The 62155-nt window shown below is 39.7% G+C and overlaps 4 protein-coding genes across 4 annotated transcripts; 3 read left to right on the forward strand and 1 right to left on the reverse strand.

Moving 5' to 3' along the window:
- Positions 1 to 5372: 5372 nt before the first annotated feature.
- Positions 5373 to 11581, reverse strand: klhl6 (kelch-like family member 6). Its single transcript, XM_063498863.1, has 7 exons — positions 11208 to 11581; positions 10962 to 11127; positions 9003 to 9452; positions 8671 to 8908; positions 8041 to 8243; positions 6245 to 6458; positions 5373 to 6023 (listed from the first exon to the last, which is right to left on the reverse strand). Exons 1-7 carry the CDS (start codon positions 11462 to 11464, stop codon positions 5725 to 5727), a joined length of 1827 nt encoding a protein of 608 aa, XP_063354933.1. The 5' UTR covers positions 11465 to 11581; the 3' UTR covers positions 5373 to 5724.
- A 3932-nt stretch (positions 11582 to 15513) lies between these two features.
- Positions 15514 to 26840, forward strand: LOC134644147 (immunoglobulin superfamily member 3-like). The gene is made up of 9 exons (XM_063496889.1): positions 15514 to 15600; positions 16848 to 17222; positions 17342 to 17758; positions 17897 to 18304; positions 18496 to 18861; positions 20482 to 20853; positions 21456 to 21869; positions 22676 to 23068; positions 26749 to 26840. Exons 1-9 carry the CDS (start codon positions 15528 to 15530, stop codon positions 26838 to 26840), a joined length of 2910 nt encoding a protein of 969 aa, XP_063352959.1. The 5' UTR covers positions 15514 to 15527.
- A 3335-nt stretch (positions 26841 to 30175) lies between these two features.
- LOC134644148 (immunoglobulin superfamily member 2-like) lies at positions 30176 to 38267 on the forward strand. The gene is made up of 8 exons (XM_063496890.1): positions 30176 to 30617; positions 30737 to 31153; positions 31291 to 31698; positions 32745 to 33110; positions 35131 to 35502; positions 36107 to 36520; positions 37285 to 37677; positions 37773 to 38267. The coding sequence occupies exons 1-8, from the start codon at positions 30176 to 30178 to the stop codon at positions 37970 to 37972; spliced, it is 3012 nt and encodes a 1003-aa protein (XP_063352960.1). The 3' UTR covers positions 37973 to 38267.
- A 6491-nt stretch (positions 38268 to 44758) lies between these two features.
- Positions 44759 to 48643, forward strand: LOC134645205 (immunoglobulin superfamily member 2-like). The gene is made up of 5 exons (XM_063498553.1): positions 44759 to 45273; positions 45936 to 46310; positions 46430 to 46846; positions 46985 to 47392; positions 47676 to 48643. The coding sequence occupies exons 1-5, from the start codon at positions 45201 to 45203 to the stop codon at positions 47687 to 47689; spliced, it is 1287 nt and encodes a 428-aa protein (XP_063354623.1). The 5' UTR covers positions 44759 to 45200; the 3' UTR covers positions 47690 to 48643.
- Positions 48644 to 62155: the final 13512 nt, after the last annotated feature.

The raw sequence follows: 62155 nt of genomic DNA on the forward strand, positions 1-62155 counted from the left end.
CTCCCCACAATATATATTGCATGGACTTGTAATTGCATTCATGAATTAATACAATCATCTGGTGTATCGTTGTGTCACTGTCAATTATCCAAGTGTGAAAAAGGGCTAAATCATTTCAACCTGATGTTTGTTTAATAATTTAGTTTGTTTAATAATAATTTAATAATTGACTGTGAACAAAAAATAGCATAATAGCAGCTTGTATATGACACTACCTCAACATCAATAGTTGGATTTATAATCCAATGTAAGTCAAGTATATACTGTGTTAGGCTGCTTAGCAAATAACTAAAGCTTTCTAAAGAGCAGAGTCTCTCTGAACCAAATATGAGGAGAATAAAATGCATGATAAATTACTAATTAAGAGATAAGCTGTTGTTATCATGATGAGCTGTGGGACATTTTGGTGGAAGTACCAAGAGCTTTTATCCTTAAGGTACAGTGCAACAATACAAAAAGCATTCATAATCCTTTAGAATAAAAGCATCTGTCATATTTTTTACAGTTATGAATGTCAGAAGCGGAGTTAACTAACTGGTGTTCAGCTGAAAATGTAATGTAGTTATAAACAGAACTAATAAGTTGCCAGAATAGGTTAAAAAAAACAGCTAAATAGTTTAATTTCACTAGCTGGGTCCACGTCCTCATTTTAGGTTTGACAGCATTTTAGTAGGTAAAATTAAATGCTTTGACATGAATTGAGCTGCGGTTTGGGGAAGGGCTCGAAGGGGACTGGCGATGGCTCCCAGGCCTGGCAGATCCCCATGCTCTAAATAGAAATGAAGAATATAAAGAATTGAGAACAAGGAGGGAGGGAGGGTGGGGCACGTAAACGACAATGAACAGCTTGCAGAACTGGGGGAACCTATATAGATGACAACCAGAAGGAGCCTGTTTGGAGGCATAGTCCTTCTCCTGAAATTCCGATACATAATCTCCAGTTGAAACGAGTGATGTATAATCAGTAAAGTCTTGAATTAGCTGTTATTCCACACCACTGATACTTTGTTTTATAAAAGTGACTCACTTTTTTTTTTTTTTAGAAATTATAAAAGGAAAACTTTTGAAGTTCAAACGTTAAATAATATTAAAAACAATAATAAAACTTATCTTCATCAGTGATCTGTTTCATCTGTTCAAAAAAAAAACCAAACTGCACTGACCTTTTGGAAAGTTTTTTGTCAGCCTTGCACATCCCACATAGAAAAATTGGTATGGCCCGGACCTGGCCCACACAATGTGCTTACATATGGCCCACATTCCGCAAAGAATGACGACCCCTTTGGTGGCCCAGATCTTTTTTGCCAGAGGTGGCCCACACATGGGCGAGCACAAGGCCAGTTGCAGACACACTGGTGGTCCTGTGCTGGCCCAGAACAGTTTCAGCTCTGGCCCCAGATGTCAGCCTAATGTGTTACTTAATCAAGCCTTGTAATAACAACATGTGCTGGAACATAATAGTGCAAAAGCAACATGATGAAACTCTGATCAGACTGATTCTTATGTAGCGCTTTTCTACTGTCCCAAATTACTCAAAATGCACTATACAACATGCCACATTCACCCAATAACACACTTTCTCTAAACTGAGTATTTCCTAACCACATTCATACTTCCGGCATGCAGGGATCGAACCACTAACCTTCCAATCAGTAGGTGCCCTGCTCTACTTCTTGAGCTACAATAGCAGTATAGTATTGCAACATGGCATTTGGGTCTTCTAACTAAAAAAGGAAAATAGGAACATAAATAGTGCCATCATTGCCAGCCCTGGCCCACATCTGGTTAACATACACCCTGCCATGACACCAGTCAGTCAGAAGTGGCAGCTTGATGCCAGATCTGGGCCAGACCTGTTTTCTATGGGCCTAGGCCACATAACCTATAAGACAAATGAGCCAGATATGGCATGACATCACATGGACAGTGCCATCTATGCCGTGCCTGGCCCATATCTGGATGACATACATCTTATCATGCCAGAAGTCAGCCAGCAGTGCCGACTTGATACCAGATCCGGGCCAGACTTGCTTGTTATGTGGGATGTATCAGCTACAATTTCATTCCATGCTTTGATTGCCTTTACTCAAAATTCAATGAGATTCCAAACCAGATGCTATGAAAGTATAATCTTTTGACAAGTCTCCAGCAAGAGACAACGCTTTTGTTGCTCAAATTGAATAGGAAATTAGATGTACTACTCCATTTATGATTATCACATATTTGTTTGGCTAGAACATGATTTCATATTTACACTGTTACACAAACACAAGCCCACAGATGAGCTATTTCGCTTTAATGCACAATTATATACCATGATTTTCTAATGATCAGTGTTCTGCATTAAATATCAACTGTAATCACAAAGAGATACAATATTTTGTAGCTGCATAAAATGCTGTTTTTCTGTAATGAAAGTACATTTTATGCATGGATTTCAGTCAATGTATACAATATTAAGTGCAACAGATTGAAGTTAGTATAGCAACACATACACATACAGTTACAAAACATAGATGTAACTGTTAGTTATTAAAAAGGTAGTATAAAATGAACTTACCTAGGACCTTCAGTTCAAAGTTAAAACGCCTCAAACCACCTCCCTTTGCTGCATCCAATTCATATTGTCCACTGTCACTATGTGTCAGGTGGTTGATTTCCAGGTCTGCAGAGCCCCAGTCGAGGGTGATCCTCTTTTGAAATGGATTGTATTCAGTTTGCTGGTTGCCATCAAATTGTACCACTTTATTCCCATTATGTTTCCACAGAATGTCATCAGGGGGGTCTGTGATATTTGTCCTGAAGGTGACTGTCTCACCCAGGAGTACATATTGTGTTGATTGAACAGCAACTAGACCCAGAAAACAGAAAAGTGAAGAAAGACGCAAAATACAAATAATTTAGACTATTATGAGCAGTACAGGCATCGTGACAGCTCAGTATCAAGACTTCAGCAATATACAGCAAGATGCTAGTACAGTGTAGTACAATTTTATATGATTTTATATGATCCATATATAATTTAATCTCATTGTATTAGTTGAAATATTTTATTTAACACCTTTAAATAAAGTTTTTCAATAGTACTTACTAGAAATATCAGTCAATGCTGACATTCTAAAGATAAATTGTTAAAAGAGTTAAACAAGATTTTTTTATAATATGATTAAAGAAAAGTCATCATGTAAACTTTACAAAGTTTGCATACTGACCTTTAAACATTTTACAGTGAAAAGTAGCTAAAAGACAGATGTAAGCACATGTTATGTGCTATGAGGATAAATGAAACCAGACAAAACCACCAGATAAGAACATGTTTCTATAATGGAAGATCAAAAAGATTTTACTTCAGAAATCAGGAATATTAAAAAGACTAACTCTGGAATGCTTAATGTCTAATATAGTCTAATGTGTCTTAAATGAAAGAAATGAGGCTGAATGAGCTTTCATATGTGAGACTGAAAATTAAAATCCTGATCAAAAACAATACCAAGGTTCTGGACTGATCTAAAGACTGAGCTCTGTAGAAAAGCTGTCAGGGCCAGACACAAAACCTCAGTTTTTTCAGGATTGAGATGCAGGAAATCTAATGACATCCAATTTGAAATAGCAGTGAAGCATTCATTGAGGCTATTGATGTTATTAGGCTTTACACAGAAGTACAGGTTTGTATCTAAGGAGTTCTCTGAGTATTCTCAATCAATCAATCAATCAATCAATCAATCCCTATAATAAACATAATAAACACTAAGAAGTATCCCTTTCTATTTCCACAGTGATGAATGTATTGGTGTATTGTTTCTGACCTCACTTAAGAAGGTCAGAAAGTTTTTTGTTTTTTGTTTTTTTTAATGGAGTTTAATACATAGTAACCAGCAGTGGGGGGGGAGGAGCAAATTCTAGCTACAAAAATCACAGTCACTCCACAGACGTCTGCTATATGCACAATATGTTTCATACCTGCACACTAGTCAAGCTTAAAAACTCACCTGGGCAGGAGATAAATATTTAAAACACTAGTAGGAAATAGCAGCCATACCTGAGTCTCGCCTTTCTCAATAAGTTTAGATCACGGGCGTTGAATTCTTAATAGCGCATACAGCAATCAAATGAACAAATCAGTGTTCACATAATCTGCATAAATTAAACAGATTGTATACAGATTGCATACAAATTAAACATTTAAACGTTCTGGCTTTAGTGCCAGGCTGCTTATACAACTTGAAAGCAGCTGGCCTTTGTTTTTATCCATTAATACGCATGTATACCTACACATTAATGTAAGCAATTTTCCTGTGAAGCTTGTTTTTCACGATATAAACTGATTATGTTAAACTGTAAATTACCATAATTTACAAGTTGGTGAAAAAATACGAAGTCCTTGTGGCACACCTTGTTTAATCTCTGCCTGGTGTCCTCAGTCGGGCCTGTGTTACGAAGTTTGGTCACCTTTTGCACTAGTACACATACACACAGAAAAGTATCAAACCTGTCAAGTTCCGGCTATTCAAACTTACCTGCCAAGGAGGTAAGGATCCAAAAGGCGAGGAAATAACGATAAATCATTTCTAAACCGTCTGGAAAGGCAGCTACGTCGCCGGTGTCCCTTATTTGAGATACTTTCACTTTCTTCCCCCTACTAAACCAGTCTCTTTTTTTCACCGAACAAGTCTGTGTTGACCTGCAGCCTATCAATCTCTTCACAGCACCTGCATCTAAACCGAAACCTGCAGTTGGACTGGCTGCCAAGTCCCATAAAAACAGCACGCAGGTACAGAAAAGGTAAGACAAGCACCACCCCATCTAAATGGTTCCGGTGCCTTGGCACGACCATGGCGACAGTGAAAATAAAGACGGCCAATAGTTCGTCTTTAAAAATATACGTCTTTGATTTTTTTTCGTGCCTCAACAGTCGCGTTGTATTTTTCGTTTTGTTTTTGCAATAGGGTAACTAAAAAATCATAATAATGTGAACACTGTCGTCTTTAAATCTTTCGTTCGTCATAGAGCTTATATTACTAGTTTGTCGAAAAGCGAAAAACCCCAAAACATTACAACAGTTAATAGCACATAATTCGCTAATCGCCAGTTCATCTTGCACACTGGTGTCTCTTCATTTCCCGACTTTCACAAAAACTGTGGAACTCTTAATAACGCTTAGCTACTTTTTACCACTTGATGGCAGCACTCACAAGGAAACGGATTAGAGGTTCTGTTTGACATGTCAGTTTATTTGTTAATACGCAGGCAATCTGTGTTGCGTTCAAATATCATTGCATTTAAGAAAGCAACATTAACGTGTAGAGTTCAGAGTTAGTTTACTAAATAAAAACATAAAAGAAAAAAAATCCAAAAGTTAAATGAGTTGCTTTTGAATTGCTCTTTCTTTCATTTGCAACTTTAAATTTCTTTGGCGGTGAATAAGAAACTTATAAGATAATGATTTAGAAAATGTTTAATTTTTGTATTTGTGTTTGTAGACCTATTGTGACCTGTTGTAATGTATCAATCCACACTTTTCTGAGAAAGCTTAACTACAAACTCAATGTTTGCTAAAAACATCATAGTCATTAATTTGTTACAAAACGGTAACAAAGATAAAGTAAACATTGTAATGCATGCAGAAAAAAACAATTTTCTTATCTTTGAACATGTTTTTACTGTTCATGCATGATCCTACAACCACTCTTAGCACCAAAATAAGTCCTGTTCACGATGCCTGTGTCACTGGCTCTCTGAGGCAGGTGTTATTCTGTGTATATGTGTGTAGGACTTCATGAGGGTCACACTGCCATGGTGCGAGACTCCCATTGGTAAAACGCACTCCTCTGTCAAAACCCCTCGGGCGACATCCCAGCACATCACTGTGGAGATGACTTGGTTTTTGTTATCTCTTCCTCCAGTGATGAAAAGTTTGTTGTTACAGGCAGCGATGGCACAGCTTGCCCTCTCCCCCAGACGAGTCACAAGGGTCCAGGAATCAGATAGAGGAGTGTAGCAGTACATGGCATGCATGGCACCGCCTGAGACCACAAAGAGAATTGGACAGATTTCAAATCAATGTACAATATCGGTACCCATAACAAAAGTCGAAAAAATATATTAAATATATCAAAACTAAAAGCAGTTTTGATCGAAAAAAGCTCACGTGAATGTCTGTGCAATATTCTAAAAGTCAAGTATCAATACCATTAAAGTTAACTGGGTAAATGTACTTAGTGGCATTTAAACAATGACACCTTACCAACTACATAGATGCAGTTCTTGAAAGTAACAGCATTAGTGCATTTAGTTTCAATGGGTATGGGTGCTTTCAGTTCCCAGCCACCTTTCCCTGGCTCCCAGCACTGGACCTTATCAGTGGCAAGCTTTCCATTCGGCCCACCACCAATCACATAGATCCATCTGTCAAAGCTTGCAGCAGCAAATGAGCTCACACCTACTGCAAGAGGTGTCACCTGTAGTAAATAAGAGGCGTATATAAGTATGTCTGAATCAAAACAGTAAGGCAATTTAAAAAGTTAAAAGATTTAAACAAAAGACGCTAACTTAAAAAAGATGTTAGTTGCAACTTATGATAGAACACCACAGGCAGGTGAAAGTCCATAACTGAAAACTTTACTTTCAGGCTGGAGATCACACATAAGCCAGTTACTGAGGTAAATAAAATAGTAAGGCAACAAGCAAAGGATCAAAAATTAAATGGGATGGAATTTCTGAACAGGAAAAGAAAACACATACAATACAAATGCAGATAATAGCAGGAAAGCTGAACTCTCGAAAGTAACAGAAGTAACTTATGTGACACATGAGGTATAGTAAAACCTAAGTTCTAAAAAATCTGGGCCACTATGTAAATTGTAAATAAAAACACATTGCAATGATTTACAAATAGCACAAACCCATATTTTAATGTTTAAACTGAGAGATTTTACTATTTTGTCAAAAAATATTTGTTTATTTTGAGTTTGAGCAACAGTTATCTAAAAAGTCCACGAATGCTGTAAAATGTAAATCTGGAAGAAGATTTTGCAACAAAATGGAAAATAGAACAGACAAATTCCAATTTGAAATTCTTTTTAGAACATATGGGCGCTGTGACCTCTGACTTATCTGCACTCTGTTCAAAAGCCTTCGTCTCTGATGGTATGCTCCAGATAGCCTTTTTTCATAGAAATTCTTGCATACTTCAGCAAGACGATGCTAAACTGCAGCCTACAGCAGCATGGCTTCACAGTAGAAGAGTCAGTGTGCTGAACAGGCCTGATTACAGTCCAGACCTTTCAGCAACTGCAAATATTTGTCAGATTATGAAATGAAAATTACGACAAAGAAGACCCTACACTGTTTAACAGCTTTAACCCTCTATCAGACAAAAATGGAGAAAAAATTCTTTCCTTAACATCCCAACACTGGTGGCCTCAGTTCCCAGACATTTACAGACTGATGTAAAAAGAAGAGGGGATGCTACACAATCACAAATCTCCTTGCCCCAACTTTTTAAAAACATGTTGCTTTCATCAAATATGTTGCTTTTGTGAAATTCCAAATGATCTTATTTTTATCTCAAGATCTTACATGTCATAAGTTTAAACATGCAATATGTTTTCTGTGTTCTGTTGTGAATAAAACATGTTATTATGAGAGTTGCAAAACATCAAATTCTTTTTTTATGTATGTTTTCCACACCTTCCCAACTTTTGGGGGCAACTGGAGTTGTATATACTGCACTAGGTTAAAGAAGAATATATTAGATGAGAAATCGCTCATCGAAGGTGGTGGTGCAGAAAACTGGGAGCAACACTTAGAACACCCAGAGTGCATGATAAAAACAAGACTGTCCAAATAAAACAGATTTGAAAACATGAATTAAAATGCTTTTAAAATGCATTAAAATGCTGCGCAGATTGAAGTTGTTGGTATTCCCTTTTCGATATTCCCTTTTGCTTACTTTTTATTAGGAACTACAAACAATACCCTTCACATATATACAGTTGTAGTTAATATGAAAATTTTGCCACCTCGAGAAATTGTGTTTACCTGCATCCAGCGATTATGAAAGGGATCATAGGCCTCAACACTAGAAAGCCTCTGAACTCCATCAAACCCTCCCAGTGCGTACACTTTCCCACAATGAACTGCCATCTTGTGCCTCCAGCGCCCAGTCGACAGGGGCTCAATTTGGATCCACTTGTCCAGGGCACCATTGTATTTCCAAACATCATGCTGTGTCTCCTTACCTCCTACAGCAACGAGACCATTAGAGAAAACTGTGATTATCTGTACAAATAATGCTTTCATTCCAAAATACTGACATATTGCCAGGTCTTTAGTAATAACTGTGTTGGGACTCTGCACGAAGTTATCATGCTGATTAAAGATGTAGAAATCCTGCGTGCTAGTCATAGCATTTACAGTCTGTGTGTTCCACTTAACTAGAACTGTCAGTTCCTGCGTTGGGAAACACCTAAAACCACAGCAACTGTTAGAGCAGAAATAATGTCACGACTTCCTGTTGTTTTGTTTTGTTCATACTATAAATTCCTAAATTCTCATTACATTTGAATACCAGCGAAGTGCACACTTCACGGGTAATAACAACAAGGAGCAATCATCAGAACAATTTCACAAGTGAAGCCTTTCTATGAAAAAAAGAATATGTTCACTCACCAGATATGTATACTTCATTGTGGAAAGTGATACAAGCAAATTCCACCCATTTTCTATTTTGGGACTCGTCCTCTAATTCTGTCATTGGCATCCTGGCGACCTCCAGCCGGCTGCGTCTGAGAGGGTCCAAACATGTGACAGTGGAAATGAAGCGTTCATCTTTGGTGCAGCCTCCAATGATCAAGAATACTTCTGACAGAAAGTGCTGCACACGTGGTTTGGTTCGTTCTGAGACCACCTGTTAAAAAGGTCAAACATATATGAAACTTGGACATGAGACAAACAGTGATTAACAACAATAAAACACAATATGCCCAGTGGTTTATACTGACCTCCCTGCCAGAGAGATGATAAATGCGGGCCTCTTGCAACAAAGGAAAAGCTTCGCTGCACCGTCGTATCAGCTCATCTGACTCCACTTTCTCAACAAAGTATGCCGGCTCCAGCAGCGGCAATCGTACATGCGTAAGCAACCTGGCCAGTAAGGGATAGCGTTCATCCTGGCAGGCTCTCACCCAGTGCATGAGTGCTTCAAAAACACACTCCTCACACTTCACATCCAGGTCATCCCTCTGCAGGATAGTCTCCAGAGATTCCACTGGCAGCTCCAGGAAGTCCTGCTGCTGGACCACTTGAGAGAATTGAGTAGTAATATAGTCCTGAGCTCTGGAGCGCAGGGCTGACAGGGCATGTCTGTCAGCCAGATTTAGGATGCCAATACAGGTGTCTAGCTGCATAGACTTGCTGAGAAAGCTAGAGCACGCATCTACCACACGCAGGAACTAAAGAGACAAAAAGACAGAACAAAGGCATGGGTTAAAGCTATTTGTAGCTGATTAAGCTGCTCCAAATTGGCAATTACGGCTATAGTTGAATTTTAAGGGCTTAGAATTTGCTTGTTGGTAAAATGGCTGTAAATCAATTCTGTCCCAGTGCACTTCCATTGTAAGCGATGGGGGACTTTTTCTGCAAAAAAATGCCTTCTAAAGTATAACATAGTCAAACATTTGTATGCAGTGAGTCCTCAGACGTCTGTGAGCATCAGACCAAACAACTGTTTTCTTATTTGCAGCAAGAAAACAATCCAACGGTGGACAGTAATAGAATTTTGGACTAAACAGGCCCACAGTTTTCCCCGGTACCCACTTTGCTTACCTAATTGCCTTAGCCTGAATATATAAGCTTTTGAAAACCTGCGAATTTCAACCTGAATTTCAACAGAATCACTGTGGATATTTTTATCTATTACTTGCAGCAAAAGCATTCGCAAAGCTCTTTCACAAAGCCGGTATAAAATGAGATACCTAATTAGCTTTTTTTTAAGGATATAAAATTGAAGTGATCATTTAGTCTCATATGATAATCTTAACCCTAACTCTTAATGTGATCTTAACCTTGCTTCTTAGTTACGCTGAAAAGCCAGCAAGAGTGCCTTAAGTAATTATCATCAAAATTTAACACCCAAAGCGTTTTTGCAAAAATAGAAGCACACAAACACAAACACCTGCCTCCTCTGCAGTGTGGCACAGCTGTGTAGTTAATTTAAGCCCTTATGGAAAAATGATCCTGAGTGTAAACAACTGACCAACTTTCACTTCCCTCTTAGCACAACCAATTTCTCATCCAATCACATGTTTGTTCCCTTTACGCAAGGAAAAAACTGAAGTAAGAAGCAGATAGCAGTTTCAAAAATTTAATTACAGTTCCACATCACAACACCAAATCCATCATCCTGATTAGAAATAATACGTTTTCTTTCTGCTGCTAATTCAGCACAAGGCGTCTTCATTCCTTTGATGCCACATTTGTTCCAACTGACTTTACATGCAGGTGGTTAAAATGTAACAGATATAAAAAAGATCGTATAAACCGTTGGTGTTGATGGTTTAAAAATTAGGTGAAAGAGATCGTATGCTGCCAAAAGCCTTTTTCAAGTTAAACTTGACTGAAACAAACTTTCAGTCAGATTAATTATAAACTTTATGGCTGATTTATTTTATGGACTTAAATTCAAGCTGTGCTGCCTTTATGTGAAAAACATGTTAAGGTCAAATTTCTTTGTAAAAAACGGTTCACTTGGTCATTACAGTCTAAATTCACACCTCAAAGATTTGTAGAACTTTTTTGCCTCTGCTGTTTGATTTCACTACATTTTTACATTGGTGTTAAAAAGTGTCAATGACCTGGCAAAAAAAACAAACAAACAAAAAAAACAACAACTTGATGTTGCAAACAATGATTTTGCAAAAAAAACCCTGATTGAGCAACAAAGATCAGTTAAGCTGCTTTACCTGAAACTGACTGGCAGCCTCGAGTATTCTCTGGACATTCGAGTGTGTGAGGAGAGCTCGGCTGGTGTAGGTATACTCCAAGAGACAGTGCATTGTCCCGCTGTCCAAACCTTTCATTTCCACACGTTCCTCATGACTCTCCTTGAGACCGCTGCAAAACATTGCCCTGTAGAGACCGGCCATAATTTGTGAGTAAAACAAGTAGGCCCGAGATCACGACACAGTTAAGGCCAGATGATGATTTACCTGAAGTAGTGACTTGCAGCCGCCAGAATCGCTCTATGGCAAGCAAAGTCATGACCCTGAACGCGCAGTGTCACATCAGTCAATTCTCTGTTCACTCGTAGGGTTTCCATCCCTTTCTGGAGCTCCATGGGCAGACCTCCATCTTCCCAACGTAACTCACTTGGTCCTGTTACATTCCCTTTCTCCTCGTTCACGCTGGACTCCTCAGCAAGAAGCGGCAAAGGACAGTCTGTAGTCCTCTCCAGTGAGTCACTCATCTTTCACACCAGCAGAGCTTCAAAACTCCCTTTCTGCAGAAGAGCAGCATGCAGCCACCTTCAGAAACACCTGCACACGTAGCCTACATAGAAAGTGAACAAACGTGTGGTTTACGCTTGCAGCAGTTCTTTTGCTTTGAGAAGTGGATTTGTGTTTTTTCCTGTCTTCTTCATACTTCCTATTCCTGTTCTGTAAGGGACATGCGTATGCATAACACTTCCCCTTCGTCTTCAGCTGAGTAAATTTCTCTCTAAGCTAGACAGTTTTTTGCCTTTCTTTGTTTTTTTTTAATCACAGACAATGATGGCAGGTCTCTTTGATGAAAAAGATGACTGCAAAAAAAAGAAAAAGAAAAAAGAGAAAGAAGTCTTCTCAGCAGCTTAACCTAGGTGGGATAAAAGTATTTCATCTCAAACATAAGCGGAACGCTCCTGTGAACTCCTCATCTTGAGTTTTCTTGCATCACGCCATCACACTGGCGCCATAAGTCCGAGTTTAACTAGAAGGCTACCTTTGTATATCTAAACCAGCAGGTGGTATCATGGTGGGAAACATGAAAGATGACGTGCTTGTCTTCCCATACATGAGAAAGTCCCTCAAACCCCTAGAGGCATTCATTCACGACCATTTTGACGTATGCTCGTCTAAAGAACTCCGTGGTTGCGTAAGTTTGCGATTCATCAGAAGAAGAGCCTTAGATTGTGACATTTTACCAGCTTTAGAAGCCTGAGATGGTAAAAGTCTCTAAGTAAACACAGTGAAAAGATGAAAAACAAAACAAACAAAAAAACACACTGTTTTATATTTTTGTCCTTAATTAGTATTGACAACAAAAAGGCAGCACTCTGCCCTCCAATATACATCACATGTATTTTAGTATTGTGCAGTCATTCAAATGTAAAGTAGTAAGATAAACTCACTGGCTACTTTATTAGATGCATTTTGCTCATTCTGGGTTGGACCTCCTCTCTGCCTTCATAACTGCCTTGATTCTTCCTGTAGATTCAACAAGGTGCTGGAAACATTCGTCAGAAATTTTGGTCCATACTGACATGATAGCACTATCATGTTAGGAGCAGCTATCACAAGATGGTCACATTGTGGTCATGAAGGTATGGACATGTTCAGCAGCAATACTCAGGTAGGCTGCAGCATTTAAATGATGTTCAGTTGGTACTAATGGGGCCAAACTGTCCCAAGAAAATCTCTCCTGCATCATCGCACCTCCAGCAGTGTAAACCGTTGATACAAGGTAGGATAAACCCATCTTTTCATGTTGTTTATGCCAGATTCTAACCCTACCAGCAGACTCATCAGACCAGACAACATTTTTTTCCCCATCTTCAGTCTTTGTAAACTCTAGACTCAGTTTCCTGTTCTTCACTGACAGAAGTGGAACCTTGACACGTTTGATATGTTATGCGTTCAAGTTGCTCTTATGCTTACTTTGGTTGTAACGAATTGTTCCTGTCAGTTCAAAACAGGTCTGACATTCTCCTCTGACCTCTGCCGTCAAAAAAGACATTTTCACACACATAAATCTCACTGGATCTCTTCTCTTTTTCTGACCATTCTTTGCAAATGCTAGAGATGATTTTGTGACAAAATCCCAGCAGATTAGCAGTTTCTGAAACACTATAACCCATGCCATGTTCAAAGCTACTCAAATCATATTTTTTCTCATTCTGATTTGTTTGGTTTGTTGATAGGTTGTTTGTTTGTTCAAGTATTCTTAAGCAATAGTTATATAGTCCTTCTTCAGGTCTTTAAAAGTTTTTCTCTCCTTTTTTTCGACATGTTGATGTTTTTCCCACTCATTTTTAGTCCAGTCTTTGTATATGACCATTTTCAGAGCAATTCTGACAAGTTTGTTGAGCCACTTGACTTCAATGAATCACTGAAGCATTAAAAAAAGGAACTTCAATCAGTGTTGTGTCTACACAACAATGCTTTATTTGTCCCCATTTGTTCTAGTTGAAAACAACACCTTTAACAGGCATAAAATTGTATTATTGCACCAACAAAGTGATTCTAAAAGAGATACCCCAAAAACATAGCATATCTCAGCATATTGTGTAGTGTGTCTTTAAAACTTTTAGGGAAAACTGGACAAGACCAAAACTTATGACACAAATTAACCTTATTTGAAGATCATATCCTAACAAGAAAAAAGTCCAGGGGTGAGGACCTGAAGGACCTGACACAAAACCTGAAAAATGCATCTGGCCCTTCACCTGATCCATCTACTGTTCACTGAAGCACCATCAGAAATGGTATCTTTGAAGGGTGGATGTCAAGAAGCCATTCTCAAGGAAAGGAAACAGGGAGAAAAGGCTGAAATATGTCAAATTACACAAGAACTGAACTGAAAATCAGTTGCAACATGTCATATAGAGTGATGACTCCAAATTTGAAATTTTTGGTTAAAAGCTGTACAACAGTAAGTGTTATACATGTGTCATTACACACATCTGTAAAACATTGTGGAGTATTTGGGGCTGAATTTCAGCCAGTGGTGTTGGGAATCTTGTCAAAATTGATGGAATTATGAACAAAAAGTTCACTGTCAATGCAGTAAAAGTCATGGACTGGCCTCCCAAAGCCCAGACCTGTACATTACTAAAGCAGTATGGGATCATCTTGATACAGAATGGAGAAAAAAGGCAGTCAACATCCCAAAAAGGGCATTGGATATTCTATAAGAAGCCCGGAGAACTATTCCCAAGGTCAACTTGCCTTGTAGAGAGTGTCGAAGGTGATCATACCAAATATTGATTTTCTAGCTCTTTAGAACTCTATTTATGACCTTAAATACCATATTACCATTTATCTTTGCACATGAATACCTTACTGGACCTATTTGTCATTTTCCAGTATATACCACAACAACCATCAGCATAATATTGGCCACTTTGGGATGTTGTTAAAGAAATGAGGGGTGTTTTAAAACTTATGCACAGTAATGCACCTAACAAAGTGATGAATGAGTGTAGATTATAACAAAATATTGCTACTTTATTAGTTATTAATAACCTACATCATGACATCATTTTTCCCCACTGTTTTTGAATTCATAATAGTCATTCTGGATTGAAATATCACTTATGGGCTTCTTAAATCCTGTATTTCTTCTGCATACATCAATAAATGTTCTTGTTTGTATGAACTTGATAAAAGTTTACCCCTTCTCTTTCTTAGCTTGTCTCTATTATATCAAACGTTTTCCACCATGTTTAAACAGTCTAAATGTTGAAACGCTGATTTGACTGTGTGGAATTGTACGTCTTTCTGGTCTCCACCAGATGGCAATATTGCGTCATTAATCTACAGGATTTTTTTTTTTTTTTTGCAAAAACTGGGTCAAACTCAGATGGGGATGGTTAAAGGGCCGTTTCTAAGCAGCGCAATTTGACCGCAACCACGTTATCTCACAAGCTGCCTATGCAACAATATATTCATGCTATGCAAATGTATTTTAAAGGAAGTCGATGAATAATCGAAAAGTTACATATGTTTTTCCAAAAAGTTTATTCCGTTCATCTGTAAGTATCATCTCAGTCGCAGCTGACTGCAGGTTCCCCCCAACCTTTTAAACAGTAGCTCTACACAATTATTGAAACTAGTACCAGGTTTCAGTCATTATGCAAAAGCTGAGACTGAAGAAGTCGCTTGGATGAGTGACGAAACGTTTCTCCCTCTGAAAACGCTACATAGAAATGAACAGAATGAACTGTTTGGTGGCCTACTTATGAGCTTAAGGTTGTCTAACCACGCGTGTAACCATCCAATATATCATGTTTCGATCGAGGATGGAAAAAAAAAGAGCGATGTTACTGATCTCAACCAATCCACCTGTACACATACACAGAACTCATGAATAATGTGCAGTATGCAGGAAATATCTCAGACTTCCTCTTGCTCTAGGTCACCGACAGGAAACATAAACCACTTTAACAAGTGTGAAAAGACACAGACAGATTTTCACACAGTAACATTGACTAAGGGCTTGATCACAGAGGCTATGTCGAGGACGTAAAGTGCTGAGCCTGAAGCTGAAGGTTCATGATGAGTTGTTTCCTGCTCTCCGTTTGGAGGTCCAGTTTGATTCTCTGTCTGGGTCAGCTTTTGCGTTGTGGTAAGTGGTGCACTGGCTTCCTTTAGCTGCAGTGGATTCTAGTCAGTGACCTCGAGGATTCACTGGAGATGTCAGAATATTAACTGTGTTAATGTTAGCAGGTGGTAAGAACACACTGTATGTCCATTTTGAATAGAATAAAAATATATAATTAACATCAATACATATGCATGTTAAGCTTATCGTCTTTGGTAAAGCTAAAATAGTGTCTGTGTTGTTTGCGTCGTGATTTTTGAAAGGCTCCGAGATTAAACTGACTGGTTCATTTCCTTTGGTGTCTCTATATTTAATATCAGTGTAATTCCTACACGAAAGCAAATTAGCTCCAAATTATTTTCATGCATCATTTGCATCATGAAAAAGGTAGCAATAAATGTTCCATGGGTCTGGATTTTGACCCAGTGTTTTGTTTTTAAAGTGTTGAATTTAAATTGTTGAATCTTCCCCTTGTGTATATATTATCTCAGTCTCCCCCATGTAATCTGAGTGTTTCCTCAGCTACCCTCCTGTCGTTCAGGTTCCATGTTTCCTCGTATTTCAAAGTTTAATTTGTTCCATTTTGGTTTCTCTTATTTTATACCTTTACGATCAGTCTTAATAGAAAGCTCACTTTATGTTAACTTGTTCCTGCCTGTCAGTGTCTCCTGCATTGGGGCCCTCATTCAGTTTCACATGATCTGCAGGCTGCAGATCGTGACAAAATGTTTGCTTTCTCTGGGGAAAATATATTTCCTACATGAGGGAAAATAAAGTGACTCAAGAAAACAAGCAGTTTTTACTTGGATGAAAAGAAGATGATTGTACACATTATTTGATTTAATTAGATTTCTATCACGGTCTGAATAGCACTCCTGTCTTCGCAATCTTGGTCTAGACTTGTAAGACTACCTCAGCCATTCGTGACAGGAACCCACAGTTTCCTTAAAAAGGAACTAACAAAAAACACAGTCATATGGCCGATTGTGGCCATCACCTAGAGGGTGATTATATCTTTGACAAAACTTGCAAACATTTTTTCTTTTTTTATCCGAAATGTCATAAAAACCATATTTTTGCAGAAAAGAACTTAACAAATAAAAAATATATAAATCTTTCTGAAAATATTGTGTATTCATTCTATCATTCATTTGTAACATGCCTGTGCAATCTATATGTTAGATACTTTTATACTTATAAATACACAAGTGGCACTTTGGAGTTTCAGGATTCAGATGACTTCATTTGTGTTTTGTCTCTGCTTTACTCAGGAGAAGCCAGAGTGAACACTGAAGTACAAGCTGGGCCTCTGTATCGTGTGTTAGGCTCTCCCCTCTACATCACCTGCAGTGTGAGTGGCTTCAGAAGTGAAAACACTGACAAACATTTTGAATTCCGTATGACGAGGCCTTCAAACCCAAACATGGACAACCAAATCATCAGTTCACATGAAGATAATTTTGGATATTCCAATCACCTAGACCGTGTGAGAAAAAATGAAATTGCTTTGAAACGTCTCTCACCAAACTCAGTCCGCTTCGAGATAAAAAGCCTGCTGAAAAGTGATGAAGGGGAATATGAATGTACTGCAGTCAACTTAGAAGGTGCTTATGATGGAGAGTATTCTGCTAAGACAGTCGTTAAAGGTAATCAATCACCATCCTGATTTTCAGTCATAAAACGCTTGAATGTGTCTACATGTAGGTATGGTACAGACGATGTCAGAGCATTCATGACTTTTCATTTGTCTGATGTGGTTTCATAGTGATTGAAGACTCCCTGAGTGTCTCATCATCTGCTTCCACACCACTGAGCTTAAACGAGGGTGAAGCTCTGACTTTAACATGCCTGGCCTCTAGCAGCACCAGCCAGCACACCCATCTGTCTGTTGCCTGGTATCTCCATAAAGATGGACAGGAGGACGCTCAGCCTATCATTTCTCTGAATAGAGATTTTACATTGAGTCCAGGCCAGGGGTTTGAAAGGCGTTACCAAGCAGGTCTCATACGCTTAGATAAATGGGGAGAGGCCTCGTACAGCCTAAAGATGGCTGAGGTTGAGCCATCAGACCAAGGTAGGATCTACTGTCAGGCTCAGGAGTGGATCCAAGATCCTGATGGCTCCTGGTACATCATCATACAGAAGAATGCAGAAGAAATGACCCTGACAGTTAAAGCCACAGGTGGGAAGCATTTCATTGATTTTACTTAGCCATGCTATATTAAATAGCATGTATTGATCAGCACATTAATGTTAGACAACTGCCTTCATGATTTAATGTGTGGATGTCTCACCGTTTTAATTTTTTTATCTTGAGTAGAGGTGGTAGAGCCATCGTCTCCATCTCTGGCAGTGGAAATCTCAGCACAGCCAGCAGCGCTGCAGGAGGGGCAGGAGCTGATGCTCTCCTGTAATATAAACACACAGGACGTGGGGAAAAGATTCTTCTCTGTAGCATGGCTCAAGGGAAGAGTGGAGCTGGCCCGCATTGGTCCCACAGGCGTTCTCACTGTGGCACCGGAGTACAGTGTTCGACAGAAAAATGGAGAGCTCAGAGCCGCCCGAAGCGGGAACAGAGATTACCGTCTCATCTTAAAGCCTGTGAAAACTGAGGACAAGGGAGAGTATATCTGTACAGTCTGGCCTCAAGAGAGAGGCCAAGATGATACTTTTATTGAAGGAGAACCCAAAGACTCCAGCCCACAGCGGGTCAGCGTCTCAGCCACAGGTGTGTCAAAGAGAACACATTCCGGGTTTAACTCTTTTCCTTTTTTTCATTGTTAATTTTATCTGTAGTTATTAAGGATTACACAAGGTGATTTTTCTTATTTGTTTTTACTGTTAGTGAAATTTAATTATTTTATTATTAACTTCTCAAACACAGCAGTACTGTTTGTCTTGTGCCTCATCTCCTCACAGAAAACAGGCTGACAGTCAAAATGCAGCAGGCTGTAAATGTGGCCGAAGGGGGCGGGCTGCATCTCTTCTGTAAAGTGGATGGGGTTCAAGGTCAACTGTCTATCACCTGGGAACACAAATCAACACCAACGGCCCCGTTCACCAAGATCATCAGTATAAGTCAGGAGGGTGTTACAGAGATAGCAGAGGAGTTCATGAGTCGCAAAGTGAGGGTGATGCGTCCAACTACTGACAACTTCACCTTAGTGCTTGATGAGGTCACACTGTTTGATTCAGGAGTGTACCAGTGTGCTGTGTCTGAGCGCAAACCTAACAGCAAGACTCACAACCAGGCACAAACTACCACTGTGACAGTGACTTCTATAGGTAAGATGTGTCTGTGTGTTTGTGTAGTACAAACTATGTAAGATATGATATTACCTTCATTGTAACAGGTGTTTCTATCATAAATTCTAACAATTCTTTGTTAAATTACACTTCAAATATTACAGAAGAAATAACAAAGTAAATAAGTGGATTTTGGTCAGCTTGACTATTAATCTGTTTACTTGCAGATATATTCATTAAACCATTTAGCCCATAGTGACATATTACAAGATAATGGCAGACAAACATCCAAAACATACTGATATTGAGACTCTTAATGTAATCCTTTGGGAATCCTTTTGTTTACTGAACAACATTAAATCAAACGTTACATTACCCCACAGGAAATCTAGATGGAATACATCTACAAAGCATAATCATGTTATTTAGTGGATTTACTCTTTGCATTGTCATAAGTCAAAATTTCAACACTCAACAATCAGATTGCACATTTATCACCAGCGAGCAAAAATTATTTTGTTAGTTAGTTTTCTTATTTGTGTTTTTGCTGTTAGTAAAATTACTTTTTCTATGAGTATCTTCTCAAACACAGCAGTACTATTTGTCTGTTGCCTCATCTCCTCACAGAAAACAGGCTGTCAGTCAAAATGCAGCAGGCTGTAAATGTGGCCGAAGGGGGCGGGCTGCATCTCTCCTGTAAAGTGGATGGGGTTCAAGGTCAACTCTCTGTCACCTGGGAACACAAATCAACACCAACGGCCTCGTTCACCAAGATCATCAGTATAAATGATGAGGGTGTTACAGAGATAGCAGAGGAGTTCATGAGTCGCAAAGTGAAGGTGATGCGTCCAACTACTGGCAACTTCACCTTAGAGCTTGATGAGGTCACACTGTCTGATTCAGGAGTGTACCAGTGTGCTGTGTCTGAGCGCAAACCTAACAGCAAGACTCACAACCAGACACAAACTACCACTGTGACAGTGACTTCTATAGGTAAGATGTGTCTGTGTGTTTGTATAGTTACCTACATTATAACAGGTTTTTCTTCTTATTGAGTGGTTTGATTTGTTTAATAATAAATTAGCAAAGTAAATATGTGGATTTTGATCTGCTTGGCTATTGATCTGTTTATTTGCAGATATGTCCATTGAACACTTTAGCTCATAATGATATATCACAAGAAAATGGTAGACAAATATCCAAAACCTGATATTGAGATCTTGTCACCGTTGGGAATCCTTCCTTTGTTTACTGTACCCCTGCAATTAAACCAAACTTTACATTAACCCACAGGAAATCTACTAAATGTTATTCAGTGCATTTATCCTTTGCATTGTCATAATCATATGACCTCCCCTCAGGCCAAAATATAAAGGTTTCCACATTTCATTTTTGACATAGATATTGTGACACTTACTGAATGAAGGCAACGTTTATTGGATAATTTTCATAATCATGAAAATTATCCAATAAATTTGCTTTTACGTAAGAAATGAATGGTGACATAACAATAGCCATATTGTGTAGACTGAGAAGCCAGTTGTGGTTTTGTAGCCATGTATTCACATCTCCTTTTTGCTTTCAACACTAATGATTGCTTGATCACCAGCTTCTCCTTTCTTACTTGCTGTCACTGACTATTTTGGATTTTTGTGTCAGACACGCTGATGGGAGTGTCTCTAAGCAGTCGCAAGACTCGGGTGACTGTTGGAGAAAAATTGGAGTTGATGTGCCGGGTCAGAGGTCCACACATGCCAGTAACAGTGACTTGGAGCGTGCAACGTGAGGCTAAAACACCAGACACCATCCTGACACTTTCCCCTGATGGCACCATCAATTGGTCTGCAGATCAGAACCACTACCAGCTACGAGTAGAAAGCAGAAAAACTGAAGTCATGTACTATCTGCTGGTCATTGGTACCAGCCACAGAGAAGGAGGAAGCTACCAGTGTAATGTGTCTGTCTTACTGAAGAATGTACACAAGGAGCTGAAAGCATCCAATCAGCTTGCTGTGATAGTAAACAACCCAGGTACTGCCAGCTGCAGACATTTTGGACCAACATTGAATAGAAAGAGTCATTTTTTCCCTCTTTCCTCAGAAAATAATGAAAATATTGTCTCCCTTTTCTAGTAAGCAGGCTTGATGTGTCACCTATTCCTGCGTTGACAAGTAACATGAACACTGACATACCAATAACATGCTCCATCATCACAAAAACGTCTGAATCATCACTCTACTCTATCACCTGGCTTCGTGAGGAAAATGCAGGAAATAAGACCATTGTAAGCTTGGACCGTAATTCCATAGTAACGGAATCCCAGGCGGACCTGCGAATCAGCATGAGGCGCAGCAAAGGACCCACTTTTGAACTGACTATTCGGCAAGCTCGAATCTCAGATAAAGGTTTATATACATGCAAAGTGGGCGAGTGGCTTCAAGATCCTCGTGGTGAATGGTATCTGCTCTCAACAGTGTCCAAAAGCACAGTGCTAACAATTACTGAGCCTGGTGAATACGTTTATTTTTCATACTTCAGGAGCATGTTCACACGCCATATTCAATAAGCACAAAAATAAATTAAACATACCATTTAAAAATATATAACTTCATCTTCTTTTTTTCATTCTCTAGCCAACGACCTTCGTTTAGATAAGAAAGAGCAGCAGCTGACTGCCAAGGAGGGAGAGGAAGTTGAGCTCAACTGTAACATCACCTCAGGAGCTTCTGGTTCTTCGGTTTTCTATCGAGTCATTTGGCATTATGCTGCAAACAGTTCTTCTTTGAAGAAAGCCTCGCTGGTGGAGCTTGATCACACCGGCCTGGTGAGTTACTCAGACAACAAAGACATCACAGGCCCGCAGGAGCGGCTACGCCTGTCCAGACCCACTCAGAAAAGCTTTTACCTAAGTATTCAGAAAGCCCATGAAGAGGATAATGGAACCTACTGGTGTCAAGTGGATCAATACCAGCTGGATAATGAAGCTCACTGGCAGCTGAAGGCCTCAGACAGTGGTGGTGCTATCAAACTCAGTGTAATAGTAACAGGTATGATCACACTTTTAGAAGTGTTCTGTTGGGATCCTAATAGTCTAGCTATTTTGGGGGGTGTATGAATTAAGGATACTTGTAAGCACATTTTAAACCAATTAAGAAGCGGGTGATGTGTTTCCCTCAGTTACAAGTTCTGTGTCAATCCATCTGACCCTAATAATGGTGGATGATATCAAACAAGACTTAAGTTTCAACCCTAAATTCAATTCAAAGGCTCGTGCTTCAGGCCTTTTCTAAATCTGGGTCTGTATAAAGTCATAGAGAGTTGACATCCCCAGAACAGCCATATGAGAGCACACAGCTTTGGATGTGAGTAAAGCAGCCCCAACCATCCACACTTGTGACTGGAGACCTTTAATGGAGAGTTTCTAAAACAGCTTCAACTAGATGAACTTCAGTGGGCTGCCAAATATGACTCAAATCGAGATGTGTTTGCACTGTGAAGCATGCAAAGGTTTTTCTAGTGACCTCACTGAATTAAGATGGAGCTAGAAATGAACAAGAGACTATCTTTAATCTTCTTGCTGTAACTTTGTATCAGCTATATATCAGTTAGTGTTATCATCTAATTTAACTCTATAAAAAAGGAATCAAATGTAATTCCCAAAACCTTGACAAAATATCCAACTCTTCTCAGTTGTCTTCTGGGCACCTCTCTTGTTTTGCTGTTGATTGTTTCATCTCTTCTGTTTGGCTGTTTGCAAGTTCTCCCTTGTGTGTCAGTATAACTGGAATTTCATTAGGTCTCACTCATTAGTTACCTTAATAAACTAAAGTTTTGCCCTTGTCCTTATTCACAGAAAACAATCTCTCTGTTTCAAAGAAAGATACAGCGATGAATATAAGCAGAAACCAGGATTTGACTATCCCCTGCAACATCAACAAACAATCCAGCCACGAATCCAAGTTCCAGGTCACATGGTTTTGGCAGAAAGAAATAGAAACTACAGAGCGCCCCATATTCACAGTCTACAGAAACTCCATTCTACAAGACAGGTTTGGGGAGAATGTTCGCCTGAGATATGACCACCCTGACCCCAGCCAATTCAGCCTCACGTTCTTGAACCCTGGTCCTGAAAATAGTGGCCTGTATTTCTGTGAGGTAGAGGAGTGGCTGCCTTCTCTGTCTCGTGGGTGGAGAACAGTTGCAGTGGAAAAGTCAGGGCATTTGAATGTCAGTGTTCTCACAGAAGGTAGGCATGTCTTAACACACTTAGTCATTTCTCTCAGTAAATATCACAAGATCATCTGGAAATACCTTTCTTTGTCTTTTTCTTTGCAGGTGATGCTAATGCTAATACTGTATCTGAATGTAACACAACAACCTATACAATCGTTATTGCAGTTCTCATCATTATGGTGGTGGTTATATTATTACTGATGTTCAAGGTGTGCAGAAGTAAAGGCTCACAAGGAAAAAACTCAACTCCATCTCTCTGGGCTGAATCACTACCTATGAACAACAAACCCAGCGGAGACGATTGAACATCAGGGACATTTTTTGGTTTCTTTTAGATATGATGCAAAAATATGTTTCCATTTAAAATCATTGCTTTTCATTCATTTGTTTATAACATTCCATGAAATAGCTCTGCTGATTTACTTTCAGTACAGGTAGGAAGAATTTTTTTCTTTAGGAGTTGATGAAACTAAATTTAGAAAGGCACTTCTCATTTTATAAATTCTTCTGCTCATTTTTAATGCCCAAATGCACAAGCAGCTGAACTGTGGCAAGTCTGTGGCTTCACATCTGCGAAGACGTTGCGATGTAGCACGTCTTCATGCAGTTATACGCATAAATTGTGGTGAATGTCTAACTAGTTCAGCAATTACTCAACTGGGAAGTGCTGTGGTAATGCTCAGAATGACTGTGTGGTCTCGAAATCCTGCTGACTTGTCCATGTGGCAGACATTTAAATGTTAGATAATGAATGCCACAATGTTCTTAAGAATTTTCACAAGATACTTACTAATGCAAACTTTTCCTTTTTTTGCTATCATTGCAAAATTGTTTTGCTAAAGCTTACGCAAATTGTTTGGTGATGACAGTATTTCTTGCATCTGAGCCATGATGCACAGTGTTATATATATGTGTGTGTGTGTGTGTGTGTGTGTGTGTGTGTGTGTGTGTGTGTGTGTGTGTGTGTGTGTGTGTCTCATTTATTTTATGTTTGTCACATGCAATCTAGTATTTAATTGTTTTCATTGCTGTGGCTTGAAACAATAATTCTGATTTAAATTTTTAACTGAAGATAAAACCCACCTAAAGAATAGAGCTTGACAGTCCATCATTAGATAAGATACTGAATATCGATGGATTGTAAAATTGAACTGCACACATGTGGTGGACATAGGTATTGGTCAGCCATTTAAAGAATTTTAATTCATGGTTATTCATCTTGCATTTGTCCCACTGGCTGTTAAGTTGAGTGTTACTTTTTATGGATTGTATTCCTCTATGAATTTTATTTTTTCAAAAGTTATAGGCTTGGGCAGGTCTACTGCCCCTGAAAGACTGCTCTTATGTTGATGTGAGTGCTTTCAAAGTGAAAAATAAAGTTAGCACTTTGACGTGTCAATGTGTCAAAATAAAAAATATATAAAAATACATAAATAATAATAGTGTGTGGCTATGCAGGAGTTAACGGGATGCAATGTACTATATATATGTTTGCTGTCTCACACTCTGTCATTCTTTCTCTATTTCACTCAGTGTTTCCTTCATCACCCTCTATGAATCTTTAACATTCCATCTGTGCAACAGACTAGAATTGAATCAACTTGTTGCCTTTACTTTTCAGCGAACAGCTGAAAGAAAGGAAGGCTTTTGTGTGGTGTTTGCATACAAGTTGAGGTCAAACTTGCAGCGTTTCTCTGAAAGATGTGAGAGATTAAAAGAACACTTTATGGCAGACTGTCGTTCTCTCGGCCTCAGAGAGCTGTTGTTGTGCTGCTTTTGGTTTTGAATTTTACAAAGTGATGGACTGGGCTTCTTGGTACAGCCTCCCTTTGACCGTTACTTGTGTTGATATGTAGGTGTAATTTCACTTGTTTGTGTTGCCATGGCAATGACTGTTGGGGCAAACAAAAAAAAAAATTTGGGAGGCAAATCACTGCACAAATGTTGCATTGAAGGATATGATTTTATATAATTTTATATGATAGAGGTCAGTGATATTAAAGCAGTAGGCATACAATCTCTGGCCTTGTGATAAATAGTTCTTTTCATGGGAAATGACACTGAAAGAACACTGCTTTTACAAAAACAATGACTCTGTTTGTCCGTACCTGCATACACAAACAATGAGTAGATTTCATATGTCAGTTGTGCATGTTGCCTGTCTGGTTGGTCAACACACTTGAATGGCAAAGTGCCAGGAAGAATATTAGTGCCACTCGTAATGTTGTGGATCCTGTGGCCTCTCCTCTAGCACCACCATGAGGACATTTTTTGGGTGAAATGTCTAGATAACGTTGACGAACCCCTAGGTTTCCATCTAGCTCCAACAACAGAATGCAATATTTCTTTTCCATCAGGTTGGCAATAATAATAAGGACAATCTGTTGGTTGTTAACTTCAGTACAGCTACTGACTTTTGTGGTCCTTCGATATTGAGTCCAGAGCCATCATCAGCTCAAGATTCCAGAGTTCAAGATCACAAACCTGCAAGAAAGGAAATTTCAATTAGTCCCAAATATAAATGTCAGCAATATTCCCCAACATTTAGACCGAAAACATGTTAAACATTATGTCTGCTAAAACAACAGCATGTGAGCACTGATAGCAGGTGACTGCAGTTTCCTGAAGGAACAGACGATGTCCAGGGAAACTCGCTGGTCCTTATGGGTGGCTCCAAAGTGGTTCTACAGACTCTGGTTCACAGCCAAGATCTCCAATTTTTTTAATCGAATCTATAATTCTGGTGGAAAACTTAACCCTTATTTCTTTCAATGTTTCTGTAAATGTGTCTTTCACCTGCATTTTGAGCAGCAGCTTGATGTGACAATGAAACATGCAGGCCTGTGAAACACTGTAAGTCTCAAAATAGGACTTTAGGACAAAGAGATGATCTTGTTGAGATGTAGGAATATCATATTGTCCAGTCTATAGCTCAAAGGAGACTCAAAGTCGTAATGTAGCTAAGAAAAGGTTTCATGATACATGATACTACATGCAATTCACCCATTATTAGCAGGCTTCTGCTTAATCATGTGCTATCTTGAACTGAAAAAAAAACCCAAACTCAAAATAAGTTTGCGTGGTGTTATTTATGTATTGTTCCATAGGAGGTGTGAATAAATTGTGAATCTGTGCCATATATAACTTTTATAGATCCCTAGTTTCTGTCTTTGTTATGATTATAATCCATGCTGATTCATACAGGGACGAAGCATGGCAGTGCTGGGAAAGGTAGAAATACTTTGCATCTCTAGCTGGTTTTCTTTTTTGCTGCTAATTAAAAACATCACTGATTGGCATGTGGCCTGTAGAAGCTTCATGGTTTAGCCCACAGAGCATTTCTGTTTTGTTTGCAGTTTCTATTCTGTCTCATTCAGAGTGAATTTCTAATATTTTTATTCTTGAACTGTTAGAACAGAACACATGTCCTGAACAGTTTACACTAGAATACATTTTCTTTCATCATTTCAAGTCTCTTTTCTCTTAACCAGAATTTAATATGGTATATATGGTAATAAGGATAGATGGATGTTTTCTGATTGATAATCACTTCATAAAATGTTTTTCCCCATACCACTTTCTGTATTTGTCTCACAAATATGTATTTCTTCTAAGGAGTAATCATACCTAAAATACTTTCTTAACATTTCTGTTGAATACATCTATTCATTCTCATCTGCATGTCCAATTCAGGGTCCTGGAGGGGCTGGAGCCTTTCCCAGCCACCACAGGGCGAGGTGTACCCTGGACAGGTCGCCAGTCTGCAACAGTGCCAAGGTTTTTAAGAGTAGAAACTGCTGCTGTAAAGCTCCTTATGCCTTTTTGAACATACCTAACAATATTTTTTTAATGGCATCAGAGGAGAGAATGACAAAAACATAAAACGTTATGGTATTAATTTTATGAGCATTTAAAAATAAAGTTCCCCACTATTTTTAAGCAGTCTGCAAATTAAAATGCCGATTTGAACAGGACTGGTTAAACTGTACGTCCTTATGTTTTCCACTAGGTGGCACTATTGCCTTATTAATATACAGCATCATTCAAACAAATAAATTAAAGCTTGCAAAGTTTGCAGTAAGGGGTCGAATTTAGATGGGGTGGTCCTAAGCAGCGTAATTAACTACTTTATCTCAAGCTGCCTATGCAAGAATATGATCATGGATGTAAATGTCAATGTCAAAAACGTGCATCCCCTGCTGGGAACAAGCAAAGACATGAGTTTCGTTTACACGAATTCAGAGGTGGAAGCGCCTCGCTGTCCAGCAGGTTTTATTTTTAAGACATGTATTTGTAATGTCTTGCGGTGGTCAGTTTTGCCCTTCTCTCTCCCCACTCGTTTTGGGGAAGCAAAAAAGAAAAAAAGAAGCCCAGTTATCCTTCCGGTTTTTCCACTTCTTCGTACATTGTTTGGCAATTTCCCGCCAGGAATTCACTGACATGTACGAGGCCGGAAATGCACGGGAGCAGTCTGAACAGGCCAATCACAATAGTAGCTGTCCCTCTCAGCGGGACTCGGAATAACATTTCCAAGAAATTGCGTCATTATATTCCCATTTACGGTGTGAAAGGTTTCAGACAGGTTCGTAACGTACCTGAAGCGCAGGCAAATCAAGGCATGAAAAGGCACAGAGAGATTACACAGGAACACAGTACACATTAACCAAGGGCTTGGTCGCAGTCGAGGACGTACACTGTTGAGCCTGAAGTTGAAGGCTCACGATGAGTTTCGTGCTCTCTCTTTGGAGGGTGGGTGTGATTCTCTGCTTGGGTCAACTTTTATATTGTGGTAAGTAGTACAGTGAATTCCAGTAGTTCCATAATATTAAGTTTATTGTCTCAGATAAAACCAAGATGTTGTTTGTGTTGTTTGTAAAGGTTTTTTTTTTCACATTTTATGGAATTGCATTTAGCAAAAACCTCAGAGTAAACTCACTGATTGATAAATGTTAATTCTTCTTTGGTCTCCATAGTTTTAATATCAGTTTAGTTGCTACATGAAAGAAAATTAGCTCCTCCAAATTATTTTCGCAGGTCGCTTTTATGACAAAGTAGTAATGTTTGCTTTCCGTGGGGAAACTGTTTTCCTGCATGAAATAAATAAAGTCAATCAAGCCAACAGGCCATATAGTTACAGGTGATATCTGACAAAACTTGCGAACATTTTCTTTTAATCATAAATGTCATACAAACATATTTCCACAGAAAAACTTGAAAAAAGAAAAAATATCAAAATCTTTCTGAAAACATTGTGTGCACCTGTAACATTTCATATATCAATGGATGTTCAATGCACAATTCATGCAGTGTGCCATAACCTACAGTATATGTTAGATACTTTAATACTTATAAATACACGAGTAACATTTTTTTTGATACTTTTTATTTATTTAGGAACATTTTTATGCAGAAAAAGAACAACAAAAAAGACAAAATATTATGAGGTCATGGGGAGACATTATATGCCCGTGTATACAACTGCACATCCACACATACATATATCAATACTTTGGTATTGCAAATTCTATGCATTAAAAAGTGCTGCCACAATTTGTAAAGCCCAGCCATTTTCTCCAACGTCTCCTTCCCAAGTCTCCCTGAAGTCGCAGGGCGAAAGTCATACATTCCATCAATTTGATGTTTTCCACTATAGAGGTAAAAAGTCTTATAGTGGGAGGGTCTTTACAAAGCCAGCGTTTTGTTATAGCCTTTTTCGCAGATGCCAAGAGAATTCTCAGGAGATAAACATCATCTGTAACTAAATCTTCTGCAAAATATCCCAGATACAATGATGCGAATGTACAAGTCACATTGGATCCCAGCACCTTCGTGATTATTTTTACAACTTCCATCCAGAAGGGTCGTATGGATGGGCAGGACCAGAATATGTGTCCGTGGTCTGCCATGAGTTCCCCACAGTTTCTCCAACAAAGCGCAGGTGTAGCACTGAATTTAGACTTTTGTTTAGGTGTTATAAAAAAGCGTATAATGTTCTTCCAACAAAAGTCCCGCCACATGTTGGAGTCAGTTGTGGCAAACTGTGTTTCCCAAATCCGTGTCCACCCATCTTCTGTAATCTCAATGTCCATTTCTTTTTCCCATTTCCGTTTTATGTAAATTGTTGAGTCCCTTTGAGCTTGGTCATACATTTGTACAGTTTACTTATCAGTGCTTTGTTACTCCCGGAATCATAAGCGTCAATGAAGATGTTAACAATCGAGAAGTCTCCAGGGACACAGCTTCCTATTCTTTTGCCAATATAGTCATGGAATTGCAAGTATCGGAAAAAGTCTTGCTTCTCGAAGTCGTAAGTCATGCATAAGGTATCAAAAGCCATAATTTTAGATTTTTCGATAACTGAACACACAGCAGTAATTCCATGCCATACCCATTGTCTAAATCTACTGTCGTGGGAGGCAGGTAAAAAATCAGGGTCGTACGCTGGCCACCTCAGAGGTTTTATCTCTTCCTGAAGTTGCGCCTGCTTGACCACTCCCCTCCATATTTTTAATGTAAAATTGACCCATTGGCTGGTTGTCAAGATATTGTCCAACTCAGAAGCTGCGTGACCAAGTCTAGACTGGATCGGTGTGTCCGAGAGAGACATCTCAATCGCCTTCCACCTTGCACAAAAGGATGGGTTACACCAACACACCAAAGACCTCAGCTGAGCAGACAAGTAGTAATCCCTTAATGAAGGTAGGGCCAAGCCCCCCTCCTCCTTCGGCAAGTGCAAAGTAGAAAACTTTACCCTCGGTCTTTTGTTAAGCCAAATGAATCTCGAAATCTGTTTATTCCATTCCCTGAATTGCTTCTCTGGAATTGGAATAGGTAAAGCAAGGAAGAGATAGAGTAATTTAGGAAGAATGTTCATTTTAATTATCTGTATCCTGTTGCCAAAGTCGAGAGGGAGCAGGCTCCAAATGTTGAGGTCACTGTATATTTCTCTATTAGCACGACTGTAATTAATATCATACAGTTGTGTTAGATCTTTAGGCAGGAACACTCCTAAATATTTGATAGTAGACGCCTTCCATTTAAACTTGAATTTTGACAATAGCGTCTGATCTGGGGAGAAATTAAGTGTCACAACTTGTGTTTTTTTGACATTAAGAACATAATGAGTGACATTTTGAAGTTTCAGGATTCAGATGACTTCATTTGTGTTTTGTCTCTGCTTTACTCAGGAGAGGCCAGAGTGAACACTGAAGTACAAGCTGGGCCTCTGTATCGTGTGTTAGGCTCTCCCCTCTACATCACCTGCAGTGTGAGTGGCTTCAGAAGTGAAAACACTGACAAACATTTTGAATTCCGTATGACGAGGCCTTCAAACCCAAACTTTGACATCCAAATCATCAGTTCACATGAAGATAATTTTGGATATTCCAATCACCTAATCCGTGTGAGAAAAAATGAAATTGCTTTGAAACGTCTCTCACCAAACTCAGTCCACTTCGAGATACAACATCTGCTGAAAAGTGATGAAGGGGAATATGAATGTACTGCAGTCAACTTAGAAGGTGCTTATGATGGAGAGTATTCTGCTAAGACAGTCGTTAAAGGTAATCAATCACCATCCTGATTTTCAGTCATAAAACACTTGAATGTGTCTACATGTAGGTATGGTACAGACGATGTCAGAGCATTCATGACTTTTCATTTGTCTGATGTGGTTTCATAGTGATTGAAGACTCCCTGAGTGTCTCATCATCTGCTTCCACACCACTGAGCTTAAACGAGGGTGAAGCTCTGACTTTAACATGCCTGGCCTCTAGCAGCACCAGCCAGCACACCCATCTGTCTGTTGCCTGGTATCTCCATAAAGATGGACAGGAGGACGCTCAGCCTATCATTTCTCTGAATAGAGATTTTACATTGAGTCCAGGTCAGGGGTTTGAAAGGCGTTACCAAGCAGGTCTCATACGCTTAGATAAATGGGGAGAGGCCTCGTACAGCCTAAAGATGGCTGAGGTTGAGCCATCAGACCAAGGTAGGATCTACTGTCAGGCTCAGGAGTGGATCCAAGATCCTGATGGCTCCTGGTACATCATCATACAGAAGAATGCAGAAGAAATGACCCTGACAGTTAAAGCCACAGGTGGGAAGCATTTCATTGATTTTACTCAGTCGTGCTATATTTATAACACATCTTGATATTGGTCAGCACATTAATGTTTACTTATCCTATAGACACCTGTGTGGATGTCTCACTGTTTTCATTTTTATCTTGAGTAGAGGTGGTAGAGCCATCGTCTCCGTCTCTGACAGTGGAGATCTCAGCACAGCCAGCAGCGCTGCAGGAGGGGCAGGAGCTGTTGCTGTCCTGTGACATAAACACAGAGGACGTGGAGAAAAGATTCTTCTCTGTAGCATGGCTCAAGGGAAGAGTGGAGCTGGCTCGCATTGGTCCCACAGGCGTTCTCACTGTGGCACCGGAGTACAGTGTTCGAGAGAAAAATGGAGAGCTCAGAGCCGCCCGAAGTGGGAACAGAAATTACCGTCTCATCTTAAAGCCTGTGAAAACTGAGGACCAGGGAGAGTATATCTGTACAGTCTGGTCTCAAGAGAGAGGCCAAGATGATGCTTTTATTGAGGGAGAACCCAAAGACTCCAGCCCACAGCGGGTCAGCGTCTCAGCCACAGGTGTGTCAAAGTGAACACATACACACTCAGTTATTCAGGGGTTTAAATCACTGTACTTTTACATTGTTTGTGTGCTCCCACAGAGAGGTGGCAACTGTTAAAGTTGAGACAAGCAGTCAAAATATCCACTTCAACTGTTGTCATAAGTAGCTTTATTGACTATACAAAAAATGTAAACTTACTAAAAAAGCACATCCACTGGTCCTACTAAAATTCACTTAACAAGGGCACACACAGAGGTTGCGGCACAGTGTGAAGCACTATTAAAATTATTACTTATTAACTCTAGCACCACACCACATTAAGTGATCACACTCCAAAACCCACTACAATTCCATCCAACAATTCCATCACCTCACCAGGTCTGACCTCACACCTGACCACTCCCAGTGAGCACACCAGCTGCTACCAGGAAACCTTAAATATGACAGCAGGACCAGGGTTAAAAATCACTAACACAATATCTAAAACAAAGAAATATAAATAAAAACCATTAAAAAACCCCAGTGGATAATAATTGGCACATGGCTGGAATTCCAAACAGAAGCAAAGAATAATTAGAATCACACATAGCATTAACACATCATACACGAATGCATTGCTACAAATATGCTCAATAATTAAACATATAAATCTCCAGAGTTCAGCCAGCTACAGGTTAATATTTCTGAGCAGGCCTTTAACATAAATTTGCATCAATAAAATAACAAAATGGGTTAAGAGGTACTTCACTAACACCAGCTTGCTTTGTTTAGTTTTTCTTTAAAGTTTATGACATACCTGTAAAAGAAACATCCAGCGCCAGGTTATTAATTAATCGGCTAAAGTGACTCATGTAGCTGATAGTACATTTACTGCACAAAGATGAGGACGGTATTTAATCAACCCCGTTCACTGAACAAGACAAAGGCCTACCACACCTGGTGCACAGCCTTTTGTTATTATTCATAATACTGCTGATTCTCCCAGGAACCTGTAAGTTCCCATACACTAGGTTAATTTTATTGAACGTTATTAACTCTTTTTGTTGCCTCATCTCCTCACAGAAAACAGGCTGTCAATCAAAATGCAGCAGGCAGGAAATGTCACCGAAGGGGGCGGGCTGCATCTCTCCTGTAAAGTGGATGGGGTTCAAGGTCAACTCTCTGTCACCTGGCAACTCAAATCAGCACCAATGGCCTCGTTCACCGACATCATCAGTATAAGTCAGGAGGGTGTTACAGAGATAGCAGAGGAGTTTGAGAGTCGCAAAGTGAGGGTGATGCGTCCAACTACTCACAACTTCACCTTAGAGCTTGATGAGGTCACACTGTCTGATTCAGGAGTGTACCAGTGTGCTGTGTCTGAGCGCAAACCTAACAGCAAGACTCACAACCAGGCACAAACTACCACTGTGACAGTGACTTCTATAGGTAAGATGTGTCTGTGTGTTTGTGTAGTACAAACTATTCAAGACATATGATATTACCTTCATTGTAACAGCTGTTTCTATCATAAATTCTATCACTTCTTCGTGAAACCACACTTCAAATATTATAGAAGGAATAACAAAGTAAATATATGGATTTTGGTCAGTTTGAGTAATTAACTGTTTACTTGCAGATATGTTCATTAAACACTTTAATCCGTAGTGACATATTACAAGAAAATGGCAGGCAAATATCCAAAACATACTGATATTGAGAGTCTTAATGTAATCCTTTGGGGATCCTTCTTTTGTTTACTGAACCACATTAAATCAAACGTTATATTACCCCACAGAAAATCTAGATGGAATACATCTACAAAGCAAAATCATGTTATTTAGTGGATTTACTTTTTATCATCATAAGTCAAAATTTTACGTTTCCACATTTCAACACTTAACAATGAGATTGCACATTTATTCACAACAAGCAAAAGTTGTTTTGTTTTATGTATTTTTTTTTTTAGCTGAATTGTGAGTGCGGCTTTCAGAAAACAAAAGTGTCTTCAGAATGTTTGACTGAATATTATTTGTTGTAGCATTTCAGCCCCAGGGTGTGTCATAGTGAACACATACGCACTCAGTTATTCAGGGTTTAATTCACTTTCCTTTTTACATTGTTGATTTTAATCTGTTGGTATTAAGGCTCATTGCATATTTTTGTTTTTTGTTTTTTTTTTACTGTTAGTGAAATTATTTTTTCTTCTCAAACACAGCAGTACTGTTTGTCCCTTGCCTCATCTCCTCACAGAAAACAGGCTGTCAGTCAAAATGCAGCAGGCTGTAAATGTGGCCGAAGGGGGCGGGCTGCATCTCTCCTGTAAAGTGGATGGGGTTCAAGGTCAGCTGTCTGTCACCTGGCAACACAAATCAGCACCAATGACCTCGTTCACCGACATCATCAGTAAAAATGAGGAGGGTGTTACAGAGATAGCAGAGGAGTTCATGAGTCGCAAAGTGAGGGTGATGCGTCCAACTCCTCACAACTTCACCTTAGAGCTTGATGAGGTCACACTGTCTGATTCAGGAGTGTACCAGTGTGCTGTGTCTGAGCGCAAACCTAACAGCAAGACTCACAACCAGACACAAACTACCACTGTGACAGTGATTTCTATAGGTAAGATGTGTCTGTGTGTTTGTGCAGTACAAACTATTCAAGACATATGATATTACCTTCATTGTAACAGCTGTTTGTTCTTATTGAGTGGTGTGATTTGTTGAGGTATTCTAAAACCACTTTGGGAAGGTTTAACTTTCTATGAAGTATGATTTGTTGGCTCTGTCAAAACAGAAAAGGCTTGACGATGCTAAGGTTTTCATTGCAACTTGAAGATGGACAGAATTACAAATGAGTATATCACAGCTCAGGATTAGCTGTTTGTTTGGAGATATAAGTTAAAGAGGCAACGGTGAGCAGCATATGTGAAAAGGAGGGTAGTGGTTATAATAGGCAAACAATGCTGAATATCAGACTAATAGGCAGGATGGTAAAAGGAATTATTTTAATTTCTTTGCATTTTCATAACTATATGACAGGAGACATTAACATTCAGCAGGTAGGTTGCACATTAACAAACCACAAGCACAAATGGTTTTTTTAGCCAAGCCAGGCTTTCAGGGGAAAAAAGCTATCCTTAGAATGTTTGTGTTTGACTGAATATTTTGTTTTAGGGCAAATGTGGTTTAGGGTTAGTTTACAGTTTTTAAAAAATGACACGTAGCTGCATAAATATAGGGCTAAAGCTGGCTAATGCATACATTTATAAGCTTGAGACATAGATGTCATGACACATATTGGATGAAAGTAATTTTTGTGTATTCATTTTTATAATCAAGCTAACCTTTTCTTTTTTAAAAGATGAAATGATGCATAATTTTTTTTTTTGCTTTAACACTCATGATTTGCTTGATCACCAGCTTCTCCTTTCTTACTTGCTGTCACTGACTATTTTGGATTTTTGTGTCAGACACGCTGATGGGAGTGTCTCTAATCAGTCGCAAGAGTCGGGTGACTGTTGGAGAAAAATTGGAGTTGATGTGCCGGGTCAGAGGGCCACGCATGCCGGTAACAGTGACTTGGAGCGTGCAACGTGACGCTAAAACACCAGACACCATCCTGACACTTTCCCCTAATGGCACCATCAGTTGGTCTGCAGACCAGAACCACTACCAGCTACGAGTAGAAAGCAGAAAAACTGAAGTCATTTACTATCTGCTGGTCATTGGTACCAGCCACAGAGAAGGAGGAAACTACCAGTGTAATGTGTCTGTCTTACTGAAGAATGTACACAAGGAGTTGAAAGCATCCAATCAGCTTGCTGTGATAGTAAACAACCCAGGTACTGCCAGCTGCAGCCATTTTGGAGCAACATTGAATAGAAAGAGTCATTTTTTCCCTCTTTCCTCAGAAAATAATGAAAATATTGTCTCCCTTTTCTAGTAAGCAGACTTGATGTGTCACCTATCCCTGCATTTACAAGAAATATAAGCACTGACATAACAATAACATGCTCCATCATCACAACAACGTCTGAATCATCACTCTATTCTATCACCTGGCTGCATGAGGAAAATGCAGGAAATAAGACCATTGTAAGCTTGGACCGGAATTCCATAGTAACGGAATCCCAGGCGGACCTGCGTCGGCGAATCAGCATGAGGCGCAGCAAAGGACCCACTTTTGAACTGACTATTCGGCAAGCTCGAATCTCAGATAAAGGTTTATATACATGCAAAGTGGGCGAGTGGCTTCAAGATCCTCGTGGTGAATGGTATCTGCTCTCAACAGTGTCCAAAAGCACAGTGCTAACAATTACTGAGCCTGGTGAATACATTTATTTTTCATTACTTTATTACTTGACATGCCATATACAATAAGCACAAAAATAAATGAAACATGCCATTTAGAAATATATAACTTCATCTTCTTTTTCTATTTTCTAGCCCCCAACCTTCGTTTAGATAAGAAAGAGCAGCAGCTGACTGCCAAAGAGGGAGAGGAAGTCGAGCTCAACTGTAGCATCACTTCAGGAGCTTCTGGTTCTTCGGTTTTCTATCGAGTCATTTGGTATTATGCTGCAAACAGTTCTTCTTTGAAGAATGCATCACTGTTGGAGCTTGACCACACCGGCCTGGTGAGTTACCCAGACAACAAAGACATCAGAGGCCTGCAGGAGCGGCTACGCCTGTCCAGACCCACTCAGAAAAGCTTTTACCTAAGTATTCAGAAAGCCCATGAAGAGGATAATGGAACCTACTGGTGCCAAGTGGATCAATACCAGCTGGATAATGAAGCTCACTGGCAGCTGAAGGCCTCAGACAGTGGTGGTGCTATCAAACTCAGTGTAATAGTAACAGGTATGATCACACCTTTAGAAGTGTTCTGTTGGGATGTTAATGTTCTTAATGTTGTAGCTTATGTTTGCATGGATGTTTTAGGGGGAGGGGTTTGTTTTTTTTATATAAGAGGATATGTTAAATCTAATATCTTCTTGCTTTAGCTTTGTTTCAGCTATATAGCATTAAGAGTGGTACCGATCATCTGATTTTTTTAACTGTACACACTGATTACGATATGATTTAAACCAGGCATTCTGATGGTTTTCCTGTCTGTCTCGTGCTCTATCGTTCTTTTTCTCCTCCTCTTTTCTGACTTTTCCTGATTTTTTCCCTTCGTTAGTCCTATAAATCTTTAACACCCAAGGTAACATTAATAACTCATTCTAATCTCTTTATTTCTAATGAGAGATTATATCAAAAGAAGAGTTCAGATCAAGGAGCACGAGTATGTTTAAGAGGCCAGAAGCACCTGACATTAGTAAATCGTTTGTGATTTGATCAGAGCTGTGTCTATACTGTGAAGTGTCTGAAAGTTAGAATTAAAGTTTTGGTAAGGTGAGAATATATTTATAAAACAACTGGACAAAAACCTTTTGAAAGGGTTTACACCAAGTTTCTTAAGAAATTGAATTACCAGGAGCAAAGGAGCAAAGCCAGAGAATAGGGAATAATATACAATGTAAAATGTTTCCTGCCTGTGATTCCCCCTTGTCCCCTGGAATTTCATTAGGTCATACTGATACCTTAATAAACAGAAATTTTATCCTTGTGCGTATTCACAGAAAACAATCTCTCTATTCCAAAGGAGGAAGCAGAGATGAATACAAGCAGAAACCAGGATTTGACTATCCCTTGTAACATCAACAAACAATCCAGCCATGAATCCAAGTTCCAGGTCACATGGTTTTGGCAGAAAGAAATAGAAACTAAACAGCGCCCCATATTCACAGTCTACAGAAACTCGACTCTACAGGACAGGTTTGGGGAGAATGTTCGCCTGAAATACGACCACCCTGACCCCAGCCAATTCAGCCTCACGTTCTTGAACCCTGGTCCTGAAAATAGTGGGCTGTATTTCTGTGAGGTAGAGGAGTGGCTGCCTTCTCTGTCTCGTGGGTGGAGAAAAGTTGCAATGGAAAAGTCAGGGCATTTGAATGTCAGTGTTCTCACGGAAGGTAGGCATGTCTTGACACACTTCTCTTAACACGTCATTTTTCTCAGTAAATATCAAAAGATGTGGAAATACCTTTCTTTGTCTTCTTCTTTGCAGGTGATGCTAAAGCCGATTCTGAATGTAACACAAGGACTTATATAATAATAGCTATAGTAATTCTCATCGTCTTAGTTTTAGTCCTATTGCTACTCGTAGTCACGATGTGCAGAAGTAAAGGCTCACTGGGAAACAAGTCAGTGCCATCTCTCTGGGGTGAATCAGTGCCTATGAACACCAATCGAAGTGGAGATGACTGAACAGCAGAAGCTTTTTTTTGTTTTTTTTAAACGCACATATGCAAAAGTTTTCAGTTGGACTCCACCTAGTTTTAGACAAGTGGTCCCGCACACTTGTTTCAGAACTCGAGGGGACTGATCTTTCCAAGCTGTTACATCCAGACTGTGGAATGCACTTCCTCTATCTCTACAGCGTTTGGACTCGGTGGAGACCTTCAAAAAGCAGCTAAAGACATTTTTATTTCGAAAAGCTTTTAATTAGACCAGGGCTTTTATGATGTATTTATGACTGTATTGTGTTTTTGATACCTCTCTTGTGAAGCACTTTGTGACATCTGTCTGTAGAATATGCTATATAAATAAACTTTTACTTTTACTTTACTTTTCTTTTACTTTCTGACTTTAACAAGTGTCCGCTTTATTTGAAATAAACAAACAAAAGGCAGCTATACAGGCAGCTTACATTTGTGGATCTGTGCAAAGTTGACAGCATAAAATTTGCTTGAAAACCCCACGTGGGCGTGCGACATTATCTGTGAGTACCAGGTGAGTGGTGCACACGTATTCAAGGTTTTGTGAGCGAGGAGAGGTGTTACGTGTAGTTTCAGACATTTGTATGCACAGAAAGGGTTTTTATAGAGAAAATTATCGATTTGTGAGCAGAACTTAAATTGTGCGTGAACGATGAGTATTTTTTTAGGTTTGGATGTACTCATTTGTAAAACAGTTTAACATGTGGTCAGATTGCTTCGTATTTGTGTGTGGATTGGAGCACACGACTGTCAGTCCTCAAAAATTACATACAAATCACTGTACATAGGTGTAAATCTTAGTCCTGTCAGCCTTGAATGTAGGCAGGGCCATCCTCACACACATGAGGAGGTGCTCATTGATGAATTGAGAACTATAGCTAGTTTTGATTATGTTAACTGTGAAGAAAACTGCCTTGCTTTTGTGTGGAGCCAAATATAGTTGAAATGCACAGGGGCACTAAAAGTGGAAGGGTCATCTCATATAAACTGCTCTTTCGGGTCCACATCGTCTTCGAGATTAACAAATTGCATCAGGAGAGCCCCAGCATTTACTCATTGGTCTATTTTCACTGTCTTCTAATGGCACAGCACCATTTGTTCCTTATTCTTTCTTTCCTTTCTTTGTGTCACCTGTATCTTTTTTTAACATTACCCATTGCAGTCATCTGTATTTCTCCTTTCTTCTTTTTACATCACTTCTGTCTACTGTCTTTTCATGTGTACCTTACTCATTCTGTCTGCACTGTAGAGTCAGTGTTTACCACCTGGAATGCACTGAGTTGATTGGCTGACTGGTATCACGTGGGACGGCTTAACTCTCATCGAGTTGGTCTGTGCATTTCTTCAGCCACTGAACCTAGATCATAACCTTCTGTTTTGGCTGTAGGTCCGGGTCTGTATAGGATAGCTTGTGGGTCCAGATCAAGACCGCAGTCTGCCTGTTGGTGACCTCTGGTCAATAACAGTCCATGAAATAGCTCTACCGGTTTACTTTCAGTGCAAATACGAATACTTTTGAAGAATAAAATCAGCACTTTGATAAACTATGCAACTTTGTTGTTCTGCAAATACTCAGACTGCAATGCACTGTATATATGTTTTCATATATTTTTGTATAAGTACTAGTGAGATTCTGAGTGTCTGCTATTATTTGCCTTGGTTGTATGGTTGCTGCACTGGCACAAAACTGTATAAATCCAATCAAAATTTTGATGCTTTTCCTCCATCTGTCTCACACTCTCCTTCTTTCTCTCCTCCTCTTTCCTGACTCAATTTTTTCCCCTTCATCAGCTCCATAAATCTTTAACACTCCATCTGTGTAAGAAAATGGAATAGAAACTACTTATTGCTTTTGCTTTTGAGGGAACAGCCATAGACATCAGATTACTCTCATACTGAGGGAGGCTCATGTGTGGTGATTGTGTACAAGTTGAGGTAAAACTTGCAGTGTTTCTCTGAAAGATGCGAGAGACTGAAAGAACACTCAGGAACTTTATGGCAGACTGTAGTTCTCTCAGCCCCAGAGTGATGATTTTGTGCTGCCTTTGGTCTTGGGTTTTATCATCCTTTCACAGCCTGGTGGACTGGGCTCCTTGGTACAGCTACCCTCGAAAATTTTGTCTAATTTCACTTCCTTGTGTTTCCATGGCAATGCTTGTCAGTGCAAACAAAGAAACACTGAATTTGGGAGGCAAATCAATGTTTGTAACTATGCAGCAAAGGCTAGCAGAGGCAAAATCAAATCCACAGCAGCAGCCATTTGAGCTTCCTCTTCATGTTCTTTGCCTTTAATATGCCAATGTTTGAGTTTTTATAAACAGTCAGTTCATCCGTTATTTTTCCATACATCTACAGTACAATCCCTCTCTTTTCTGAACTTGTACTTTTTGCCTGCATGTAGGTGAACACATTGAGCAGGTTATCGTTATTGCTGTCAGACTAATTCCAGACCTAATTTGACATCAGATTGATGTGCTGGCCTTCATGTGCCATGAAAGGACTTGATTTATGACAATTGTGCAACTTTTCTAAATGCAGGAACAGCACTGCTGTGAACTTAAAACACACAAATGCTGTAGTGAAATCAGTGATTTAATAGCAGTAGGCATCCAGTGTCTGGCAAGAACACTACTCTTACAAAAACCAGTCTCTGTTCATACTTGTTTACATGACAAACTGGCAGTTGTACACTCAACAGTTATACTCTACGGTATCTGGTTTATCAGCATACCTGAATGGCACGGTGACACAATGTATTTTATTTTCACTTTTACTTTTGTTGATCCTGTGACCTCTCTAGCAACACCATGGGGACATTTTTGGTAAAATGTCTCCACAACAGATTTACTCATGTGAACCAGGCTCCCAGTAGTTGGATAAGATTTGGCGTTTGTATGAAATAATTTCTGTCCTGTAAAACACACACACATGCTAAAAAGCACAAATGAGCCAGATAAATTATCATTTCTTTTTTAAACAATAATACACAGAAAAACCCAACAATCAGAACACTCTCTTTGAGCCAGCACTTGGCAACGATAGTCCATATAAACAGTCCAGATAAACAGTGGGTGAGAGGGCTGAGTATGGAAAAGGCATCTGACAAAAAAGGTTTTGCCAAATCAAACATGTGGATCATCAAAATGAGATTTCCATACCAGATTGGTTGGAGCCCCGATTAAGGAATTTAAATGTGGGGGATATGACTGGTATAGAGACAGAGACCTGGCTGATATAATTAAGAGAAGGGAGGAAGTTATTCTGTGTGCAGAAGATCAGGTGGCAGGGAAGCAAAACCAGGCACACTGAAGAGGGATTCAAAGTGTTCTACCATAGTGCAGATAGGAAAACAAACAGGGTAGGGTATTCTTGAAGGAAGAGTGTACTCATAGTGTTGTGGAGGTTACGAGTATTAGACAGGATCATGAGTATGAAGCTAGAAAGTGAATGGGGGATTTTGAATGTTGTCAGTGCAAATACCCTAAATGTTGGATGTCAGAAGAGAAAAAAAACATTCTGAAGCATTTTGGATAAAGTAATAGAGAGTGTCCAAGGGTGGGAGAGAGTAGTGTCTGGAGCAGACTACGATGGACATGTGGTTGAATGGAGAACACAGGTGATGAGATGTTGAGATAGAAAGGGCTGCAATGAACACATACTTCAAGAAGGCTGCAATAAGAATGGAAGAAAGTACACACACAGGTAGACATCTTATCAAGAAGGTGCAGTCGGAAATAAATACAAGACTGCAAGGTTGTCGCAGCAGATTAGGCAGGCTGGGGTCAAACACAGACCACATGGTGCAGAGGTTTTGGACATTTGAGTAGCCTTTTATTTCCATCATGACACCAACACCCCTACTGGAGTGGTAGAACTGTGTTAGGAGGCACAAATCTTTTAGTTCTCTTCACTGATATGTTGAATAGGATGATTCTCCTTCACTGTCTGAGAAATGTATTTATGCCATGCTACCAGATTGGATGGCTGTCTTACCTGTGACTAAGACAGCTGTACCAATAAGGTGATGTCTTCACTCACACATCCTCCTCCCAAGTCAACAGAAATGATGCTCCGCTCTCAGCCTTTCTCATATGTAAGGCACTGCAACTCATGTTTTTAATTAGCTAACAAACTATGTGCTGTTCCACAAAGGGGCTGGCACAAAAGCAATATTAAAACTCATCACTTCGCTAGAAAATTGTGTATACAATATCAAAAGTAAAAATAATCAATCTGAAGAAAAACATTCCTCCACAGCAGGGGGTGGGGGGGTTAAGCTTTAGCTTTCAGCTATTGTTAAAACTCTCATCAATTTTATTCAACTCAATTCAAGTATCTCAATTTAATTATAGCATGTTCAGTAACATCATGATGAATTACAAAGCAGCACTAACAAAATGGATGGCATGAGAATGCTGAAAACAAACAAACAGTTGTTGATTTGCCGTCCTTAGATTAAGTTCTCTCCTCATGTAACAGTAACAGAAATGATGCATTTACAGGTAAGAATGCAGCTAGGAAAGATTAGATAGTAATCTGTAGGATGATTTTGAAAAAGGAAGCACATGAAGGTAGATTCAATGATTAAATGGTGGGAAATGAAGAAGGAAGAATGTTGCACAGAGTACAGGGAGGAGTTGAAACACGCTCTGGGTTGTAGGAAAAAGTTATCAGATAACTGGGAGAGTGCTGAGGGAAACTGCCAAGAAGGAAAGAGGACAAGGAGATTTGGTGGTGCAATAAGGAAGTACAGGAGAGTATTCAAATGAAGAGGTTAGCAAAGAAAAAAGTGGAATAGTCACTAGATGACGAAAGTAGACAGGAGTACTGGGGGGCTTGTCCTTGTCCTTGAAAACACAATAAGTTTCTATCACGAAAGTTAATGAATTTCCAGCGCAGTACAATGCTCCCTCTCTCTCTCTCTTTCTTTCTCTTGCTTGTTTTGTAATACTAGCTGAGTTCTTTTATAAGGGCAGACTCAAAGTTGGCACCTTAATCTGAGTGCAACTGTTCTGGACATCCAATTGGCCGAATAATGTGTTCCAACAACATCTTAGCTTTAGTTGAAGCAGTCTGATCCCTGATATTGCCCAAGCATATTTAGTAAACATGTCAGTATCAACCAAAATATACTGAGATGAGTCTACAGGTCTACTTAATATAAGGAAGTCTTATAGGTCTTCCTTATAAGGAAGACCTATAAGACTTAATATAAGGAAATATAAGGAAGTGGGCAGGGATAGCTCAGTAGGTAAAGTGTTGGCCCCGTGACCGGAAGGTCGGGGGTCGATTCCCCTGAACAGTTACCCTGAGGTACCCCTGAGCAAGGTACTGTCCCTACACTCCCGGGCGCCCAATGGCTGCCCACTGTTTCACTGAGTGAATGGGTTAAATGCAGAGAGGAATTTCCCCACAGGGACCAATAAAGTATACATACATTGAAGTCAACGGCCATGGACAGGTGCATGTGCATAAACAGGGATGAGAGGGGCCTTACCATCATTACATAATGTGTGGCTCCAGAGTGGTTCCACAGTCTTGGTTTCACAGCCAAGATCTTCACTTCAAGAAATAAATAAAATTCCCATTAGGCCACATTAATCTTGCTGCAATCATACTGCAGAACACTGCACACCATAGGAACCAGTTCTTTGTTACTCAGTTTGTGTATGATCATCTCTTCTGTGATGGAGCATCTTATTACCATCCCTCATTTTAAATCACCCTGTGGCTACAGCAGGAATCCACTCCTCAAGAATATTAAGAGTAAATTTGAAAAAATAAAAAAAGTAAATGATCCACATATGAGTAACGAGTAACATGATGGGGTGAGGCTAGGTCTCACAGTGGTTTCACTCGAAACCTCTGCTGATAATGACCCACATCCGTTTTCACACCTTAGCTCATGTGATTAGGCACATGAGCGATAGTTGGTCAATGACTCTTTTTAGGGACCATTCTCAATAGGGCTTAAAATCTGAGGCTCTCCACCAACTGGTCTTGGGACGAAGAAGCTTTTTTTTTTATGTGTCTTTCCTCTCAGGACTAGTACAGTCTCATACCTATAATACTTTCTCAACATTTTTGTTGAATACATCCATCCATTCTCATCCGCATATCCAGTTCAGGGATATTTTCAAGCAGTCTGGTTATTGAACTGCTAATCTGCTAATTTGAATAGGACTGGTTAAAACTGTATGTCTTTATGTTCTCCACCAGGTGGCACCATTGCCTCATTAATATACAGCATCGTTCAAACAAATAAATTCAAGCTTGCAAAGTTTGCAGAAAGGGGTCGAATTTAGATGGGGTGGTTCTAAGCAGCATGATTAACTACTCTGTCTCTCAAGCTGCCTATGCAAGAATATGATCATGGATGTAAATACTTTTGAAAAATGAATCGACGAATAATCGAATGCAAAAAATCGAATCCAAGTTACAATTTTTTTTGTATTTGTAATTATTTTCAGAGAGGAAGTAGCTGCAAAGATATAAACTTTGAGACAAGGATAGGGGGAAAGGATTTTTCTCTGGATCTGTCAGAAATGTGTATTACCCGCTGGAAACGAGCAAAGACATTTATTGAGTTTACACGAATTAAGAGGTGGAAGATTTCCAGCACGTTTTATTTTTGATTTATTATATTTACTGATAGGTTTTGCGGGGGTTCAGGTATGAGCTGGATTGGGATGCCTTTCTCTCTCTTTGATCCCCACTACTTCCTTCCAGTTTTTCCACTTCTTCGTATATTTTCTCAAGCCAGTCCCGCGGGTTCGGCAATTTCATTGGATATGTAGCCTACGAATCCTTTTATTGAAGTTGGAAATGCATACGAGCGATCTGAACAGGCCAAATCACAGTATTTACGGCCGTTTCTCAATTCTCAAGTACGCAAGTCCGTACTCGCGTTCTCGCTCAGCCCGGACATTGTAAGTTCGCACGGGAGTCCGGACTTGCCGAGACACAAGTCACCACCGATGTATTCTCTACACAACGGGAGGAGAGAGAAACATACTAGAATTTTTTTAGCGCTTTCGACTTGATGCGTACTTAAATTGGAACAGTGCTTGGTCTCGGACTGATGACGTATCACAAGTCCACGTGAACGCAAGTACACACACGTACGCATATTTAGACACGGCCAGGGTGTGAAAAGAAAGTGAGATTGCACAGTTGCATTATCCACGGGCTTGTGTTTAGCCTGAAGTTGGAGGTTCATGATGAGCCGTTTCCTGCTCTCTCTTTGGAGGGTCAGTGTGATTCTTTGCCTGGGTCAGATTTTGCATTGTGGTAAGTAGTACAGTGAATTCCTGTAGTTGCATTTGAGTCTGATCGATGATCATGAGGAGTAATCGGAAATGTCAGAATATGTTAAAATGTCAGAATATCAACTATAACCAATTTACAAAAGTCCAATATGTAAAAATAGATGTAAATGAATGTTAATGTCTATGATAATTCTAAAATGCTTTTTGCGAAATGGTTTTCAAATGTTATAAAATTGCATTTAGCAAAAAACAGAGTAAACTCACTGATAAATGTTCATTCGTTTTTGGTATCTATAGTTTTAATGTCAGTTTAATTGCTGCATGAAAACAAATTGGCTCAAAATTACTCATTTATGAAGAAGTTGTAATAAGAGTTTGCTTTCTTTGGGGAAAAAAAATATTCTGCATATGAAATAAAGTGAATCAAGCCAACATACCAAGAAGCCCCAAAACTTGCAAACATTTTTAATTAGAATTATCATAAAATGTATCTGACATTTTTTTAAACATATCAAATGTTATGTAACATTTGATATGTCAGTAGATGTTCAATTTACAGTCTATATAGTGTGCCATAACCTACAGTATATGTTAGATACTTTAATACTTATAAATACATGAGTGACACTTTGAAGTTTCAGGATTCAGATGACTTCATTTGTGTTTTGTCTCTGCTTTACTCAGGAGAGGCCAGAGTGAACACTGAAGTACAAGCTGGGCCTCTGTATCGTGTGTTAGGCTCTCCCCTCTACATCACCTGCAGTGTGAGTGGCTTCAGAAGTGAAAACACTGACAAACATTTTGAATTCCGTATGACGAGGCCTTCAAACCCAAACTTTGACATCCAAATCATCAGTTCACATGAAGATAATTTTGGATATTCCAATCACCTAATCCGTGTGAGAAAAAATGAAATTGCTTTGAAACGTCTCTCACCAAACTCAGTCCACTTCGAGATACAACATCTGCTGAAAAGTGATGAAGGGGAATATGAATGTACTGCAGTCAACTTAGAAGGTGCTTATGATGGAGAGTATTCTGCTAAGACAGTCGTTAAAGGTAATCAATCACCATCCTGATTTTCAGTCATAAAACACTTGAATGTGTCTTCATGTAGGTATGGTACAGACGATGTCAGAGCATTCATGACTTTTCATTTGTCTGATGTGGTTTCATAGTGATTGAAGACTCCCTGAGTGTCTCATCATCTGCTTCCACACCACTGAGCTTAAACGAGGGTGAAGCTCTGACTTTAACATGCCTGGCCTCTAGCAGCACCAGCCAGCACACCCATCTGTCTGTTGCCTGGTATCTCCATAAAGATGGACAGGAGGACGCTCAGCCTATCATTTCTCTGAATAGAGATTTTACATTGAGTCCAGGCCAGGAGTTTGAAAGGCGTTACCAAGCAGGTCTCATACGCTTAGATAAATGGGGAGAGGCCTCGTACAGCCTAAAGATGGCTGAGGTTGAGCCATCAGACCAAGGTAGGATCTACTGCCAGGCTCAGGAGTGGATCCAAGATCCTGATGGCTCCTGGTACATCATCATACAGAAGAATGCAGAAGAAATGACCCTGACAGTTAAAGCCACAGGTGGGAAGCATTTCATTGATTTTACTCAGCCGTGCTATATTTATAACACATCTTGATATTGGTCAGCACATTAATGTTTACTTATCCTATAGACACCTGTGTGGATGTCTCACTGTTTTTATTTTTTATCTTGAGTAGAGGTGGTAGAGCCATCGTCTCCATCTCCGGCAGTGGAAATCTCAGCACAGCCAGCAGCGCTGCAGGAGGGGCAGGAGCTGATGCTGTCCTGTGACATAAACACAGAGGACGTGGAGAAAAGATTCTTCTCTGTAGCATGGCTCAAGGGAAGTGTGGAGCTGGCTCGCATTGGTCCCACAGGCGTTCTCACTGTGACACCAGAGTACAGTGTTCGCCAGAAAAATGGAGAGCTCAGAGCCGCCTGGACTGAGAACAGAAATTACCGTCTCATCTTAAAGCCTGTGAGAACTGAGGACCAGGGAGAGTATATCTGTACAGTCTGGCCTCAAGAGAGAAGCCAAGATGATGCTTTTATTGAAGGAGAACCCAAAGACTCCAGCCCACAGCGGGTCAGCGTCTCAGCCACAGGTGTGTCAAAGCGAACACATACACACTCAGTTATTCAGGGGTTTTATTCACTGTACTTTTTACATTGTTTGTGTGCTCCCACAGAGAGGTGGTCACTCTTAACATTAAGACAAACACTGCAGTCAAAATCTCCACTTCAAGCGATGTTACAAGCAGCTTTATTGACTATACAAAAAATGTAAACCAATTAAAGAAGCACATCCACCGGTCTGACTAAAATTCAGTTCACAAGGTGTTATGACTGCTGTCGTAATTTTGTGTAATATGCAAATGTAATGTGCAGGTGCCTTTCTGTGATTGGTGGATCCAGAGGACAGATCATACGGACTGGCTAACTACCTGGAGAAGACTTATATAATGACACCACCATCGATGGCCAGATTCATCCTCGGCTCATCCCAACCAGCAGACCTTTTGTAACTTGCCCAATGCTGTTTGCCTTATAAAGGAGTAAGTAGGGGTGGAGTGCCTTTTTGTTTGATTATAGTTTTCTCATGTTTTTCTTAGTTAGTGAGGCAAGTTGCTGTCATTTAGTTTAATTCTTTTAAGGAGGTAAGTTTGTTAAATCTGGAGATAGGCTCCTTTTGTTTGTTGTTTTGGCATTAGGTTCACCCCGAAGTTATAATCAGCTCCTTATTTTGTGTCAAATAACCTTACGAATCAACTCATTGTAAATAAATCATTATCAAACTTTACCAGTTATGTGATGTGGCTGCTTGGGGTCTGACGAGGATGATTCACCCTTATGTTGTGGTCTGGCCACCTCTAGACAGGCCATAACACAAGAGCACACACAGAGGTTCCAGCACAGTGTGAAGCAACTTAACTCAGTGATCACAATCCAAAAACCATTAGACAGTTGCATCACCTCACACCTGACTACTCCGAGTGAACACAACAGCTGCTACCAGAAAATCCTAAAGATGACTGCAGGACCAGGGTTAAAAATCACTAACACAATATCTAAAATGACACAAGAACATTTAACATCAATTTGCATCAATAAAATACCACAATGGGTCAACAGTCACTTTATTAATACCAGTTTGTTTGTTTTTTTCTTTAAAGTTTATGACATTCCTCTAAAAGAAACATCCATCCCCAGGTTATAATTAATCAGCTAAAGTAAGTCATCTAGCCAAAGGTACATTTACTGCACAAAGCTGAGTTCTGTATTTAATCAACCCCATTCACTGAGCACACATGGTGTACAGACTTTTTTTTTTTACCACTTCCCACTAATATGCCCAATATTCTCCCAGGAACATAGAAACTCCCAAACACTACATTATTTTTATTGGTTGTTATTAAGGCTCACACAAAGTGCTATCTTATTCTACTTATTTTTTCTTATTCATGTTTTTGCTGTTATTAAAATAATTCACTCACAGCCAGGCACAAACTACCACTGTGACAGTGATTTCTATAGGTAAGATGTTTCTGCATGTTTGAAGTGTTTCAGAATAAGTAGCTGAGGAAACATATGTGGATTTTTGTCAGCCTGGTAATTCAGCTTTATTTTCATACATACATTAAATTAAATATTTTTTGCCCATAGTCACATGTTGCAGCAAACTGGTTCCCAGGTGGCCATAAAATATTAATATCCAAACTGTTAAACGAATGCTTTGACAACCCCTCTGTATGTATGATTGATCATGGAAGCTTAATGAAAAGGCACGAACATTTATTTATTCTTTATTGAGTTTAGCAGATATTTGGGGGGTATTATTCAAGTGACAGTTTATGGATGGTTAAGGAGCAAAAGGGGACTGTCCATCTTACATATTTCGAAAATAAAACCTTAATGAGAAGTGTTCACAACTTGCAAGTTAAAATCTGTGTTGCATAGTGTGTGTGTTACTATAGATGCTAGCAGTACTCACCTTATCCTGATTGTTTTTTCAGCAGGCAGTTTTGCAAAGTATTTCTAACATATGTAACTGATTAAAGCAAATGTGTTATTGGATTTTTTTTTATTGATATATAAAAGTGGAGGAAGATGCACACAGGTGAACTACATCCTGAAGAAAGTAAAGATGAGATTAAAGAGATTGTGTGTAGAAGAAAATTTGAGAGAGGGGAGGACTGATGGAGGACAGTTAGCGAATCACGAAGTGCAGAGAATTAGTAAGGAGGGCGTGAAAGCAGCTATGAAGAGGATGAAGAGTGGAAAGACAGTTGGTCAAGATGGCAGAGGTATGGAGATGTCTAGGAGAAAGCAGTGGACTTTTTTTATCGTATTGTTTAACTGAATTTTTGACAGCGAAGGGATGCCTAAATGTAATATATTCTTTCTATAGCTATGTTTAAGCTATGTAGCTATAGCATTGAGAGTGGTACCGATCATCTGATTCAAGTGGGCACCATTATAGTCTGTACTTTCTTGTTTTGTTGTCGATTGCTTCATTTCTTATGCTGTCTATCCTTTGTGCAAGCTGCATGTGCCCTGGCTCTTTTTACAGATTTTTTTGTCTCTCAGTTTGGCTGTTTTCAAGTACTCATAATTGTTCTTTTACTATTATATTTTAGTTATAGATGCATTTCAAGGCACTCAAGCGATTAAGTAGCATCAGAATTCCAGTATGCATAAAATTACAATTGGTAAAATTAAAATGTCAACAATACAGAATCAGGGGAATATTCAGTCCAAGTGATACTCATTTTTCAACTATACATACTGATTATGATGTGAGCTATGCTAAACCAGACGTGTGAACTGCCAGTATTACCAACCCATTCTAATCTCTTTAAAAGATTGTATTGAGAGATTGTATCAAAAGAAGAGTTCAGATCAAGGAGCACAAGTATGTTTAAGAGCCCTGAGACAGCTGACATAAGTAAATCACATTTGATTTTTGAGCAGAGCTCGCTTTACTGTGAAGTGTCCGAAAGCCAGAATAAAATTTTTAGTAAGGTGAGAATAAATCTATAAAGCAACCAGACAAAAACGTTTTAGGTTGAAAGGGTTTACACCAAGTTAAGAAATGGAATTATCACAGCTGTTTTAAGGGATAAATGAGCAAAGCCAGAGAATAGGGAAGAATGTATAAGGAGAAGAAGAAGAGAAACAAAAAGAAATGGTTTAATGCCTTTTATTCCCCTTTTATGACCACCCTGACCCCAGCCAATTCAGCCTCACATTCTTGAACCCTGGTCCTGAAAATAGTGGCCTGTATTTCTGTGAGGTAGAGGAGTGGCTGCCTTCTCTGTCTCGTGGGTGGAGAAAAGTTGCAGTGGAAAACTCAGGGCATTTGAATGTCAGTGTTCTCACAGAAGGTAGGCATGTCTTAACATATTTCTCTTAACACATCATTTTTCTCAGTAAATATCAAAAGATCATGAGGAAATACCTTTCTTTGTTCTTTGCAGGTGATGCTAATGGTGATTCTGAATGTAACACAAGGACTTATATAATAAGTATTGTAATTCTCATCGTCTTAGTTTTAGTCCTATTGCTACTCGTAGTCACGATGTGCAGAAGTAAAGGCTCACAGGGAAACAAGTCAGTGCCATCTCTCTGGGGTGAATCAGTGCCAGTGTTATATGCAAGACTTTTAACCCTGGAGAACCCATGGGGTCAAATTTGACCCCATGGTTTCCCTAGAAAACCAATGGGGTCGGATCTGACTCCATGGGTTCTCCAGGGTTAAGTTGGACTGCACCTACATCTGAGTACCCTTTAGAACCAGTCTTCAATCAACCTGTCTATAACATTACATGAAATAGATCTAGTGATTTACTTTCAATGCAAAAATGAATAAGTTTGATGAATAAAGTCAGCATTTTGGTAAATTACTGTGCCAAAGTGAAATTGTGTTGCTCCGCAAATAATCAGACTGCATATATAAGTGCTAGTGAGATTCTGAATCTCTGCCATTACTTGATTGTATGGTTCCTCTACTGGCGCAAAACTGAATAATTCAAATTAAAATTTTGATATCTGTCTCATGGTCCCCTTCTTTTTGACTCAATTCTTTCCTTCATCAGCTCTATTAATATTTAACATCTGTGTCAGAGAATGGAACAGAATCTACTTCTTGCTTTTACTTTTGAGGGAACAGCTGTAGACATCAGATTACTGTCATACCGTGGAAGTTCAGTTAATTCAATTTTATTTATATAGTGCCAAATCACAACAACAGTCGCCTCAAGGCGCCTGTTGTTCCACACAATCACTGTGGTGATTGTGTAGAAGTTGGGGTAAAACTTGCAGTATTTCTCTGAAAGATGTGAGAGACTAAAAGAACACTCAAGAACCATATGGCAGGAGTATGGTTCTCTCAGCCCCAGAGAGATGATTTAGTGCTGCCCTTGCTCTTTAAGTTTGCCAGCACTTCGCAGAGTGGTGGACTGGGCTCCTTGGTACAGCTTCCCTCTGCACCTTGCTGTACAGTTCACTCCCTTGTGTTTCCATGGCAATGCCTGTCAGTGCAAACAAAGAAACACTGAATTTGGGAGGCAAATCAGTGCTAGTAACTATGCAGCAAAGACTAGCAGAGGCAAAATCACATCCAGAGCGGCAGCCATTAGCGCTCCCTCTTCATGCTCTTTGCCCTAATAAAAAAACAAGTAAAAAAACATTAACTTTACATTCACGTAGGTTATCGCTATTGCTGCAGTCTCATTCCAGACCTAATTTGACATCAGGTTGATGCTCTGGCCTTCATGTTCCATGAAAGGAGTTGGTTTCATGAGAATTGTGCAACCATTTTTCTATTAGAACTTCACTTGTGAGGAAGAAACAGCACTTAAAATACACAAATGCTGGATTCACATAGTGAAATCAGTGATGTAGCAGCAGCAGGCATCCAGTGTCTGGCATTGGCATTTTGAATAAAAGTTTCTTTAATCAAAATGAAAGGAAAGAACAGTACTCTTGCAAAAGCCAGTCTCTGTTCATACTTGCTTACACGACAAACTGGCAGTTTTACACTTGGAAGTTATACTCTACAGTATCTGGTTTATCAACATATCTGAATTGCACGGTAACGCAATGAATTTCTTTGAGCCACCATCGGGTTGCCAAAAAGGGTCTTAATAACCTGCCACAAAGCTCCTGAGCTGGATAGTTTGTCATGAACTTTGGTACAGGCACAGCATTTATGACTTCTGTGACCCTTGATGGAGCCATCGTTAGGTTGAGATTTCAGTGTTTGAAACCACAAACCTGCAAGAAAGGACATTCCTGTTAGTTCTAAATACAAATATCAGCATTCTAATTCACAAAGAGTTAGACAATGTACATGTTTAACATGAAATCTGACAACACAACAGGATGGATGCACAGATGGAAGTTGACTTTAGATTTCCTCACATGAACCAGGCTGCCAGTAGTTGGATAAGATGTGGTGTTTGTATTAGTTTCTGTTCTGTTAAACACACATGCATGCTAAAAAGCACCAATGAGCCAGATAACCCCTAACGCCTAACCCTAACCCTTTCTTTTTAAAACAATAATACAGAGAAAATCCCAACAATCAGAACACTCTCTTTGAGCCAGCACTTGGCAACGATAGTCCATATAAACAGTCCAGATAAATGTGTTGTTGTTGTTTTGCCCATATGTCTTTCCTTGTTTGTTTCAACAATTTTCCTTAGGGACTATTGCAGTCTCATAGACATAATCTTTCTTAACATTTTTGCTCCCTTTCAAACGTCCCAAAAAATAAAGCATCTAAAAAAGAGACTGAAGAATTTAAAGACAGGGTAAGACTCGTACATGTTGTGAACAGGTTAAAGCCTTATGCGTTTCTATATCTAAAAATAAAGTTTCCCACCACATTGAATTGCACTTGGTAAAACTGTACTTCTTTATGTTTTCCACCAGGTGGCACCATTGCCTCATTAATCTACAGCAACAGTCTGCCAAATCAGTTCAAAAGGGGCAAACTTGGATTGGGGGATTGGATTAATTACCCACGACTACTTTATCGCTCGAGCTGCTTTGTATGATCATGATCATGTTATGTAATTAAGTTATAAACTGAATCGATGTGTAATCGAATCAAGAAAAGGTGAAAGTTGCACATACAAAGTTACAAAGCTATAAACTTTAAAATAAGGACGGGCGGGGGGTCTTTCTCTGGACATTCATGCTATGTTTATAATTTATTATACTGATAATATGATTCTTTTTCTCTCACTGATAAATTCAAAAAGTGCACAGGAGGAATCAATTATACTGAACTGCACCACAACTGTTACTGCCTGTCTCAGTTTATGCCGCAGGGTTTTGTGAGGGGAGCCCATAGTGGTAGATTCAACACAAAAGTCTAAATCAAGGTGTGAAAAGGCGCAGACAGATTTTGATACAGCTACACTGACTGAGGAAATATTGTTGGGCTTGTAGCTGAAGGTTTGGATGATGAGCTTGAAAAGTAAATTTTGAAGAAAGGAGTTAGTAAGTAGTGCCATTGGTTCTATTTAGTAAAATATAGATAAACACAGAATCACCATCAGTAAATATGTTGTCTGTGTTGTGTGCAACTTGCCTTTCAAATTTTATAAAATTGCATTTAGCAAAAACCTCAGAGATAAAAATCTCTGTTTCATAAATTAGAATTCTTCTTTGGTCTCTATATTTTAATATCAGTCTAATTGCTATATAAACGCAAATTAACTCCAAATTATTTTCATGAATCACTTTTTATGAAAAAGTAGCAATAACTGTTTGCTATCTTTGGGGAAAACTGTTTCCTGCATGACCGAAAATAAAGTGAATCATGCCAACACGCTCTTATTACTTGCATTGAGAGAAGATAATCATGAACATTTTATTAATTTAACACCATGTTTTCTGAGTCTACTGTAGGATTATCCTCTTCAGTAAGACTGAGCCTTGGAGCCACACTCCAAAAGAAAATGGTTAAGACGTGTACACACTGCCTCACCAACTTCTTCATGATGGTAAACCACAGTATCCTTAATAAAAAAATTTAAAAGCCACATGTTAGAAGAATTTCATTGATTTTACTCAGTCATGCTATATTAATAACACATCTTGATATTGGTCCGCACATTAATGTTTACCTATTCTATAGACACCTTTGTGGATGTCTTACTGTTTTCATTTTTTATCCTGGGTAGACGTGGTAGAGCCATCGTTTCCGTCTCTGGCAGTAGAAATCTCAGCACAGCAAGCAGCGCTGCAGGAAGGGCAGGAGCTGATGCTGTCCTGTGACATAAACACAGAGAAGGTGGAGAAAAGATTCTTCTCTGAAGCATGGCTGAATGAAAGTGTGGAGCTGGCCCGCATTGGTCCCACAGGTTTGTTCACTATGGCGCCGGAGTACAGTGTTCGTCAGAAAAATGGAGAGCTGTGAGCCGCCCGGACTGGAAACAGAGATTACTATCTCATCTTTAAACCAGTGAGAACTGAGGACCAGAGTATATCTGTACAGTCTGGCCTCAAGAGAGAGGCCAAGATGATGCTTTTATTCAGGTAGAAGCCAAGGACTCCATCCCACAGCAGGTCAGAATTAACACATACACATTCAGTTATTCAGGGTTTAATTTAATGTACTTCTTACATTGTTCTCCAAAGGTTGATTCTGTTCATCTGGACGTAGCGTTTTCAGTGGGAGAAACGTTTCATCACTCATCCAAATGACTTCTTCAGTCTCAGCTGACTGCAGGTTTCCCCAATCTTATAAACTGTGCATTTGCATAATGACTGAAACTAGCACCACTGAAGGAACAATGGGCTGGGAGGTCAGTTCCTTCATCATAATTATGCAAATTCACATGACCATTGATCAACAACCACTGATCAAAGCCCACTGATCAATGGACATGAGTACCATTCACAGAGAGTTGGGGAATGGCTGGAATCACAGCATTGTAAGATGGCGAAAGATGTACCCTTAGGCCCCCTCCTCGATTCAGAGATGGTCTTTCCCTTTTCATATAAATGGCCTTCTTGACTCCGCGCTCAAACCAGTGTTCCTCCCTGTCCAGCATGTGTACATCCTCATCATTGAAAGAGTGTCCACTGGCCTGTAGGTGTGAATAGACTGCAGAGTCCTGGCCTGACGAGGTAGCTCTTCTGTGTTGTGCCATCCGCTTCGCAAGAGGTTGTTTGGTTTCGCCGATGTATAAATCCTGGCAATACTCCTGGCACTTAACAGCGTACACTATGTTACTCCAATTTTTGGTGCAGCGTGTTTTGGGGTTTAAAAGCCACAGAGACCTGGTGTTTCGAAAAAATGCGTCTCAATTGCTTCGATACTCCTGACACATACGGGATCACTACAGATTTTCACTTAGGCAGCAGTTGTCCTTCTCTCCTGGAACGGCTGGAGCTTTCTTTTGGCGCCTTCCCTCGTTTGACAAAAGTCCAGCTGGGATAACCACATTTACTCAGGGCCTTCTTGATGTGTTGTTCTTCTGCTTCCCTGGCTGCTGTGCCTGTGGGGATGGTGTTCGCTCTGTGTCGTAGCGTCCTGATGACACCCAGTTTATGCTCCAGTGGTTGATGAGAGTCAAACCTTAAATACTGATCTGTATGCGTAGGTTTACGGTACACATCAGCTTTTAGATGTCCCCCATTACTGATGGAAATCTCACAGTCTAAGAAGGCTAACCTGACACTTTTCATATCCTCCCTGGTGAATTTGATGTGTTGGTCCACCGAGTTAATGTGATCCGTGAAATGTGGTACATCCAGAGATTTGATTTTCACCCAGGTGTCATCCACATATCTGAACCAATGACTTGGTGGTGTTCCAGGGTAGGATAGCAAAGCCCTCTTTTTCACTTCTTCCATGTACAAATTGGCTACGATGGGTGAAACTGGGGAACCCATGGCACACCCATGTTTCTGCCTGTAGAACTGACCCTTGTATGTGAAGTAGGTGGAATGAAGACACAGTTACAAAAGCAAACAAACTTGGTCGATGCTGAGAGTGGTCCTGTTGCTGAGGTTGGGGTCATCCTGTAATCTCTTACGAACTACCTCCAACACGTCCGTGACTGGGATGCAAGTGAGGAGAGATGTAACATCGTACGAGACCATGGTTTCATCTGCCTCCATAATAACATCTCTCACCTTCTCAACAAAATCCAACGTGTTCTGGATGTGGTGTTCAGAGCTGCCTACCAGCGGGTTGAGGATCGAAGCCAGAAACTTGGAGATGTTATAGGTTTAGCAATACTGTGCACCTACCCTTGTCTGCCGGAAGGATGATAATGTTGTTGGCATTACTAAGTGATGTGAGTGCCTGCATTGCTGAGACAGGCCGAAACTTTCGTCCATAGTTGCTCTGCTTCCACTTCTGCATTATTGTTGTTTTGAATTGCTGTTTCTGTGGCTGTGATCAGCTCCACTAGTGGGATTTGTCTCGGCGTGACAGCAAAATTCAACCCTTTAGCAAGGATGTTTTTCTCTGTTTGGGTGAGCTGTCTGTCAGACAAATTCTTCACCCACTTGTCCACATCCTCGGTGCTGCATCCTTCTCTCTTCTGGCCATTCAGGACACTCTCCGTATTTTGCTGTGGTTTCCGACATACAACAAGTAAGTCAAACTTCCTTTGTTGCCTGGTCTTAGACTTCTTGTGCTGTGCTAGACGAGCCTTCTCAGTGAAGTCAAACACCTTTTTGAGAGTATTCTCATCTAGAAGCATGGTAAGTCTCTGTCGGATCTGCTCCTCTTGAGATTTTTGCATGTCGATGGTAAAAATTTGTTTGCCTCATCCGTTCATTAAGCAGCTGGTGCTGTGCCTTCTGGAGGATTAGAACATCACATCAAGAAGGCCCTGAGTAAATGTGGCTCTGTCTCTGTGGCTTTTAAACCCCAAAACACAGAGGATCGGGTCCCTCGACACAAACAGAGTAACATAGTGTACGCTGTTAAGTGCCAGGAGGATTGCCAGGATTTATACATCGGCGAAACCAAACAACCGAAGCGGATGGCACAACACAGAAGAGCTACCTCGTCAGGCCAGGACTCTGCAGTCTATTCACACCTACAGGCCAATGGACACTCTTTCAATGATGAGGATGTACACATCCTGGACAGGGAGGAACGCTGGTTTGAGCGCGGAGTCAAGAAGGCCATTTACGTGAAAAGGGAAAGACCATCTCTGAATCGAGGAGGGGGCCTAAGGGTACATCTTTCGCCATCTTACAATGCTGTGAGTCCAGCCATTCCCCAACTCTCTGTGAATGGTACTCATGGCCATTGATCAGTGGGCTTTGATCAATGGTCATGAAAATTGCATAATTATGATGAAGGAACTGACCTCCCAGCCTATTGTTCCTTCAGTGGTGCTAGTTTCAGTCATTATGCAAATGCACAGTTTATAAGATTGGGGAAACCTGCAGTCAGCAGGTTGAAGAAGTCATTTGGATGAGTGACGAAATGTTTCTCCCACTGAAAACGCTACGTCCAGATGAACAGAATCAACTTTTGGAGATTTACTTACCTAGATGATTGAGCATGCATCAAGATGTTTTTACATTGTTAATTTTATCTGTTGCTATTAAGACTTACACAAAGCTTACTTTGCTTATTTATGTTGTTTTCTGTTAGTAAAATTACTTTTTCATGAGTAACTTCTCAAACACAGTCATACTATTTGTCTGGCACCTCATCTCCTCACAGAAAATATGCTGACAGTGAAAATGAAGCAGACTGTAAATGTCACCGAAGGGGGCGGGCTGCATCTCTCCTGTAAAGTGGATGGGGTTCAAGGTCAGCTCTCTGTCACCTGGCAACACAAACCAACACCAATGGCCTTGTTCACCAAGATCATCAGTATAAGTCGGGAGGGTGTTACAGAGATAGCAGAGGAGTTCAGAGTGAAGGTGATGCGTCCAGCAGCTGATCCTTGAGCTTGATGAGGTCAAAATGTCCAGTGTACCCGTGTCTGGGCAGAAACCCAATAGCAAGACTCACAGCCAGGCACAAACTACCAATATAACAGTGGTACGATGTGTCTCTGCTACGACAGATTCAGGCACATGACCTTGGGGGTTACAGAAGTACCCATTTTGAGTTAAAACACGATACATTTTTGCATTGTGAAGCATGCAAAGCTATTTTACTAGAATCGGTTAATAAACATGGAGCTGAAAATGAGCGTAAGAAGCTATAATTAATCTAATATCTTCTTGCTGCAGCTTTGTTTCAGCTGTATAGATCATCTGATTTAACTCCTTGTAAAAAAGAAGCAAGCATATTTCCTAAAACCCTAGCAAAATATGCCACCTCTCTTGGTCATCTTCTGGGCACAGCTGATGTCTGCACTATCTCTCTTTTTGATGTTGATGGAGTCATTTCTTATTCTGTCTCTATCCTGTGTGCAAGCTTCATGTGTCCTGCCTATTGTTACAGTGTCTTTTCCTCAGTTTGGTTGTTTACAAGTCCTCCTGAATTCTCTTTTATCTCCTTTCTCTTTTGTCTGCCAGTATAACCCAGAATTTCATTAAGTCTTGCTGACTGGTCTGTTATTAAAGGTCTGTTAAACTAAAGTTTTACCCTTCTGCGTATTCAAAGAAAACAGTCTCTCTATTCCAAAGGAAGAAGAAGAGATGAAGCAGAGGAACAAGAAAGCAAAATTTCATCATCCCCTGTAACATCAACCAACAACCCAGCCATTAATCCAAGTTCCAGGTCACATGGTTTTCGCAGAAAAAATCATAAACTAAACAGCGCCCCATATTCACAGTTTACAGCAACACAACTCTACAAGACAGGTTTGGGGAGAATGCTCGCCTGAGATATGACCAACCTGACCCCAGACAATTCAGCCTCACGTTCTTGAACCTTGGTCCTGAAAATAGTGGCCTGTATTTCTGTCTCATGGGTGGAGAAAAGTTGCAGTGGAAAAGTCAGGGAATTTGAATGTCAGTGTTGTCACAGAAGGTAGGCATGCTTTAAGGCAATTATCATTAATGTACCTTAATACAATGTCATTCCTTTCAGAAAATATAAAAAAAAAAGATCATGTGGAAATACCTTTCCTTGTCTTCTTCTTTGCAGGCAATGCTAATCACATCTCTGAATGCAACATGAGTACCTATAAAATAACTATTACAGTTCTCATCATCATAGTCATGGCCATATTGCTACTGATGCTCAAGATGTGCAGAAGTAAAGGCTCAAAAGAAAAGAAGTCAACTCCATCTCGCTGGGGTGAATCGCTCCCTTTGAACACCAATCAAGGTGGAGACGAGTGAACAGCACAGACATTCTTTCTATGTGATGCAATATATGCAAAAGATTTTAATAGCTGTACTTTACCTTCTTTTAACTCACATTTTCCAATTAAATCACTCTTGTTTCAATTTATCTGTTCATAGCATTTCATGGAATAGCTCTACCAGTTTTCAGTGCAGCTGGGAATAATTTTAAAGAATAAAGTCAGCACTGTGGTAAACCAATGTGCCAAAATAAAAATGTGTTGCTCTGCAAATACTCACAGACTGCAATGTACTGTATATATTTGCCTATAAATGCTAGTGTGGATCCGAATCTCTGGACTTGCAAAACTGAATAAATCCAATCAAAATTTTGATGCTTTTCCTCCATCTGTCTCACACTCTCCTTCTTTCTCTCCTCCCTTTTCCTGACTCATTTTTTTCCTTCATCAGCCCCATAAATCTTTAACACCCCATCTGTTTTAGAGACTGAAATAGAATCTACTTATTGCTTTTACTTTAGAAGAAACAACTGCAGACATCTGATTACTGTCATACTGAGGAAGGCTCTTGTGTGGTGATTGTGTACAAGTTGAGGTAAAACTTGCAGTGTTTCTCTGAAAGATGTGAGAGACTAAAAGAACACTCAGGAACTTTATGGCAGACTGTAGTTCTCTCAGCCCCACAGAGATGATGTTGTGCTGCCTTTGGTCTTGAATTTTACCAGCACTTCACAGAGTGGTGGACTGGGCTCCTTGGTACAGCTTCCCTCTTAACTTTACTGTAATTTCACTCCCTTGTGTTTCCATGGCAATGCCTGTCAGTGCAAACAAAGAAACACTGAATTTGGGAGGCAAATCAATGCTTGTAACTATGCAGCAAAGACCAGCAGAGGCAAAATCACATCCAGAGCGGCAGACATTAGAGCTCCCTCTTCATGCTCTTTGCCTTAATAAAGTCTCAAACATTAGCATATTAAACAGTCATTACATCCATTTTTTCTTTCATATCAGTGCTGCTGCATGCAGTGTAAAGTAAAAGCCTGGATTTACTAAAACACGTCTACAGTACAATCCCTCTGTTTTCTCAACTTGAACTTTTTGCCTGCATGTAGCTGAATACATTGAGCTGGTTATCGTTATTGCTGCAGTCTCATTCCAGATCTAATTTGACATGAGATTGATGCTCTGGCCTTTGTGTGACATGAAAGCACTTGATTTATGACAATCGTGCACCATTTTTCTATTACAACTTCTCCAAATACAGGAAGAGCACCAACGTTGCTTTGAAAGGTTTCCCACATAAATGTAAATTATAATAGCAATAGTAACAGTGATAAATAGTAATAGCAGACAGTAATAGTGATAAAACAGCAGTGGGCATACGGTGCCTGGTGCTGCGATAAATATGTCTTTTGGGGAAAAGAAATCAAAGAGCACTACTCTTACAAAAACAACACCTCTGTGCTTACCTACATACATAAACAATGAAAAGCCAGTTGTGTACTGTGCCTGTGTAGTTTATCAATGCATGTGAATGGCACAGTGGCAAAATAAATGCTGATAAATCCCCAAAACTCTTATTTTCACTTTTACTTTGCTGATCCTTTAACCTCTTCTCTGGCGAAACATCTCCACAACGTTGTCATAAAATGTGCAACACATAATCATGATGTGCACAGAACACTAATTGCTGTGCTGAGCCCCTGACTTTTAATCTAGTGACAAAAACTGGATACAACGTTGGATTTTTTCTTCTAGTGCCACCATCAGTTTCGAAATAATGACCATAACAGCCTGCCTATCTGGCAGATGAAGATTCCAGGTCAAAACTCCGAACCTGCAAGAAAAGAAATTCACATTAATGCTAAATACAAGTGTCTTGCATTCTAATTCACTAACAGTTAGAAAGTGAGGTATTATGTTCGTATTTTATCTGCTAAAACAACACGGATGGGAGTTGACATTAGATTTCCTCACCTGAGCCAGGCTCCCAGTAGTTGTGTATGACGTGGTATTTCCGAAAGTTCATTTGTGTCCTATCAAATACACATACGCATGCACACACACACACACACACACACACACACACACACACACACACACACACACACACACACACACACCGTAAAAAGCACAAATGATCAAAGTTAGCCCTAAAACACCCTCCTGAATGAGAGGATAATGTGTCCTGGCAGAGGTAGGGATATAACATAGGGAGGAGAGAGAGAGACACTCAAACTGCCATCTGCACAAATTACGTAATGCCTCTCATCGACTCTGAAAGTCTTCTCTGAAGCACTGCCTCCTTTCACCTCATCTCGCTGAATCTCTTTGCTTATACCCCCAACTCCACTCTACTCCCTCATGACTCCTGTCTTGCCTTTGATATTCCCTTTTCTCACAAGAAGAGGACACAGCCTGACAGAGCTGCCTTCTGTTCCCAGTCTGAACCAAAAGCTTTCTCCCTCTCCCTTTCTCTCTCTCTCACTTGCAGACACTTTTCCCTCCCTCTCTCTTTCTCTCTCGCTCACAGTCTTATTCGTCAGCACCAGAGGGAGCTATTGTCACCCAGAATGACAGAGAGCCACAGCAGTCATCCCGTTACCATAGAAGTGAAGT

This window comes from Pelmatolapia mariae, linkage group LG16_19, assembly GCF_036321145.2.
Source record: "Pelmatolapia mariae isolate MD_Pm_ZW linkage group LG16_19, Pm_UMD_F_2, whole genome shotgun sequence".
NCBI lineage: Eukaryota > Metazoa > Chordata > Actinopteri > Cichliformes > Cichlidae > Pelmatolapia > Pelmatolapia mariae.

Bases quoted from the DNA above. Each gene is read 5' to 3' on its own strand.
- LOC134644147 (XM_063496889.1), top strand. From the start codon at position 15,528: ATGATGAGTTGTTTCCTGCTCTCCGTTTGGAGGTCCAGTTTGATTCTC. The intron at 17,223-17,341 runs GTAATCAATCAC...GTGGTTTCATAG, and splicing joins TGCTAAGACAGTCGTTAAAG to TGATTGAAGACTCCCTGAGT. The intron at 21,870-22,675 runs GTATGATCACAC...CCTTATTCACAG, and splicing joins ACTCAGTGTAATAGTAACAG to AAAACAATCTCTCTGTTTCA.
- LOC134644148 (XM_063496890.1), top strand. From the start codon at position 30,176: ATGAGTGACATTTTGAAGTTTCAGGATTCAGATGACTTCATTTGTGTT. The intron at 31,699-32,744 runs GTGTGTCAAAGT...ATCTCCTCACAG, and splicing joins GGTCAGCGTCTCAGCCACAG to AAAACAGGCTGTCAATCAAA. The intron at 33,111-35,130 runs GTAAGATGTGTC...TTTTTGTGTCAG, and splicing joins TGTGACAGTGACTTCTATAG to ACACGCTGATGGGAGTGTCT.
- LOC134645205 (XM_063498553.1), top strand. From the start codon at position 45,201: ATGATGAGCCGTTTCCTGCTCTCTCTTTGGAGGGTCAGTGTGATTCTT. The intron at 46,311-46,429 runs GTAATCAATCAC...GTGGTTTCATAG, and splicing joins TGCTAAGACAGTCGTTAAAG to TGATTGAAGACTCCCTGAGT. The intron at 46,847-46,984 runs GTGGGAAGCATT...TATCTTGAGTAG, and splicing joins CCTGACAGTTAAAGCCACAG to AGGTGGTAGAGCCATCGTCT.
- klhl6 (XM_063498863.1), bottom strand. From the start codon at position 11,464: ATGAGTGACTCACTGGAGAGGACTACAGACTGTCCTTTGCCGCTTCTT. The intron at 11,128-11,207 runs GTAAATCATCAT...CGGTCTCTACAG, and splicing joins GCTGCAAGTCACTACTTCAG to GGCAATGTTTTGCAGCGGTC. The intron at 8,244-8,670 runs GTGAGTGAACAT...TCGTTGCTGTAG, and splicing joins CAATGAAGTATACATATCTG to GAGGTAAGGAGACACAGCAT.